This window comes from Staurois parvus, unplaced genomic scaffold (genome assembly GCF_062004578.1).
Source record: "Staurois parvus isolate SC_StPar_1 unplaced genomic scaffold, SC_StPar_1.0 ptg000244l, whole genome shotgun sequence".
NCBI lineage: Eukaryota > Metazoa > Chordata > Amphibia > Anura > Ranidae > Staurois > Staurois parvus.
The window spans coordinates 7,593,639-7,665,727 of NW_028318040.1; positions in this window are offsets into that span (position 1 = coordinate 7,593,639).

Genomic DNA, 72,089 nt, shown 5'->3' on the forward strand with positions numbered 1-72,089 from the left:
GTGCCATATTTAGCTTTTTGTTTCTCCATTTTTTTGTGTCATATCAATACAAAACAAAATAAATAAACACGAGAATGCCTAAACATTTGTAATAGCAACAATTTTCTGGACGAAGTGGTGCATTATATGATAGAAATGCAGGGGCATCAATGTTTTTGCCCATGACTGTATGGGCAGGGAGTTTTTAAAACAGAACTGAAAATCAAAGGGACATTTTAATTGTATCCACATTCCTAGATGCAGCTATTTAGATAAGTAATCACATCCACTGTGTGTAAAGCCTTAAAGTGTTAATAAAGGCCAGGGGCGGACTGACAACTCATGGGGCCCCCGGGCAATAAGAAATAATGGGGCCCCCTGTGTCTCCACCTACACTCAAGCCAAAGCCTTGCCCGCACAACACCCCACCTACATATTGCAGCTCCCCTTTCCTGACCTGCCAGGCTGCATGTTAAGATTAAGGTCTGGTGTGGATTTTGGGGGGGACCCCCACACTGGTTTTTTTTATTTTGGCGTAGGAGTTCCCCTCAAAATCCATTCCAGACCCGAAGGGCTTGGTATGGATGGAGGGGGCCCCACGCCGTTTTTTAATTATTTTTTTAATTGCCGGCAATTCTTTCTTTTACATTCAGCTGTCAGTGGGGAAAACCACTGACAGCTGAAAAATTAACACGTGGTTTTCGCTACTAAAATACCGCATGACTTGATAAAATGACTCATGCGGTATTTTAGTAGCTTTTTTTGGTGAATTCAAAAGTTTTTTTTTAAAATGCTATGAGGTATCTTACCGCATGCTCGGATGCGGTAAGATACCGTTTAATGAATCGTGCCCAGTGAGCCTCTCATCGGGCCCCCTACTGACCCCGGGCCCTCGGGAAATGCCAGAATGGTCAGTCCGTCCCTGGTAAAGGCTAATAACAATTATCTTTACAAAATGCTGACCCCTTCTTACCTATCCTGCACAGCCTGTATAAAAATTAGCAATATAAATACCTTTTTTAATCCTGTCCAGTCTGGTCATGTGATCCAGCAGCTTCAGCTCCCCTGTGTAGAGAAGCATTTGACAAAGGTTGTGAATTCCCGGAACCATAACACCACCTACCTGCTCCCATTGCCTCTCTGCTTTCAGTGCTCCCTCCTCTTCCCTGCAGCAGTCAGTTTTTGACTCAGAGAAGCAAGAGCTGCTGGATCACATATCCAGACCAGACTAGATTAAAAATAGTATTTACACTGCTTTTATATACAAGCTATGCAGGATAGGTAAGAGGGGAGGGGGGAAAATTTGTAAGAATAATTGTTATTAGCCTTACCTTCCACTTTCCGTAGATTTGAGACTGTCAACAATCCATTCCCTTGTGCATAAGCAATATAGAAAGTGCCCACAAAATTACTCCTGTCACCCATGCTGCTGTGATCAATGTCATACTGACCTGAGAATCCTATTGAATCTTTACTTTAACATAATATTCTCTGGTTTTCGCTGCCTTCCGTTTTGCATAATACCCTTTATCATACAGAATTACATTTTTATTGATCATCAATTTTAATATTAGCATAAATATTGCTTTTTTACATTCATACATTTTATTCACATCAGTCCAAGGTATAATAATATCTCATACGGTTATACCATTACATGGTTGTTTGATATTTATTTTTATTATATTAAAATATAGTCTAAATGCTGTATTATAATATACTGTTTTTTTAACATATTGGAACCTCTGAGATTGTCTTGTTTTTTACATATATTTTTCATAATCCCAATGCCAATAAAAATATATTTTAAGCTTTTAGTCTACTACTAAGACCCTAATTTCCCATGAACCTCATTTTTTCTTGATTATTTATTTATCCCGACCTTTTTCTCATTCCCTCATTCCCTACTATCATTCCTCTATGCCTAATACATTTCTGTTTAAGTTCCCTTCAACTAGGCAGGTACTGCTCTGTCAGTGTGTACTGCAAGCTTGCACGGTAGTCTGTATAAACAAAACAGTGCCCCCTCGGAGTTGGAAAGCACACCAAAAAAAACACACATTGTATTCAATAAAATGCAGCATTTAATGAGGTTGAGGACCTCTTGAGATACATTTTTCTCCCTGACCTGGGCACCTCTGCAACTTAAGGGTTTTGGATTTTTTATTTGGTATTTCGTTATGTACTATAGTTTTTTTGTTTACATGTATATGTCCTAGATTACAGATAAAAAACAGAATATTTACTTTTTATGGTCGAGACAAACAAACGAAAATTAAAAACTTTCCTTTTTTTCCTCACTTTTAGATAAATATAAAATATTGCAAGGGGTATTATGTGTTCTTATTTCCAGCCAGCAGTTGACTCTTTATCATGTCTTCCAGCTTCTGCTTAATCCCTTTTATAAAAGCCTGTTATTTACAACATAATAAAGCTCAAGCTGACATGTTATAAACACAAGCGAATAACTGAGAGCATAAACTTATCTTTCTCCTCCTTCCTTCATATAGATCTGAGTTTCAATCAGATACAGAGTGTTTGAAAGGAGATAACTACTGCTGAGCTGTCTCTCCTTTAGCCAGCCATAAAGGGATCAAACAAATCTCAATCCTTCTATGGGCAGACCAGTTGTACAGAAGTGGATCTCTCAATTGACTTTTGTACAACCTGCTGGAAAATGTTCACTCAAACAGTGCCACCGGATATAGCCAGCACTGCTGATGAGTGTATTCTGATGAGAGGAAATCTCCCCGCTGTCAGAATAGCTCCCCAGGAGGGATTCCCCCATCCACATTGAGTGTGGATTGGAGAATTGATTAATTATCTTTCACATAGCCTGCTGGTTGAATGAAAGAAAATGAATTGTGTATAGCCTGCCTAAGATGACCCTTGGTATTTTAGGAATAGTATGTCATGTTAAATATATATATTTATAGAACAAAGATATATATGGTATAAAACAGATTCATAACATTTAAAAACTATAAACGTAAAGAATAAATACAATTTACCAAGATCATGTTTTTCCAGCATAAGTTTTGTTTTTTGTTTTGGATATATTCAGTGATGTGCCCAGTGGGGAGATCTTCCCTTGCATCCTGTTCCCCGAGTAAGAGGAAAACTCATTCGGGGCCGGAGGGTCCCGAGCGGGGCTGCCATCTTGGCGCTGAGCTCTCAAAGGGGGTGGGGCCGGGCTAAGGCGCTCCGGAGGCCTAGACCTCCGAGCACATGGGCGCTCCCGCCCCCTGCCGCTGGTGACGGGCCCGGGTCCCGCAACAGATCAGAGACCCGGCTCTGCAGCCAGTCCATCCCTCTGTCCTCTGCTGCCTCCCTCAGCCGTGCCAAGAGTCCCTCCATGCCAGCACAACAGGTCCGCTGTAAGGGCAGTCTATAGCAGGACAAGCTCTTTTTCCCCTCAAGCTCTTTTCCTTCCTAACGTCCAGCTCCAACTGACGCTCCCTCAACAGAACCCCCCACCCTAAGGTGCCGCAGACCCCACCTACACTCAACCTCTGCCAACCAGATACCCCCCCTATCAAATCCCAACCCCCTGGAGCTAATTTTAACCCTTTCCGTTCCCCTTCACCACTCTGGGCCTAGTCATGAATGCCCTGTGCTATTTCCTTCTTTATTTCCGCTACGGGCATTTCTTTTTAGACAGCTGTCGCTATGACAAGTGCATTTATCGAAAATTGTCTCTCTAGTTCTATTCCATTGACAACTGCAAAACTTTGGCTTTTTCTTCAGTGGCCAGAAGAGAAAGTGAGAGTGATTCTTCCCAGTGAGAACACAATATAGTGTAAAATAAACTTGACACAAATTCTAGTTAATGTGATTTGGCTGGTGTTCTGCTTTAAAAATGTATTTCACACCATGTGGTACATTCATTTTCAAAATGTTAGATTAACATGTAATCCACCACGGAGTGCAAAATGTTGCCTTCAAAGCATCAGGATAATCTTGCCAGTGCATACGACCTCAGTGGGCCTTCAGGGTACCCGTCACTGAGCACACTGACCTTGGAATAAAAAGAACCAATGTACTCTTAGTAGGAGGACTTTAACTGCATGTTGTTTTAGGAAGAAACCCTGTTTTCCTTGCATGGTGTCTTAGTTTATAATTCTTGTTTCAGCCTGCTTGTGTTGTCACTGCTTCCAACTTTTTGCTCCTTTCCTTTTAATCCCTCATGCACACTTGACGTTTTTACAGCTGCTGTTTTTCACTTTTTCTTCTACAGCCAATATACTCCCTAGCATGTTATCCTATGTGTCCATGCACACATAGACTGTAATCAATGTTTTTTGGCAGGGACGTTTTTTGGCTGGAAAAAAACCCCAAAACTAGTGGGTTTCTAGAGGAGTCTTTTAGCTGTAAAAATGCTCTAACACTGAAAAACGCTGAAAAACGTGGCAACACACGGGAAAACACCCAAGACTGCATTTTTGGTTGTTTTGATACCCCCCCCCCCAAATTTTTTTTGGGGGTAAAAAAAACCTCTAAAAAATGCTAAAAAACCGCAAAAGTGGAAAAATGCGGGAAAATACCGCTAAACGCTAATGCAAAAATGCTAAAAAAAAGCTGAAAACTCAAGTTTTTAACGTGACTTTACACAGCTAGCATTACCAGCGTTATCAAAACGTCCAGTGTGCATGAGGGATAAAGGATAAGTACACCTTTTGTAACATATTCCAATAACCATACAGGGTGTAACATGTAACATGTTATGAAAGGACCACACCCCGCTCCTCCCCCCCCCCCAACTAGCTGTCACAAGTTAAGAAAAAGTGTCCATGCGGGCCTCCGCCCGGCCGTGTTATCCATTCACAGCGTTTGAATGGATTGTAGCTGTCGGTTTGTAGTTCTCAATGCACTGTGGTAGTTCATTGATTTTCGCAGAGTGCTTCTGCTTCCCCGTATGAAACACACAGAAACACTGACAGGTCTGCAGGAGCCCTGCATGGCACCAGCAATCTGCTGGTGCAATGCTTTCCAGGATCCTAAAAAACAATTTAGTAAATTCACAATGTGTATTTATCATTTTTGTTAATAGGTGAATGTATCCTCTAAAGTGTTACTAAACCCATAACAGTAAAATCAGTCTGTATATGCAGTAAAGCATGCTTGTTATACTCAATGTGGAACCTAAGGGGTTAATCCTCCTCATTGTGCAAAAAGGCTGTTTGATCCTGTCTTCTCTGATCCTCCCCTTTATCTACTGTCCCTAATCCATATCCTGATGGTACAGAGCTCTAGGAGTTACTCTGCACATGAACAGTTTAGTGTGTATTGCTAGAGAGTTTTTTTTTTGGGGGGGAGGGGTGCATGTGATCAGCACAGGGCCATTCAGCACTGTCCAGTCAGAGGGTCAGGAGTTATGCAGCCTTATAAGACAGTCAGAGCAGAATGAAAACTCCTCCTACAAGCTTTAACCAGTGCTCAGCTGGACACTGATAGAAGTCAGAAGACTGCTATATTCTACTAATGAGAAAAGGTATTTTGCAGTTTATATTTACTACAATACTTACATTTGTATGTAGTGTGTACTGTGGGAGACCAGATATAGTGAATGCAGGGTCCTGGGTTTAGTAACAATTTAACTGCTTCAGCATATCACATTCAAATAAGTGATAGCCTACTACTACCAGAAACTCAGTGACATTCAGTAGCTAGGCACACTCCTGATAAAATGCAGACTCTCCTTAACCACTTCACAACCGCGCTATATACAAATGACAGCTACATCACGGTTGTCCAGTTCTGGGAGGGCGTCATATGTACTTCCAGAACACGTCCTTCCGCGTGCCCCCAGTGGAGCTCACTTGGCGATCTCTGTAATCACTATGTCCTACGGACACAGCTGATCACATGATAAAGTAAAAGGCCAATCAAAGTGGCCTTTTTACCACATGATCAGCAGATCACCGAGTAAATAAAGTTGTTGGCTATCAGCAGTACTTTCCTAACGTTGTCTTAACGTGAGAAAAGTACTGCCGTTAACCGTCAAATGTCACAGAGCAGATCGGCACTGATGATCAGTGCCCAGCAGTGCCACCCACCTGTGCCACCCATTAGTGTCCATCAGTACCACCCATCACTGCCCCCCATCAGTACTGCCCAGCAGTTGCGTCCATCAGTGCCCCCCATCAGTACCACCCATCAGTGCCCCCCATCAGTACTGCCCAGCAGTTGCGCCCATCAGTGCCAGGCAGTTGCACCCATCAGTGCCACTCATCAGTGCCATCAGTCAGCGCTGCCCATCAGTGCCCATCAGTGCCCATCAGTGCCACCTATCAGTGCCCATCATTGCTGCATATCAGTGGAGCATCATCAGTGCCTCCTCATCAATGCCCACCAGTGCCACCTCATCAGTGCCACCTCATCAGTGTAGCCTATCAGTGCTGTCTATCTGTGCCACCTCATCAGTGCCCATCGGTGCTACCTATCAGAGCAGCCTCATCAACGCACATTAGTGAAGGAGAAAAATTACCTGTTTGCAAAATTCTATAATAGAAACAAAGAAAAACTTTTCAAATTTTTTGCTCTTTTTTTGTTTATAGTGCAAAAAATAAAACACCCAGTGGCAATTAAATACCACCAAATGAAAGCTCAATTTGTGTGAAAAAAAATTATAAAACTTTCATATGGGTACAGTGTTGTATGACTGCCCAGTTGTCATTCACATTGCGATAGGGCTGAAAGCTGAAAATTGGCCTGGGCAGGAGGGGGGTAAAAGTGCCCCGTAGGCAAGTGGTTAAAAAATAAGAGACCTCAAATACTGGATAATGTCCAGAGTAAAATCGATGGACCCTTGCTTTGACTGTAACCAAGACATGCATCACATTAGAAATATTAGCCAGCACAGGATGTCACATAAAATGTTGTGAAACTGGGACGTAAAGCAGAGTTCCACCCAGAAGGGAATGTTCTGCTTTAAGCCTCTGTCCCCTGCTCCCCATTAAGGATTAGCACCTTTGAGAAGTGGAGGGGGAACGGTTACCCGAATTTGACTGGTACCTGCTCCCACTCCCCCCCTCCCTCCCCGTAGTCTTCTGGGACACATGACAGGTCCCAGAAGACTACGAGTCCATTCACAAAGTGCAGCACTTCTCACGCAGGCGCAGTGGGCACCTGGCTGTGAAGCCGCAGGCTGTCAGAGCCAGGTGCCCACACTAAAGATGCCGGCGCCATGGAGAGAAGACGGCCGGTGAAACCAGCGGTGGTGAGGACACTGCTGGACCGAGAGACAAGTAAGTGGCTGTATTTTAAAAGTCAGCAGCTAAAGTTTTTGTACCTGCTGACTATTTTTTTTTTCAGCTGGAACTCTGCTTTAAGTAACAAATTAAATGGGGGACCGTAGTCAAACATAAATATTAAATGAATTGACTTTATTCACCCTTCAGAAGAGGTGAAGAAGGTGGGATATGATCATCTTGTATGAATACATAAATGGATCTATATAGTACTTTTAAAAAGTTGTTCCCTTAAAGGTCACCACAAAACAGACAAAGGCAATCTGTGAGATTGATGAGAAGGAGCTTTAACATCCACCTATGCAAATTATTATTTACTGTAATAGTCTGTACTGCTCTGAAAACACAAAAATATAAGCCGCTATTAATATTTATAAGAAATCACTTTGTAGAATGTTGTTCCAGGAAGTTATGCAATTGCCTTTGGAGATTAGGAAGGAATTTTACCCTGTGTTAGAAGATAACATACCATGCTTTATAAAAAATTATAAGGATTTAAAGTGTTTGCTTGTGTTAGTTTTTGGTCGCCCTAAATGGACACTTATTTTTTAGCTCAAATATGTAACATATGTCAAATTCCAATGTATTATTGGGTTCCGGCTCGTTTGGCACAGGCGAACCCTGCCTGCAGTGATCGATGCTTTCGGGGTTGTGGCCATTGTGGTGATGTATTGCATATCTGGTGGTCATGCCCGAGGCTGCTTCATTTTTAGTCTCGTGTGTTTGGCCTCCTTTTCACCTTGTTCCATCTCTCTATACGACAGGATGCTCAGTATGCTTTGCTTCATTGTCCCATACCGGGCCTCTTGGCTCATCAGCACAAGTTGGCCTTCTATTTGTTTTTTTCGGCCTCTAGAACAATTGCTCAGGCATGGAATCGTCTGTTTGTCCTTCTTCAGGGGTTTCGGGACCGTATGACCACTATGATGCTCAATGAACAGATGTTCAAGACTCCCAATGTAAATTCTTGAAAATAATGGAGCCGTGGTTGCAATATACCTTTCCCACGCTCCCCCCGGCTAGCCTGGGGATGTGATGTTTTCGGCTTTGGCGTTCTTGGATCCCTGCTCTTTATTTGGTTATCTTTTTTCTTTTGTACTTCTCCTTCCTTTCCCCCCTTTTTTTTCTGTTTGCTTTTGGTGTGGCAGTGGATAGCTGCCTTTAGTTTGAATTATTATCAGTGTTATATTTATGTTTTATTATTTAAGTGCCATTGATAGACCCTCTGTGGGCGTATCTTTTGCCCTGTTGGTGTTAGAGCATTGATTTCTCTAATTTTCTAATTCTTCTATGTGCAATTAATAGCCCCTATGCGTGATTTGTTGCTCCTGTGTTAATTGTTATAAATTAATAAAAACCATTGAAATACAAATTCCAATGTATTGTTACCTAGGTTTATTTGTGAGCATATTCTTATCACTATTAGGGTTCAATTATGACCAGTCTGACATGTAAATGTTTTTGAGAAAGAGCTCCAATTTCAATTTTAATTTTTTTTATTTTAGGTTTTGTATAGAACTGGCCCCATTTGGAAGATTTTCCCTCTATTCCTGTTCTGGTGATAAGTCAACATTTTAGATCTTCCTCTCCCAGTGAAGATGGTAACCATGGCATTCAAAGAAGGTGAACCCCAAATGGACACACACAGCAACAAAAAAAACCTTTTGGGGTTTCTAACACATTCACAATTTATCCAAAACTAAAGAAAATGTGGTTTTAGCTACACTTTAATGCCATCTAGGTTTATAAGCTGCAGAAAATAATGAAGGTGGATTGATGCAAGTAGAAATGTGTAATAGTGAGAGTTTCTTGAAATACTTGATACTGCAATACTATGAACAGATGAAAAGTTTAAGCACTATCTGGTCACATAATAAATTTACCATCTTGTAGATATTTGGCAATGCTCCACAGAATTTGGGAAAAATAAAACGAACATGTTGAACTGTATACTGATGCCTTAGGAGGTAAATGAAATTCAATTAAGCTCTACATATTTCATGCTATGAGGAAAAACCTTTGATACTGTATCTGCGGTAGAATGAGAAAACAGAACTGTTGTTTTAACTAGAAAGAAAATATCTGTGTATTGAGTAAATTTATATATATTGTCATCCACTTGGTGTGCATCTCTTCATACAAAACAAGCATGTAAACTAATAGTGAAAGTGCTCAGTCCAACAAAAGTTCCAGTAGTGAATATCAAGCTTGAAAAGTATTCCATCGTGATTCCTCCACCCAGTGAAAAATCTGTCTCATACCAGAGGTATTGATCTCTATTTGTAAGATAAAATAAAATGAACAATATCTGCGCTGCCTGATAATACAAAGCAGCTGACACAAATAGGTAGTATAAGAACCTATATAATAACTAAAAATGTGAACTGCAGCACTTAACATGTAATTAAATTATTAAAACATCAAAAAAATATGTAGTACAAAATAACACATGTGGGAGGAGTTTTCAGTGCTGATGTCACGCCGCTGCACGATCCCAGGTCAGCAGCGGCTGTTCATGTAAGCTGACAGTTTCTCTATTTGCTCATTGGTTTTATGCATTTATATTCACTTATTATCTAATAAATACTACACTATTGAAAATATATTTTGCTCCTGGCGAGCTTTATTTCACCACACCCTGGACAGAATGACACGTTTTCAGAAAGTTTCACATCAAGACATATGTGCTCCTGCTTAAATATACAGGTGTTATGCTGTTGTAGTGGCAGCCATCATTTCTGGCGAGTTTTCAAATCACTGGGAGACAGTGACGGCATACATAAATTGGAGTTGCTTTACTAGAAAGCAAGAGCACTTTTATGGTGGTGGATGGAGATTACTTCCACATTGTTTTATATATATTCTATTTTGGTTTGCACCATTTGTTCTCACGGACATTCATTTGTTATTTTGTACTACATCATTTTTTTGATAACTTTTAATACTTTCACTATATGTTAAGCACTTCACTTCACATTTTCATTGATCTCTATTTGCCAGAGATCAAAATACGCTTGTGTGCTCTGTGTCGGCACTCATCCAATAATGATATGTTTTCATCACCTCCAAACATATTGTTCTTTAAAAATCTTAATAATCTTGTCTGGTTCCTGGAGCATTGAAGCTATGTAGAGTAATTGTTGGTGGTAATAAGCCTCCATTCCTAAATCCATATCTTATCTTGTAGCCAGACCTTGTTTTTAGTCTCAACTGTGCACAGGCCTATTCTGTTGAATAAAATGGAGGATTTTGTTCCGCAGCTTTTATAGGTAAACACTAAGAGCCCAACTGCAGCTACTGCATCTCTAGCTGTCAGCTACTGCAAGGGCTGAACCACTTAACCGCCCAACAGCTGACAGAATCCAAGCCTCCTTAGAGGGACAACAGAACCTGTCTCTACAGCAGCAAATGCACGCCTTGTCAAAAAGGCAGATGTCAACGGTGTAGATGTCGACATCTTCACCGTGACAGCTGGTGCTAAATGCTTTACAGAAATTGTCAATGGAGGATGATGTTGAAACCTACCTTGGCATCTTTGCCAGAGATATGGAATGTGAGAAACAATGCAAGGAACAGTGAGCTGAGATGCTTGCACTGTTTTTAACAGGGGAGCCCAAAGGTTTACTTTGATTTGCAACCTCAGGATAGAGTATCCTAAACTCTGAAGACAAATCCTAGCCAGGCCCAGGATTACTATAGCTGTCTGAGTGCAGAAGTTGTTCACATGGGAGTATAACTTTGGAAAGCTTACAAGGGGCCAGAAGTAAAATTTGTACCACCCTATAAATGAATGGATGCAATCAGAGGTGTTCAGCCCTGTTTAGATTGTGGAAAGAGTGGTCTTCAGCCAATGCATAAGTGCCTTTCTGCTCCAGATACAGCAGCACATTAGGCATACAGGTCCCAAGCTTTTGGATGACCTTGCGTTCCTTGTGCAACACCATACTGCTACTAAGTGCTATCTCCAGGATCTGCCCCCAAATTAGTAACCCTTGGAAAGGGAAAACATCAGCCTCAGGTAATAATGTTTCTTTTTTTCAAGGGACAAACAGACTCCTAGGGAGGAGGGTGAGACACCCATAGGTGCCAGATATGAAACCTCCTAGTCCATAAGGAGTCTCTTCTTTTGGAAGAGACCAATGTGCTGGTTGTGCCAAGGACTGGGATATGTGGCTGCCATATTAGTCTATGAAATGTGACCTGGAGAGGCATACAGTATGTCCTCATTTGCCAGGGCTATCCTGGCATCACACCCAGGAAATAATACTGGAAATGATATAGTACAAATCCTATTTCAGCAGAATGACATCTGTTAGACGTGTTATTAGATTTCAGAAGCCTTATCATCTTGGTTCAAGCCAGTCCAGTGGACCCTTCTGTGACAGACCCAACAGGGACAGGGGATTTTGGAGGGGACTGAAGGCTAGCCTCTTGCCTAATGATCATGGCCCTGGCATCTGAGGGGGCGCTATTCTTTGGTGTGTGCCTGGGTGGACCTTTGGAACAGTTTACTTTGGATTTGAAGTTTACGTCTCCCCCAAAACAAACAGACTCTGAGAACTGGAGGACCAGGATAAAGATTTGGAGTCTCTGTGCCCAAACCAGAATTGACTGCTTCAATGCGCCCTTCCTAGTCTTAGAGACTCTAGAAAAATGTTAATATAATCAGCTCAAAACAAACCTGATGTGCGGACTTACTCTAGTCTGTTTATTAAGGTGTTATGTGTCTTTCTACCACTGTGTGCCTCCTAGGTGTACATTCCATTTTAATTGAGTTAATTGAGTCACCTATTGTCTGTCTGTTGGCAAGTCCTCTTGGAGGTTCCTGCATGATGAGATTACTCTGATGTCAGCTTCACCTAGTTATCTAATCAGTTTGGGATGTTTATCATAATGTATAATATTTGTGGTTACTGTTCATGTGGAGACTGCCCCTATTTGTGAAGTGTATAAAAACCTGTGATTTCTGTTTAATACGGTCGTTCTAGTCGGGCATCTAAGCTAGTCTCGTCTAGTCTTGAGTGCAATGCCCAGCTATAATACCTTGGTCCTGTGTCCCAGTGGCGAGAAAGTGGTTCTCTGACAATGGGGGTGACAGGCATTCCGTCACACCTTCCAAGCGTGGATCAGACCAGTTGGGGCAACTTTGTATACATAATGATGCTAAATACTACCCTACTGTGGTGCTCTCATTGAGGACACCTAGTGGAACTGTAAAGAATATCTTCAATGTGGTTAAGAATGTTCTACACAGGATAGTACTGGGCTGTGATTATTCCCTCTCTGAGGAGCTGTAGAGGGAAAAACAGGTACATGGTACTGAAAATGTGTCTGAAAAGAATGCCGTCACTATTTTGCCTGAATTTGAGGGGGTTGTTGGCAACCCTACACCACAGGTACCTGACAATTTCTGACTAGCGAGCATGGTTAGGGAGTGAAAGGAAATAGCGTCAGTGCAGGAAATAAGAGAAGAACCAGAAGTTAGCCTGGTACTTTCCCATTTTGCAGTATACCATAAATTGCTGTATCATGTAAAGAAAGAACAGTAGCAAGTTGCTGAGCAGCCGGTAGTTCTCCAGTGTAGGGAGCACATATATAATGTAGAGGTATTGCTGCAAGAAATAGAAAACAAGATTTTAAAATGTTATATAAAATGTTAGTTAATTTAATGTAAACACATCAATGATAACTTACCACTATGCTGTCTCCCATACTGTACAGTCTGATGATGACCTTCACTTTAGTAACATTTCTTACTGTTTATTCTCAGGCTATAAATGTCCAAACCGAACAAATTTCTTTCTCAGATGTATCAAAATGGCCCAAAAGAAGATGAGATGAAGGTCCCCGTTCAAAGAAAGTGTTTCCAATGCACAACAGAAGTCATATCTTTGACTTGGTGCAGCTTTACATTAGGTGTGATTCATAGCTTACAAAAGACTGGTCACCGCCCTTGGTCTATAACTGGTTTTTCAGCAGTGAACACGGACAGGCATCTCATGAGAAATATAAATAGGGCTACCCTGTTCAACTTGCCAGCCAGCTAACCAACAACATTGGTCAGCAGCCCAGTCTAAAAATGGCTTATTTCAGCAAGGAACATGGATAGGTATCACTTATCAAAAAGGGGGATACGAAAGCCAGTTCAATTTGCCAACCAGTTAGTGATCCATAGCTTACTGAAAGTGGTAAAAAATCCCAAACCAAAAATTGAAAATATTACAGCTTACCAATCATTAAATGTGGTGGCTGCATCAGTTTTCTTTTATTTGTTTTTCTGTTTTTCCCAGTGATCTTGCCAATAACACACCACCATGAATGAGCACAAAAGGCACAGCGCACACCGGCATTGTCACTCTGGGGGGAGGATAGTATTAAGCAGGGGCGGACTGAGCATTTGGAAACTCAGGCACTGCCCGAGGGCCCGGGGTCAGTAGGGGGCCCCATGAGATGCCCCTGGTACCTTTTTCATAGGCTTTTTTGAGTTTGGGCAAGGACACAGGGGCCCCATGATCCCCTATTGCCTGGGGGCCCTATGAGTTGTCAGTCCACCCCTGGTATTAAGTGTATTAGCAAATTTAAATACACTAACAAATTGAAGCCAAACTCCAGCTTACACTTTATAATCAGTTACAGCAAACAGCTTTTTTTCCTTTCGAGATAAAGGTTTTACATGAATAAAAGCTGATCATTGTAAGCACCCCTGTCAGTGGTAAATGGTTTGTCTCATCCATGTAAGCTGATACATTCTGCTGGAGAGCTTGTGCTTTTGAAAAACAACAAACTTGCTTTTCGGATTTAATATTGCTTTAAAGAGCAACTCCACTTTTGTTGAGAAAAAACAATCCCCTCTAGGTGATTTCAGGGATTTTAATTTTTGTAGCAGATTCTTAACATTTGTTGCTGTACAGAAATAGCTGTTTGTTTCACCAGACTGATTGTTCACTGATTCTGAATGGGAGTGACTGGTTCAATGTATTCAGCTGGTGTACTTTCTGTGTTCTAATGAAAAAAGTTGCAGTGTCTGCATCCCTTTAGAAGTATTTAACCCTTGGAAAGTAGCTCACCAAAACTGAAATTTCTATTACAAGGTATGCCTTAATGAGTAATTGCACTTTTGTTGAGAAAAAAATATTCCTCTCTAGGTGATCTATGTACATTACAAGGATTTTTTAACAAACTGATTCTTACCTTTTGTTATTCTGTAGAAATAGCTGTTTGTTTGCTTGTGTCCATGTGCAAAGTGAATCTGTATGGGAGTGACTTTATTATTATCTATCAGCTGCTGCACCTGCAGGGTTTTAATGAGGACTACTGCACGGTCTGCATCCCTTTAGATGTGATTTCCTTCAGGAGTGTTCACAAGAAAAAAATGACATGTCTGGGGGGTGTACTGTGCTCCATCTGTGTACAGGACACCTCCAGGTAGCCATATTGAATTAGATTTTACAGAAAATTGCAGTGCTGCAGATTGAAAGGGAAAGGTCCTTTTTAATAACATTTAATTACATTATGACTTGTGTTGCAATTGTATGCGCTATTTTTTTTCTTGTTGCTATTTTTCCCTACAAAGTTGGAGTTACCCTTTAAATCTGACTTGCATCTTAGTGACTTGCATTATAAGTAGGAAATTACATTTCTGGGGATGCTTTGCATAAAAACAATGTACAGAACGCCTCTAGATTGCATATTGCACTGACTGTTACAGAAAATCACAGAGCTACAGACTAAAAAGGAAAGGTAATGTTTAATAACAGTACATTGTAAAATGACTTGCAATTGTATATGCTATAATATTTTTTAAATTTGCTATATTTTTTCACAAAAGTAGATTTACCCTTTTAAGAAGACGATTTAAGATCAGGGGTGGACTGACCATTTGGCCACTCGGGCACTGCCCGAGGGCCCGGGGTCAGTAGGGGGCCCCATGAGATGCCCCTGGTACCTTTAATTGGCTTTTTCATAGGTTTTTTTTGGCTGTGGGTGAGGACACAGGGGCCCCATGATCCCCTATTGCCCGGGGGCCCCATGAGTTGTCAGTCCGCTCCTGTTTAAGATAGTGTCTTTGTGAGCATATAGCACCATGAGACGATGAACATTGGTGGAATACTAGTACTTTCTGTTCAGCTACCATGTAGAAGGACTGCAAGTGCAGCTTAATGTTTTAGTAGCAGTCTTCAGCACTCCAGTAATGTAGAGCTGTGTATGACTGTATTCAACCATACTGTAATAAATCCTAAACGTACCCCACACAAATGCAACATCATAAGGACTGTTTTTTGTTACATCGATTTATAAAACATTTTTAATAATAAGGGAATGGAGATTTTGAATTAAAAATGGAATCTTCTCAAACAGTATATAGTTAAAGTGGAACTGCACTGCATCTGAGCACCACAAACCAAAACCACTATTTTAAACCACTTGCCTTCCAGAGGATTTACCCCCCTTCCTGACCAGGCCATTTTTTGCGATACGGCGCTGTGTTACATTAACTGACAATTGCACAGTCATGCAAAGATGTATATAAATGTATTTTATGTCCATTTGTTCCCACAAATAGAGCTATTTGATCATCTGTGTGTTTTTTGTTTTCTGCACTATAAACATAAAAAGACAGACAATTTTGCAAAAAAAAAATATATATATTTTTAACTTTTTGCTATAAAACATATCCGGTTAAAAAAATTTAAAAATCTAATTTCTTCATAAATTTAGGGCAAAATGTATTTTGCTACATGTCTTTGCTAAAAAAAAATCCCAATACATGTAAATTACACGGTTTACGTGACAGTTATAGCATCTACGTGATATATACACTGCAATTTTTTTCTTATACTAGTAATGGTGGTGATCAGCAACTTATAGTGGGACTTCGGGACTGTGGCGGGCATTCTGACAGTGGGTGGGAACCGACTAACTGCCACTGACATCCCAATGACACTAATACAGTGATCAGTGCTAATAAAAAGCACTGACATTGTACTAATGACACTGAGCAGGAAGGGGTTAACATCTTGGGTGATCAAAGGGTTAACTGTTTGCGGTGTGCTGTTTTACTATGTGCTGTGTGTGTTTTACTAGGGAAACATACTGCTGTGTATTTCTCTTCTGTGCAGAGAAATACACAGAAGCATGTTACTGCCGACAGGAGAGAGACCTGTGTTGTTTACACACAGGTCTCTCCTCTGTCAGTGATACTTGGTGATCGCCGGGTGCCTGCGGGGAATTTCCGGCCAGGACCCGGTGCTCGGCATCTGTAGCTGCCAATGGTGGGGCGGGTAGGGTGGCGTGCACACATGAGCCTCCTACCCGGAAATGCAAAATGATGTATATATACATGATTTTGCGCAGCCCTGCTGCATGTAGCAGTATTTCTGCTATAGGGCAGTGAGGAAGCAGTTAATATTCAAAGCAAACTCCCCCATCCATTCATGCTTCCATGCTTTATTTGTCTGAGAAATCATTTTGAAATGCACCCCCTGGCATTTCTGACAGTGGCTATCTTGAATAAGGGCAGGTGATTCATGTAGCATTTACTCCCTTGAATCGATCTGCCCTTAGCTCAGGCATAGGCTGAGCTGCGAACCCTCCCTCCCCTCCTAAAGGCTGATGGGATGTATGGCATGGAGACCAGGAAGTCAGTAAATGTAAAAAAAAGGGTTAAAACAAGTACATATGATATACTTTTCTATCTATTTACTAATGCTGGCAGCATAAGAATTAAAAATAGTCCATGTTGATTGAGAGAGTGAAGTTCCACTTGTGCATTGTTGCCTTTGCAACACCTAGCATTGCTTAGCTGTTGTTCCTACAATCCCTCCAATCATATTCAATGCATATTGAAAGCGATCTCAAACTATACTTAGACTAATCTGATATACAAACTATTTTTCAGCATTTGACATGCTTCTGAACCTGTGTCTGAAGTCTGTGCACATTAAAACTTCAGCTATCATCTATCAAATACAAAAGAAGTACATAAGAGATACATAACAATGTATGACAGTGCGATTGCACAATTAGTGTGCTAAGCAATTGGCAGGCTTCTTATTTGCTGGATTACCAAGTTTATCTTGTTTAGGGCTGGTTTACTTGAGTTGAAACTTGAACAGAGCACTCTGTTGACCTGTAAAAAATTCACTTTGCCTGAAAGTTTTAAATTTGTGATCCAACTCTGTTACACAATCACTGTTGTTCCCGTTCTATGGAGACACAACCTGCAGCAGTAAAGGTCTAGTCTGTCAAAATTGGTGCCTGTGAGTCATTCTATTCCAAGAGGGCATTCAATTACACTTAGGGCTCATGTTGATGGGCATTCCTTTTAAAAACTGTGTTTGCTATCCATATGCAAATTAATGAGTTTGAATGCAGCATTGGAAGAGTAAATTGCATTTGATCTACTTTGCCTGCAGTTCAGGTACACCTCCATAGGGCATGCTGCATTCAAAGAAATACAGAGTGATGCAACACAGGCCAATAGCAGACTTAGAACTGCCATTATAATGCTCAAATAAGGGCAATGGTATTTTGCTGACCTGCATTTCACATCTTTCCAAATGCAAATTCCTATTTAGATTCCGTAAAACCACTGCCTAGTAAACCAGCAAATATGTTTACAATTATCAAGTTACTCCTTTGACCAATTATTTGCCTGTATCTGGACATCCCCTGACATTCCCATAAATTCAATTGACATGATTAGTCAGATCTTACTGATTACTGTCACTTTGTTTCTCTTGGCGGATTCCAGTCTGAAGTTGGTCCAGTCAAGTTTGGTTTTTCCTAGGGGTCAATTCTGGGTCCTTTACTTTTTAGCATTTACTTGTTTCCACTTGGCCAACTGCTTAGATTGCATGGGCTTGATTATCACTTTAATGCTGACAGCACTCAGATATACATCCACACTAAATCGGTTTCTACTTTGGCTGCTTCTCTCCTATCTAACTGTATTTGTGATATAAAAACTTGTATGGCCCACAATTTCCTTTAATTAGGCTGTGACAAGACTGAAGTCCCATTTATGGGCAGCCTTCATCAATAATGTAAGGCCAGTCCTAACAGCCTATCTATTGATGACACTGTACTTGAGCTTCAGTCTAAATTGAAAAATCTAGAGGTGATATTTGATGTTAGTTTAATCTTTGATCCACATGTACAAAGTGTTGTCAGAACCAGGGGCGGACTGACAACTCATGGGGCCCCTGGGCAATAGGGGATCATGGGGCCCCTGTGTCCTTGTCCAAACTCAAAAAAGCCTATGAAAAAGGTACCAGGGGCATCTCATGGGTCCCCCTACTGACCCCGGGCCCTCGGGCAGTGCCCGAGTTTCCAAATGATCAGTCCGCCCCTGGTCAGAACATCTTTCTTCCAGCTGTATGCTATCATACACTGTAGCTCAAAAGCTGATCCATACATTTGTGTTTTCCCTACTTCACTACTGTTTTGACTACTGAAATGCTCTATTCACTGGTGTACCTAAATCCATTATTAATCGACTACTAAATGTACAAAGTTCTGCAGCCAGAATCCACACTAGATCTGGTACAAGTGACCATATTATGCCTATCCTGGAGTCTTTGCACTCGCTACCCGTCAGGTTTCACATAATCTTTAAGATCCACTTGCTCACCTATAAGGCTCCTAATGGCTTGGCATCCTGTTATCTGTCTGAACTCATATCAACTTACCCCCCCCCCCCCCCTTGTAAATTCTGCTCCTCAAATTCTGGCTTTCTGTATGTCCCTCCTGCTCACCCTCACTCGACTGGAGACAGAGCTATCTCCAACTATGCCCCAAAACTCTGGAATTCACTTCCAAAGAATCTCAGAGTCATCTTCTCTAAACTCATTCAAATCAATTCAAAAAATGTTTTTCTATACACAAGCTTTCATGTAATTGTCACTTTTTTTCTTTTGTTTTTTCTTTTGTTTTATCCTGTGTATTTCTTGTGTTTTCCTTGTAAAGCATTTTAATGGTCCTATATAAAATAAAGCTTATTGTTATAAATGTTATTATTATTTTTATTATTATTATTGTGACTAGTTTAAAGCTGAATTTTACCCATAACAATTTGTTAAAAAAAATTATTACATTCCACATTAATAATTATACTTCCAAACTTAGTGTGTGCTATAAATTGCATCCAGCATTGTTCCTGTTTTTTCTTGCTGGAGGCTGCCATTTTGCTGAAGTCCAGAGCCTCTGAGCAGCAGTAAATCTTTACGTTATCAGCAGATCACCTCTACATTTTCGGCACAGTGGAGAAAAATAAAAAGCAACTGAGCATGTGCAGAGCATCGTGAGACAATGTTTTACTGGATTTTAAACAGTGTAGACACTTATTTATAATCTTTTACTCAGCCATATCTACAAAAGGGGCAAGCCTGAAGTGATCTAGCAGATTTAAATGTTCTGATAAAAGATCCACTTTAATTACTTGAGCTGCTTAGGTGAAATTTGCTTAAACAAAAATCAATTTATTTAGAGTGTTTTTTTATATATTTAGGTAGTTTAACTTTTGTAATTTAGTGTTCTTTGTGGGTTTTTTTCCTTTTTATGTTTTTTTGATCATTATTTGTGTACTGGCCTTTGTTTATTTTTATTTTCTATTTATGTGATAAAAATGTAAAATAATGAGGCTAGTTAGGGTCAAAAACAGTTCAAAGGAGCTTCTCTAACCTTCAGATGCTATTTAAAGCCCATAAAACCCTTAAAAACCATCATTATTTCATCTTCCCTATTGATTCAAATTTGGCAAAAATGTCTACATTTTGCAGAAATGTTCGCTCAATATTCAAGAAAATAGAAACAGCTCAAACTCATCCTTCTATAATCAACTCTTACTTTGTATTTCTGCCTAAAAAAATATTTGAATTAACATACTCCATAAATCCCCCCACATTTAAAATTGTGTTTTTGTCTTTTAGGTTCCTTCTATAAAATATTAAATTCTCTTTAGCCCCTTTTTATTTACAGCCTGAAAAACAGTATGTACTATCCTATCTCCTGTACACCTCCAGACCAAAAAACAGTTTATGCCAACTATCACCTAAACTACATTACTATACATGATTTTTATGAACTCTCCACTATCTTTACTCTAATGTCTTCTTCTCTGGTTCAGCAAGGCTATAATACAATATTATTAACTTTGGCTTTTGAGATACACCTCTTTAACCACTTGCCTACCGGGCACGTATACCCCCTTCCTGCCCAGGCCAATTTCCAGCTTTCAGCCCTGTTGCACTTTGAATGACAATTGCGTGGCCATGCAACACTGTACCCATATGAAATTTTGATCATTTTTTGTGACAAATAGAGCTTTATTTGGTGGTATTTAATCACCTCTGGGTTTTTAATTTTTTCTTAAACAAACCAAAAACCACTGAAATGTAAAAAAAACAACGTTTTTTCTTAGTTTTTGTTATAAAATTTTGTAAATAAGTGATTTTTCTCCTTCACTGATGTGCGCTAATGAGGCTGCAGTGATGGGCACTGATAGGCTGCACTGATGGACACTGATAGGTGGCACTGATGGGCACTGATGAGGAGGCACTGGTAGGTGGCACTGATGGGCATTGACAGGCATCACTGATGGGCACTGAAAGGCAGCACTCATATATGGTACTGATAGGCGGCACTGACTGGCACTGATAGGCAGCACTGACTGGCACTGTTAGGTGGCACTGACTGGCACTGTTAGGCTGCACTGATAGGCAGCACTGATGGGCACTGATAGGCGGCACTGATGCACACTGATAGGCGGCACTGACTGGCACTGATAGGTGGCACTGATTGGCAGCACAGATAGGTGGCACTGACTGGCATTGATAGGTGGCACTGACTGGCACTGATGGGTGACACTGAAAGGCAGCTCAGATGGGCACTGATATGTGGCATTGATGTGGCACTGATGGGCACTGAAATGTGGCACTGATGTGGCACTGATGGGCACTGGCAGGTGGTATGGATGAGCACTGAGAGCTGGCACTGATGGACACTGACAGGTGGCACTGCTGGGGCTACACAGATCATCAGGGCACACTGATCGGAAGTGCTCTGATGATCTGTGTACATGTCCCCTCCGAGGAATGCCGATTACTGGCTCTCCTCTGTCAGCGTGAAAATTTGTGAGGAGAGAAATGCCGATAACTGGCATTTCCCTGTTTACATGTGATTAGCTGTGATTGGACACAGCTGATCACATCACCGAGCTGACAACTTCAGCGCTTTCCATAGATCAGTGATCCGCTGTGTCCGAGGGACACAGCGCTCCGCCAATCGCCACGCTGTGTGCTCTGGGAACCATGCATGTGCGGTTAGAATGGCAGGACATCATATGACATCCTCCCAGAACGAGAGAACCACCTTGCGTCTGTTATATTACTATATGGCAGGCGGCTGTAAAAGCTTTCCATTCACAAGGAAAAGTGGGACAAACTTTTGGCCTTATTTCTTCTATGTATCATTCTGTACTCCTGTGACCCGTCTTCAGCCAACATGGGGCAAAAGCTCGCTGTTGGCTGACATCACTCAACCAGTCCAGGCTCAGGTAGGATCCCGACTTTAAAGTTAGAATCCACCCAGATACATGGATGGGAAACAGGCTCAGCCACTCAGCAATCCACTGAGAGCCTTAGCCAACTTCTTCTGCCCCCCACCCCCACAGCCCAGTGCTCCAGTGAGCGCTGGAGAGGCAGAGCAGAGATCCAGTGACTAACAGCCACCGTCTCTTTGCTCACTGAAGGCTGGTCTTTGATCGCTCAGTTCTCAGTCTTAGATGCTGTGAGGGACAGATGCAGCATTGGACTGATGCTGCGTCCACCTAGGTGAGTGTATTTTTTTTTTTAGGTTACCCAATACTTCTCTTTTAAATCCTTACCAATCTTCTAGACCAAAAACTTGCCTGCCTCTTCAGAGACAGCACTAATACACAGAACATGAAGTTGAATTACAGTCAACTAGTCACCCCAGCTCATATTCAAATTCAATTCCCTATGCCTGTTTCTCAATAATTCAATAATAGGATATATAGGGGGAGATTTACTAAAACTGGAGCACTCAAAATCTGGTGCGGCTGTCCATGGTAGTCAATCAGCTTCTAACTTCAGCTTGTTCAATTAAGCTTTGAAAAAAAACCTGGAAGCTGGTTGGTTTCTATGCAGACCTGCACCAGATTTTGCACACTTCAGTTTGTGCAAATCTCCCCTAGTGTGTCCTTTTTCCACAAGTTGTCTTGCCTTACAAAGTACAAAATTTCAGCAGACAAGAACTCTTCATATATCAATTCCCCACAGGGGCGGACTGACCATTTGGAAACTCGGGCACTGGCCGAGGGCCCGGGGTCAGTAGGGGCCCCATGAGATGACCCAGGTACCTTTTTCATAGGCTTTTTTGAGTTTGGGCAAGGAAACAGGGGCCCATGATCCCCTATTGCCCGGGGGCCCCATGAGTAGTCAGTCCGCCCCTGATTCCAAATTAAAGATTCCATTTGCTCACACCCTGTGCAAGTCTTTAGATGTTTTTATTTTACGCTGAAGATTTTAAGAAGAAATTGCTTGATGCGGACAAAGGAGAAATTACCCTGAGAAGTTAAAATTACAGATAAATTATTTTCTGTTCCTTTGTATGTATGGTTTACTATCCAGGTCTCTAGGAGTCTTGAATGTCTAAGAATGGTAGGGCTAGATTTTCCATCTTTCCTCAACTCAAGGTGTTCAGAAAAGCATGCTTAATACGGTTCTATTTGTGGAAAAGTGTAATAAAAGTCAGCAGTCAGATGGCCTTGGACCCTAATGACAGGTTGGGAACAGCACCATTAGGTCTGGTGACTATTTTCATGATTGTGCTGTTGAGGTTACAGGTGCCTCTGTCAGAGAAATCTGGTTAGTAGAGTCTAAAGAATGATATTCCACTCACATTGTACATTTGTGGTTCACCATGAATGGTGGTTATTGCTAACCATAAGGCTGTTTAAAAGGGTAATGGTTCAGTATTTCAAAGAGAGTTTGCTACCGGGAGGCCAGGAGGTTCTACAGTATTTATGTATTCCTATGCAAGGAAAGACCTCCTGGAGATATCTCCCTGTTCCCAGGTCTACTACAACCACAAAACAGAATGCATCACTAGGGTGTAACTAGCTTAAGATTAATTTCTAACTGGTTTTATTGACTACCATTTTTTGGCATCCACTCTTTTGAATTCTTGTCCTTGTTTTTCTTTATAGCAATGTGACAGTATGCTGAGTGAACAATACAGACTGTGTAAACAGAGTAAAATCATTTAGCTGATGTAATGCATATTTTAAGCATTATATCAACATTGTTCATAATTTGAGGAAGGTGGCATAGCAAGGAATAGGAAACATTCCACTTAAAATCGAGGTAAAAATAGTGGATGTTCAAATTTTAATAATTTCATAGCTTGATTTCATTATGGGCATACTTTATATCTGTACTTCTACTGTACTCTTTTCAAGAGGGATATGATAACATAACAGCTAACAGACTGCATATGGCTGACAATGTGTTAGTTGGTTTTAGGAACATATGGTGTGAGAAACAGGGGCCAACAAAATGTTGCATGATGCTATACCCTTAAACAAATATACCATAAAAGCAATTGAGGACATATGTATTGTGGAAAACATTAAGGAGGTTATTTACTCAGGTGGTTTTGAATATTACAAATCATTATTTATAACGTCAATTATTGCATATGGATCAATGGAGAATAAAACATAATTTTGTTAAATAAAATGAAAGTACAAAATTGTTGTGCATATGACTAATTTGAAAAAAAAATTGGCTTGTTTGGTTTATATATTCATTGGTTCATGCCTTATAGTGTGTTTAAAGGGTTAGTTCACCTTTGCGAAAAATAAAACTGCCTATGCAGATAAGAAGTGTTTGCAGATAAAAACTGTGCAGCTCTGACTAAAGTTGAATAAAACCCTTTCTATAGGCTATTTACATACCACCTGAAGCTTGACTGGAATACTCCCAGGACCTTGCTAAGTGAAGCCCATTTGTTATGGCTCACCTTCACCATCACAGAAGTGAGCTTTTTTTCTGATTCAAATCCCTTCACATGCTCTTTCTCTCCCCTGATGTGTTGCCTGGCTGTGTGGATCTGCTCTCAAGCAGTTTGCTGTGTCGGTGTTGTTTATGCCTCCGGCCATTAGTGGAATTGTGGATTTGCTGGTCTTCCCATCTAGGCTTTCGGTATATCCGTGGCTCTGATCAGAAGGGCCAACAGTTTGCACAGTGTGGAGGAGGTATGTGCTTTCGGGCATGCGCCATCTAGAGCAATAGGGTTTGCACCACGCTGGTGATGTCAGATGCTGGCAGGGTGGGAGGTATAAATTGCAAGCATCTCCAGAGGCCATCTTGCAGAGCCATGAAGTCTGTCCATGTTCTCTGCTTCATTAAAATAATTGGTAGGATATACACCTCTTTTTGATGATACTGTGGTATAGTATTCTGTCAGTATATTGCATTCTATGCCTATGATTGTCTGCAGTATGCCAAGTTGGTGTGAGGTCTAATTGTTATCCTAGCTCTGATGTATTGAATGTTAGTATTGGATATAGTCCTTTACTGTTAGATTCCACAGCTGTTTCTGTGACATTATTGCTATTAAGCCCATTGTTGGACATAGGTCCCTTATCTGGATGGAGTTCAATTTGATGGCATAGACATGGACTATCTATAAATGCAATATGGAATATTGACGGCTCTCATAAATTTCTTAACATGGACTTTTAATTTTACCTTGGATAGTTTAATTGTTGGGCAGACTTATTAGGATTAGCTGGACACCCTCTGGAGGTCTTCATTTGAAGTGCATGTTATAATAAGAATGATTAATGTGGGTATATCTTTTATTAAAGATGGTTTATCGTGATTTTTCTGTAGCTGGGTCCATTTATTCCTCCTGCAGTAACTAGATAACCCTCCACTTGACACCAATTCTTGTTGAGATGTCCCATGAATAGTGGGGTAAGCTTTGACCGATTATGTTCATAATTATTTGAATAAAGTACTGGTATTTGTTATTATTTCCTGATCTGTATATTTTCCACACAATTTGAACTTTATTAGCGGCATTTCCTTGAAGAAGACTATTTGGATGAAACATGTTGGGAATAACATCATTGACACCTCTATGAAATAACGACACAAAAGAGTCCATGGCATATGTAGTATTTTGTTTATTCTGTTATTTTAAAATACATGACATGTTAATAAAATTGAAATGTTTTTAATCCTTCAAAAAATGTTTTTTTCATTTATTGTCCAGCAGGGAGATGATCTTTTCAAGGGCAACATTGAAAATACAAAACTTCTACAATTCTTTTTTGTTTACAAACTTTTATTGCTAAAGTGCAAGTAACATTTTTCCAGACGTATCAATGAAATAAGAAGTAGAACAAAGGGTCAAACATACAGTATAATTGATGAAGCCATAGATGTTTAAAAGACTAAAGGTTGAGATTCCAAAAGCAAAGTAGAGTCTACATAAAAAAAAAAGATTGCAAATACAATACCAGTAAATGTCATAAGATATAAGTATGTCATTGTCAATCTTGACCAGGACTTCTACAAATATTGATATGTGTAGTAAGATAGTCTACAAAGAAAAAAATCAGAGGAGAGGATGGGGCTAATAGCATTGCTCCCAGAACATTGCACTAACATATATGTAATGTTTGTGGCATGCACTTAAAAGTTAAGGTATACTGCAGTAAACTGTAGAGTTTAAAATTGGTGCACAAATAAGGGGATAATAGTCACAAAGGAAAACTTGTCCCTGCTAAAAGTGTTGCTGGAAGGTAAAATGCCCCTGCATCAGTGGTGTCACTGGAGGGAAAAAAGTCCCTATGTAGGTGGTATCACTGGAAGAAAAATTGTTCCTGTGCAAGTTGTGTCACTGGAAGGAAATATTGTCCCAGCATTGGTGGTATTGCCAAGAGGAAAAATGGTGCTGTATCACTGTCAGTGGGGAAGAAATGTCCCTACATCTTTGATGTTGGTCTGAGGAGGACTGTTTTGGCATCTATGTATGTGAAGGATGGGAGGAGAGCTGGAAGCTAGGCTATGTGGGGTACATGGAAAGGGACGTGAGGGGTTCTGAGGGAGAAAGTGGGCTGAGGGGTTCTAAGAGAAGGAGTTGGCTAAGGGGTTCTTGAGGGGTTCTGTGGAGGAGAAGGGAGGTCTAGGCTGAGTTTTCCCCCAACCTCTGTGTACTCACTCATTTCAGACCTCATTCTCAGCGCAGTGGCTGCTGGAAAGGAAGGCAACTTCTTCCCATCTTGAGTTGTGGGATATGTCACATGACAAGGGGAGACAGAAGGTCAGTCTGCCATAACTCCCCAGTGGTGCCATGTTGAGACAGAGGTGTGTTCTCAGCAGACACCCACTCTTTTCATCCCACAGCAGGCTACTGTTGGAGGAAAGAATGAGCAGAATCCTCCCTCCAGCAGCTATTAAAATGCCTGTTCCTACTGACAGGAAAAAACGCTGCATTTACTCCTGCCAGTGAGGTGCCAGAGAATGGAGCTCTCAGCACATCCTCCTCCACATATAAACACTGCGTCCTGGGCATGTGCCCTTTCTTCCCCTTGATATGTCTTTTTTTTTTTTTAATTAAAAACAAAGTATGATATTTCAAAAACAACAGCCATAAATACTGTATAGACTCATTGCAAATTATGTAGGCATTCATACTAAGCCACTATGTTAGGAAAAGGAATGAGACAAATGTTATTCTGAAAAACAAAATTCTATTTATTATGTCACATGCAGACCATGGAACTGTTTTTACTAAGCACAATGGAAGATGGAGAGATTTGATGGTGTTATATGGAGCTAAATTAGAGTGACATTTTCCAGAGCCACCAGCAATAAAAATGAACTGATTTGTTGTGTAGTGTGTACTCCTTTTTAGCTAGGGTGCTATGTCAGAGGGAGAGAGTATACAGACTTTTTTAGATGGAATACTGAAATATAGTTCATAATGTAAAGCAGATTTTTTTAAAGCCCTTTAATAGTTTGCTAACTTGGGGAGAGAGAGCGAGAAAGAGAGAGAGCAGGCAGAGTTCATGTCCAATAAAAAGATTGTCTTTTTCCTAGGATTGAAGATCAAACGTTTGTACAAAATTGACATGCATTTTGTCAGACTTCCTTTCCTTTTTCAACCACAATTTCTGAGGGAGAGAGTGTGCACATTGCAGAACTGGACAATTGCGCTGTAGGCATCATTCAGCTATAGTGTGGTTGGCAAATGGTTAAAAAAGATCAGCTAGTTAATTGTGTCAAATGTATTAAGCCAGAGAACACTGCAGGGTTGGCAAGCTCTGGTCAGGGGTTCCTTCTCATTACCCAATTATCAAGGAGGTCATCCCCTGGAAATGTGTCAGCATCTGTCCTTGAACCCATGTATTCCCCCACCACATGATGCAGCTGCAGTTGATATCTGCTGGCAGCAGACAACCCTGGGTGCTGGGTAGAGAAAATAGATTTGAATGCCTTGCTGTACCAATGTTCCTCCTTTCAATGACAGCTGGCTCCAAGCTACATAAACCAAATATATAAACAGAAAAAGTCATAAAAAGAACTATTGGTTATTATCCCTAGGCACACAATACTTGTATAGAGCATTGAATATAGTACTGTATATAATTATTATGCAGGATTTATATAGTGCCAACAGTTTATGCAGCACTTTAGTACTGTATATAGCACTGTATAGCTGTAGCAGCACGCCACATCAGAAACTCTCTATCCCTGCAATAATCTCAGCTGCTATAACAGCAGCCTTTTATAGTGTGTGTGTGTGTGCTGCAACCAACATTGGCCAAAGTCTTGCCACCCATTACAGTACACAAAGTTAAGTTTGGACTAAACTCTCATCTCATCCATGTTCAAGAGCCAATGCGCAGACTTTAAAGGAACATACAAAAATGAAATCCCCGAACCCCTCCCTCTCACCCCTCAGTTGTCTTTTTTCTTCACTTAGATATAGAAGTGTGTAACTTACCTGAGTGCACCATCTAGGTGCCTTATTGGTGACATTTCTTGGTACATGGGACTGGTAATCAAGCCCTGCAGATGTGTCCATGGCAGCTGGTCCCCAGCTGTTATCTGACATAGCTGACATATCATCGCCTGCAGACTTTACTGTGGATCCTGGAAGGAACCCAATGCTTGGCAACCAACAGGAAGTGCCCATGTCATGCCTATAGGTGGTGATGTAGACACATTTTTATACCAATTAGTTAAAGAGAGGTAGGAGAGGGCATGTCTGGAAGACAAGGGGAGCCCAGAGATCAGCTTTGAAAGTTACTCCACTTTTGTTGAGAAAAAAAAGCATTCCCCTTTAGGTGATCTATGTACACTGCAGGGATTTTAACAAATTTTGTTGCATAATCCAAACTTTTGGGCTGGAAGGGTAATAAATAGAGGCACTGGAGAGCTTGGTTCCTTCTCCCTAGCAGGGTTCCAGAGCTTGAGGGGCTGTAGCCAGACAGCTCAGAGACTGTGTAGCTGGTCTTGGTTTTTTTTTTTCGAAATTCTTAACTAATTAAACGTAACTAAATACACTTTTTCTTTTTTGAGCAGTGTTAATTTAAAAATAAATAGTGTTACCACACATAAAAAGTGCAAAGCAATGAAAAGTTATTTACAAATGAATAAAGTGGGTTTTTTCGATTTTGCACCTTTTTAAATGAGAAATTTGTAAATGTACGTTATATTGCCAAAAGTACCAAAAGGACGCCTGCCTTTTCACGTACATGAACTTAATGGCATCCCAGTCTTAGTCCATAGGATTCAATATTGAGTTGGCCCACCCTTTGCAGCTATAACAGCTTCAACTCTTCTCGGAAGGCAGTCCACAAAGTTTAGGAATGTGCCTATGGGAATGTTTGACCATTTTTCCAGAAGCACATTTGTGAGGTCAGGCACTGATGTCGGACAAGAAGGCCTGGCCCACAGTCTCCACTCTAATTCATCTCAAAGGTGTTCTATCGAGTTGAGGTCAGGACTCTGTGCAGGCCAGTCAATTTCCTCGACCCCAAACTCGCTCATCCATGTCTTTATGGACTTTGCTTTGTGCACTGGTGCGCAGTCATGTTGGAACAGGAAGGGGCCATCCCCAAACTGTTTCCACAAAGTTGAAAGAATGAAATTGTCCAAAATGTCTTGGTATGCTGACGCCTTAAGAGTTCCTTTCACTGGAGCTAAGGCGCCAAGCCCCAACCCCTGAAATACAATCCTATACCATAATCCCCCTCCACCAAACTTTACACTTGGCACAATGCAGTCAGGCAAATACCGTTCCCCTGGCAACTGCCAAACCCAGACATGTCCATCAGAATGCCAGACAGAGAAGCATGATTTGTCACTCCAGAGAATGCTTTGCTTTGCACTTGGTGATGTAAGGCTTGGATGTAGCTGCTCAGCCATGGAAATCCATTCCTAGAAGATCTCTGCACACTGTTGTTGTGCTAATCTGAGGGCCACATGAAGTTTGGAGGTCTTTAGCTATTGACTCTGCAGACAGTTGGTGACTTCTGCACACTGTGCGCATCAGCATGCGCTGACCCTGCTCTGTCTTTTTACGTGGCCTACCACTTTGTGGCTGAGTTTCTCTTGTTCCTAGTTGCTTCCACTTTGTTATAATACAACTGACAACAAGCAAGGAAATTTCATGAGTACTCTGACAAGGAAGGTCCTGGACCAAAGCAGAAAGAGTGGATGTATTACACATGCTCTGTGTACAATGATGACATTTTTTGGGAGTGTCTAACACGTCCAGAGTGCCACTGGTTAATGTGCTTCAAAATACTCTACTCATAGTCATGGGCATCACAGTGGCAAAATGGTTAGCACTTCCACCTGGCAGCACTAGGGTTGTTGGTTCGATTCCTAACCACAGCACCACCTGCCTGGAGTTTGTATGTTCTCCCTGTGCCTGCATGGGTACTCTGATTTCTTCCCACACTCCAAAGACATGCTGGTAGGTAAATTGGCTCCTGTCTAAATTAGCCCTAGTATGTGTATGTATGAATATAAGTTAGGGACCTTAGATTGTACTCCCCTTGAGGGTTAAGGACTGATATGAATGTACAATATATATGTCAAGCTCTGCATAAATTGATGGCACTGTACACGTACCTGTAATAAATAATAATGTATTGTTTTAAATATTTTATTTACACAAAATTAGGATAATTCATAAAAAAAAAAATGCATGCATATTTGTCTCTTTTTTTATTACACAAATAAAAAAAGTAAAAATGTCAGAGAAACATGTATAGAGTATGAATCTTCCTAAAAAAAGACAACCAACGATGTGCTAAATATATAATAGAATATTCTTGCTATACTTTGTCAGTTGGTTAAACAGTGAACTTTGCTTCCTTTAACAACTACTTGGGCACTACATAATCCCATTATGTATCTGTTTTTCAGTTCCTATTATGACAAAATTAAATATAAGACGGTGCTTGAGCTTTATACTATCTGACAAATATTTACTACCTGATAAATGATGCTAAAGAGATGCTAAGTGTTTCTACTACACTTACAAAATGCTGAACCATACAATAAAATGTCAAGTAGCATAATAGCTGAAATGTTGCAGTAATGAGATACACTTTCCAGTTATTAAAGCGGAGCTCCACCCAAAAAGGGAAGTTCCGCTTCAAGGCTTTGTCCCCCACTCCCCATTAAGGATTGGCACCTTTAGGGAGTGGGGGTACCGAAATTTGACAGGACAGATCGCCTAGGCAATTGAAAGCGGATGTTGTCTTCCTCCCCCTCCCTTCCCGTAGTCTTCAGGTCCCAGAAGACTACGGGATCATTCACAAAGCGCAGTGCTACTCACGCATACACAGTGGGCACCCGGCTGTAAAGCTGCAAGCTGTCCCAGCCGGGTGCCCACGCTGAAGAGGCTGGTGCCGGGAACACAGGACACCCAGCGAACACGGCCAGTGTGAGGACACAGCGGGATGGAGTGACAAGTGAGTGTCTGTTATTTAACAGTCAGTAGCTACAGTTTTTATAGCTGCTGACTTTATTTTTTTAATTTTTACTAGGCCTCCACTTTAACTTAGTAAAGACATGTTCCTTCACTAGAATTTGTGTCAGTATTCTGTTTTACATCTTCGGTAGTCCTATGTACTTTTACTTACTGACTGTTACCATGGCAATGTGGGGAAGTAGGTTGAAGGAGCATTGGTTATGACACGCTCAACTGCCACTCAAGATTTTAGAATATAACTGCAACTTTGTTTAAAGGGTAATATCAACTTTACAAAAAGACTGCTGATAAGTCCTCTGTGGATAAAAACAAACTGTGCTAAACTTTGACTAAAGTTGAATAATTCTCTTTCTATAGATGTAGGCCATTTACCTCAAGAAACCTGACTGGAATACTCCCAGGATGTTGCTAAGTGCGGCCTAGTCATTACTGTTCACCTCCACAATCATAGAAGTGAGCTCTCAAATGCTGAGCTCAGAGCTACTGCATCTGGGGAGTGAAAAAGCATGTGAGGGGTTTTGAATCAAAGAAAAAGCTCACTCCTGTGATGGTGGAGGTGAAGAGTACCTACTGAGCCACACTTAGCAACACCCAGGGAGTATTCCAATCAGGCTTAGGGAGGTATGGAAATGGCCTACACCTATGGCAAGGGCATTATTCAACTCTAGTCAGAGCAGCACAATTTGTTTTCCTATACATACACCCCTTACCTGCATAGGCATTTTTTTTTTCCAGAAAAGTGAATTAACTCTTTAAGCTCATAAACTAAAATTTTGCCAACTAACTTTATTGATCAAATTATTCATGTTGGAAAGCTGCTGCAGATATGACTCCTACCAGTCAGATGTTGCTGGACACATGGCTGAGCCTTTCTTTCTTTATTGGAAAACATCAGGAACACAGAGACAGGAACTTGCATCATAAACTATGTATTTCCACTAGGAAGAACAATACATTGTTCAAGAATTTCAGCTGATACAACCATCTATTGGCAGAACTAGTATTGTTTTAGAATGGCCGTTGCACCTATGTCTTTATAAACAGTGTGCTAAGAAATCAATATGTTGGTTGCATCATCATTACTAAGTGGCCATCCAGGCTCCAGTGGTGGAACAAATAAAAACACACAAAATACTAACCTGTGCTCTACGAGTCCCAGCATCCAATGCTCACTCCTACCCACTCCTTCTCTGTTCATACCACGTACTTGTTAGCCACTTGAATGCTGCTACATCTTTTCAGTATGTCGACCGATCAGCTAATAGGTGGCCAGACAAATAGAAGGGGAGATGCAGAAGTGAAGATAGTACTTCCTTTGTACTCGTTCCTTCACAGGCTCTGGGATGGTCACATAAATATAATGTAAATGGCAATCATTTTGGTTGATTTTAGCAACAAAGTTAAGTTATGCAGGAAATAGCAAAATTTTTGTTTATGTGGAAAAAGGTGTATTATTTTTATTGTCGATTTTATAAGTGTGACAGGCTCATTACAATATTGTTTTTTAAAACAAATGTGCAGTTAGACTTTGGAGGTATGCTTTGTTGTCATATACTGTATCAACGGTGAGGAGTGATAATTATTGTTATAATGATTGTTGTTGAGCAAGAGTTCGCTAACCGATATGGAATGGAAAACTCCTCCATCCAAGAAATGAATTTTCCCTCAGCAACTTGGTTCATCCAGAGAGAGATATTTATTTGGTTCCGGAACAGTGCACAAGATACTTGCAACAGATGACAAAACCAGCAGAATATTTGTAACTATTACAGCGAACATCAGTCCTTAGAGTCCCATTTAAGATACTTCATATCAAGCATAGAGACACTACACAATCCAGCATACTGTATATCCAATCTATATTTTGCTCCTGGGTAAAGCAAAATATATATAAGGATGTATAACAATGTGTGTATATATACTGCTCAAAAAGTATAGCATCAAGTCAATTAAACTCCTTGGATATTGATCTAGTCAGTTAAGTAGCAGAGGGGGAAACTGTTAATCAGTTTCAGCTGCTTTGGTGTTAATGAAATTAACAACAGGTGCACTAGATGGGCAACAAAGAGATGACCCCCAAAACAGGAATGGTTGTACAGGTGGAGGCCACTGACATTGTCTTCCCTACTCATCTTTTCTGACTGTTTTTCACTAGTTTTGTATTTTGCTAGGGTCAGTGTCACTACTGGTAGCATGAGGCGATACCTGGACCCTACAGAGGTTGCACAGGCAGTTCAACTCCTCCAGGATGGCACATCAAAATGTGCCATTGCCAGAAGGTTTTCCGTGTCTTCCAGCACAGTCTCTAGAACATGGAGGAGATTCCAGGAGACAGGCAGTTACTCTAGGAGAGCCGGACAGGCCGTGGAAGATCCTTAACCCATCAGCAGGACCAGAGGAATACTGCCAGAGCCCTACAAAATGACCTCCAGCAGGCCACCGGTGTGAATGTCTCTGAGAAAACAATAAGACACAGATTTCATGAGGGTGGCCTGAGGGCCCGACGTCCTCAGTGGGTCCTGTGCTCACTGCCCAGCATCATAGAGCTCAATTGACATTTGCCATTGAACACCAGAATTGGCAGATCTGTCACTGGTGCCCTGTGCTTTTCACAGATGAGAGCAAGTTCACCCTGAGCACATGTGAAAGACGTGAAAGGGTTTAGAGAAGTCATGAAGAATGTTATGCTGCCTGTAACATCATCCAGCGTGACCGTTTTGGTGGTGGGTCAATGATGGTCTGGGGAGGCATATCCATGGAGAGATGCACAGACCTCTACAGGCTAGACAATGGCACCCTGACTGCCATTAGGCATTGGGATAAAATCCTTGGACCCATTGTCAGATCCTACACTGGTCCAGTGGGTCCTGGGTTCCTCTTGGTGCATGACAATACCCGGCCTCATGTGGCAAAAGTATGCAGGAAGTTCCTGGAGGATGAAGGAATTGATACCACTGAATGGCCCTCATTCTTGCCTGACCTAAATCCAACAGAACACCTCTGGAATATCATGTTTCAGTCCATCTGACACTCCAGGTTGCACCTCAGACTGTCCAGCAGCTCAGTGATGCCCTAGTCTAGATCTGGGGGAAATACCCCAGGACACCATCTGTCGTCTCATTAGGAGCATGCGCCGACATTGACAGGCATGCATACAAGCACGTGGGGCCATACAAACCATTTTGAGTTGCTGCAATGAAATTTCAGCAAAATGGGCTAGCCTGCTGCATCATTTTTTCACTTTGATTTTTGGGGTATCTTTGAATTCAGTCCCCTGTAGGTTGATCATTTTCATTTCCACCAAACAATGGGGCATCCTTACGTTCCTAACACATTACCCAGTCCATATCAGCATAGATATCCAGCATGATATTTTTCCCCATTGAGATCTGATGTGTTTTCAAAATGTTCCTTTAATTCTTTTGAGCAATATATATATATATATATATATATATATATATATATATATATACTGTATATATAATATATATCTGTATAATGTGTGTGTAAAAAATATATTAATAAAAAAAAATTATATATATATATATATATATATATATATATATATATATATATTTTACATACAATATACATACTTTCCTAATCTCTGTGTGACATGAAAGCAGGGCCAGCCAATCAGTGTCCCTGTCTAAGCAAAGATTCTACCGTTTAAAAAAAAAAAAAAATAATGTGTAACACAAATACAGCTATGTTACAAATGTGAGAGTTTACCCGGTAAAAGCTCAAAGAAAATCTAAACATAACCGCAATCAGTTTGGTTCAAATTTCTGGGTATCTTCTTTAAAATGCATTTTAGTAGGTAATGTTTTAAATGTTATTACTGAATTTATCAGCGCACCAATTTCTAGTTAAATGCTAAAAAAAACATGGACCACTTCGTTTTAAAATCTGACAAAGGTCTCAGTGATAAAAGTAAATTTGTCATTATTGACTACATCCCTAATCTTTTCAGGCTAAATGCTAACTATAAATAACAGAATTATTATTGTGTTGTTCATGTCTGAACAGAGATGCATACTAATGTTAGAGTTTGCTTGTAATACACCCTCATCAGACATCCTTGGAACTTTCTTTATGGTTTGAAAACAACAGCAAGCTTCTGGAGAAAAGTAGATAATAAATATTGTGGTGGGCTGGCATGGTACCATATCCATGTGTATACAAATAAACTTCAAGAGCAAATATTTGGACTATAAAGGTAACCACAAACAACAGAATTATAAAAAATCAAATTTTTATTCCAATTGTGCATTAAATATTTTACAAATATTCACTAGCTGAAAAAAAACGTTTTTGTAAGTAAAAAAATAACAAATACATTAATTAATAAGTTTTACTTGCAGCTTTTGCAATCAGCACGATATGATTCAGAACAACATAGAAATAACTTCCATAAAACAAAGAAACTCTAACTAAACTTGAGCCATTAATATTTAACAAAAATACACTCAGTCTGCATCTTTCTTGTTATTTTTTTTTCTATTTACATAGGAAGCGATGCAATACATCGTACAAAATAATGACACTTAAGATAAATTACTTGCACAATCAAGACCAGGATACATCGGCCTAGCAATATAAAGCAGAATGAACTTTGTTCCAACGTGCACAACAGTATACAATTCTAGCAAAAAAAAACAGCAAAATCCCATTCCAATTCTCATCATAGAAAAGGTGAGTTTAGCCTATGAGCTAAAGAACAAAATACATTTTGAGCATTGGAATAAGAGGCAAGGAAAGAGAACTGGAGGGAGGTTGGGAGGAGTGGGAGTGGTCACCGGGTCTACTTCAAGCCATCCAGCAAGGGTATAAAAGTGTGCTATCTGAAGGTAACACAATACCTCAGAGCTAGGAAGATGTTGATTTTAATGCAAAGTAGAAAAAGGTTTCAAGCAAGAAGCTTCCACCAAGTTATGTAACCAGATTAGATTCTAGCATACCCAGGGTTCATAAGGGAAAATAGCAATGCTGGCTGGGTCAAAGAAAGGATTTTTACAGAAAGTGGGTAAGGGTATGTATGGTAAGAGCATTTTAAATAGGCCTTTCATCCTGTCACAGAGGGTAAGAGAGTGAAGAGTAAGAGTGTTAAAAATGGACCTATGTGCAGATGGTCGAAACCAAAGCAGGTTATCAATAGCTAGGGAGACACAATCAGCAGCTTCCAGTCCTACCCATAATGGGGTTTCCTGAATCACATGAGATTGGGCAGCCTGTACTTGCTGGCCATCCTGATAGTATTTTAAAACATTTGCTAGACCTAAGCTCCCTTGGAGCTTACAGTGCATCAGGATGAATTTAAGGAGTCTTGGTTTATTGGAGCCCAACATATAGTTAGTAGTGCAGCATTGTAAAATTCATCAAAAATAAGCTTTGATAATAAGGAGTACTCTAAAAAGGTAGAGGATTTTTTGGCAATATCAACATTTTAACTGCAATTATCCTGCTCATCTAGGAAACATGTAGTGAGACCTAGCAAGACATGAGAGTGGTTAAGTGAGTGAGCATAGGAGGGTAATTTGCCTAATAAATGGATGTTCAGTTAGTTTGATATCCAGACAGTTTAACTGGCGGGGGCCCCACTTCTAGGGCAAAGTACTTTGCATATGACATGCGTCTGAGAGTGAGATATTAAGCACTTCTGTTGGTTAACCTGCAGTCCAGAATTGTTTCAGGGTGTTTAATAAATTTGAATGTATGATTATTGGTGAGGTGAGAAAAATAAGGACATCATCAGTAAGCCAGCAATCTCAATACCTCAGATGTTGTGGTTAGATCAAATCAAAATAGGGGCTCTATGGCCAGGGTGAATAATAGAGGGGGCAGAGCACAGTCATGCCTGGTTCCTTGGGCAATAGTAAAACAATCAGACTTATAACACTTGTATTTCAGGTATGATTGTGTATTGGTATGTAGGGAGGATACCCATGTTAAAACATTAGGACCAAAGCCCCACCTGCCAAATATGTCATCAATGTAAGAATGTGGAATTGTAAACATTAGGTTTGTGTATCATGTATCATTAATTTAATAGTGGTAAGAGTATCTTATCTAAATGAGTGTTGTTTAAGTAGCAAGTTAAACGTGTTGGTTAAGACGTTCCTAAAACCTAGATCCTACTTATAGTGTATCTAAGTAGTAATTACCAGCAGCTCCAGGCTATTTTGGGCTTTCAGAAATACAATACAGTACTGGCAGGGAGGTAATCTCTGTGTGACATGAAATGGAAAGAGACTGTGTCAAAGGCTTTACAGATCTCGAGTGAGAATGGATATGTGAGGATATGTTTAGAGTTTTATATCTAAATTGAGTAGGGAGATGGGTCTGAAGTTGGCCCATGGGGAAATGTCAACATTAGGTTTGTGTATCATCAATATAATAGTAGTAAGATTATCTTATCTAAATGAGTGTTGTTTAAGTAGCAAGTTAAATGTGTTAGTTAAGAGAGATGCCAAGAATTTTGTGAATTTCTTGTTATAGAAGGCCAGCAGGCCATCCAAACCCAGATGTTTGTGGGGTTTTAATATCTTAACTGCCTGAAAAACCTCCTCAGTGATAATGGTTCATAGAGTGATAGAGGTTCATGTTGGGTAGCCCAACACAGCATCCACATGGGAGGGCTAAGAGTTAACAAAGAGTCCAACTTATTTGCTTTAGTATAGTAGGTATAACAGGACCTCCAAATGGCTTCCTTGGAGGATGCAGCCAGCAATAGATCTAGTTCTATTTTCATTTTTTTCTAGTAAAAGTTTGTTGGCTGGGGTAGGGTTTACCTGGAAGGTTATGTGTGCCTGAAATACTCCTTCTAGTTTTTGTAGGATCATACATTTATCATGCTTGCGATGTGTGGCTATCTGAAAGCAAGTACTGTACCCCTGATAAAAAGCTTGTTAGCCCCCCAGAGTGTAACTGGAGATCAACTATACTGCCAAAAGTATTGGGTCGTCTGCCTTTACACAAAAATGAAATTTAATGGCATCCCAGTGTTTAGTCTGTAGGGTTCAATATTGAGTTGGCCCACCCTTTGCATCTATAACAGCTTCAACCCAGCAACCTCTCAACAAGGTTTAGGAGTTTGTCTATGGGAATGTCTGACCATTCTTCCAGAAGCACATTTGTGAGGTCAGGCACTGATGTTGGACGAGAAGGCCTGGCTCGCAGTCTCCACTCTAATTCATCCCAAGGATGTTCTATCAGGTTAAGGTCAGGACTTTGTGCAGGCCAGTCAAGTTCCTGGGTTGTTCTCACAAGCTCATTGAATGCAAGCGTGGTACCATGATAGGTTTCCACCTGTGCAATAAGTCCATCCGTAAAAATTCCTTGCTACTAAATATTCTACAGTCAGCTGTTAGTGGTATTATAACAAAGTGGAAGCAACTGGGAACAGCAACTCAGCCACAAAGTGGTAGGCCACATAAAATTACAGAGCGGGCTCAGCACATTCTGAAGCATACAGTGCGCAGAAGTCGCCAACTGTCTGCAGAGTCAACAGCTGAAGACCTCCAAACTTCATGTGGCCTTCAGATTAGCACAACAACAGTACGTAGAGAGCTTCATGGAATGGGTTTCCATGGCAGAGCAGCTGCATCCAAGCCTTACATCACCAAGTGCAATGCAATGCGTTGCATGAAGTGGTGTAAAGAACACCGCCAGTGGACTCTAGATCAAGGTCCATAAAGACATGAATGAGTGAGGAGGGCCCTGCTCCTTGGAGCTTACAATCTAAGAGACATACTGATCATGTGATTGCTGTGCGATCACATAATCACCCAGTCGCTCAATGCAGCTGGGGATTGATTACATTAGGGTCCTTCTTTTATTAGAGCCCACTTCAGACTCCCACCTTACATCACAGTCCCCATGAAGTCCCCACCACATCAGGGTCCCCATCAGATTGGGGGCTGTGCCCATCATTTGCTGGCCAGCCAAAATCTTGTGGATGCTGGCTATAGTTTGGAGACCCCTGGGCTCTGTATTAATAAATAATAGTATTAATAAAGGTGAGTTTTTAGCACAGGCATATACAGCTGTATGCTGTTGTATTTCTTGCAATAAAAAGTCAAGTATACAGTGAGATGGGGATGGTTCTCATTAATAAATAATACAAGAAACATAAACATGATAGATATAAAACATTTTGTATATTGGTTTAAAAACTATTTGTTTCCATACATGCATAATAAAATTGTTCAGAAAATATCTCAAACTGCTATAAAAAGAGAGAAATCCAAGCTAAAAAACAAGATTCTGCCAGTTTATGCCTGCTGTTATCTGAAAGTTGAATGCTAAGTAAATACATTTACACATATGAATTCAGCTCTGTAATCTGTAATGTATCATTAAGAGTATTTTTAAATTCAACCAGTGTAAGTGTTTGCATTTGACCGTGTATTAGGATTTTGCAGTCCCTGTATAGTAGAGCTGGAGTGTGCTAAGAAGCAGCAGCACAAGAAGTCAATCAGTTCATGTCCTGACAAGAAGCATGCTGATAGGAAAAGAAACAAGAGTAACAAAGAGACAAGTTTGTAGCTCTACCCTCTAAGGTTCCACTGGATAAATGGGTTCTTTTGCCATTCCTCAGTGGTGACCTACCCTAAACTTACCCAGCACTCACCAACTTGCAAGTAGCATAAAGGGGCTTTATTAATTGTAAAACAAAAAGCCCTGTAGGGAAAACTGATTAAAGTATAAGTTCACCTTTTAGACAAAAATAATAAATGCACTTTTTTTGCAGGTAAAATGTGCATTTATTATTTTTGTCTACAGGAGATTGTAAAGCATTGCACCAGCAATCAGGTCTCCTGCAGACCTGTTAGAATATCTGCTTGCCATACAGGATGTACGATCAAGCAGATATTCTGAAAGGAAACTTCAATGAACTACCACAGCGCCGTGGTAGTTCATTGAAAACTACAAGCCGACAGCCACTAAGGCTGCCAGAATTTGCAGTTCATTCATTCACGGAAGTCCGACTATTTGGCAGATAGTACAGGGAAACCTCTCCCCGTACTGTCTGTCAGAGGGAGGGGGCAGTTGGCAGTGGATGTGGCTATGGGAACATGTTCCACCTTAAAAACAGGTGGAACATGTAACATGTTCCCAAAGGTGAACTAATCCTTTCAAGCTTACAAGACAGACTGGAAATAACAAGGCCAATTAACAATTGGCTGAGAAATAGACACTATAATAACCAGATATTTAAGACAACTATAAGGCCTATGTGGGATTTTAAACCCTGACTAAGCCACTGGCCAGTGAAGGGTTAAAAGTGCAGTCTGCTAACATTGGGACCCATGATCTCCTGTTGGAGAACTCTCTTTCCTAAATATATTTAAAATATCAAGAGGGGTGATGATCGTACAGTCCTGGTCTGGGTGGGACAGGAAAACATTTAAGCAATAGTCAGCTAAATTTTGTAAATAAAAGGCAGTAACATAAGAGGAATCAAAGGTGGCCAAGAGGGTTTTCACCACTTGATGCCAGGTCCACTCCTCAGAAGCCAGGCACTAGGTCATGCCACACATGCCCCCCCCCCCCCCATTTTTAAAGTGTTACTAAACCCACAACAGTAAAATCAGTCTGTATCATGCTTGTTATACTCACTGTGGAACCTAAGGGGTTAATCCTCTGCATTGTGTAAAAAGAATGTTTGATCCTGACTTCTGTGATCCTCCCCTTCTTCTAGTGTCCCCCTCTTATCTCCTAATAAGACACACAGTATTGTGTGGAGACACAGCACATGCTCAATTTGGTGTATTGCTAGGGAAATTTTTTTTTCTTGGGAGAGTGCATGTGATCAGCACAGGGCCAATCAGCACTGTCCAGACAGAGGTCAGAGGCTCCACATCTTCCTAGAGATAACTCCTCCAACAAGCTTTAACCAGTACTCTGTTGAACACTGATAGAAGTTACAAATCTGCTCAACTGCCGATGAGAAAAGGTATTTTGTAGTTTATATTTTGTAGTGCCTTTTGGGGACTATTTATCAAAAACATAATTTCATCCCAACAGCAAACCAGCTTAGCCGTCTGTTAAGGGTTAACTCTTCTTGGTTGGAATTCAAAAGAACTTCTAGTGAAATCACATGCACAATGAATAGAAGGGGCTTTTTCCAGAGACAATGGACTATTTGAATATCTACAAGTGGTATAAGACTGACAATCCTGAGAGCTTATGCTGGTGACTATAAGGCTAGCTAAAGTGTATATTGTCAACAAATGCTATTTGTATATCGGAGTTGAGGAGATTGCACCTACAAAAGTTAATTAGACAGTCAAATACAACCTTGGACTTCCAAACAGTGAGTCACCACACCGACCAAGTTAACAATACGTAAGACCATACTTGTAAGTCTGAGAAGTTTAAACAAAACCTTGGGGAGAGTGATAAGCCAACAGATTTTTCAAAGGAAGGCTACAAGGACAACTGGTTGTTTACCCTATTATCTTTACAATAGACACGTAAACAGCAGTTTCCTGTGTCATTCTTAAGACCAAAAAGTTGAAACTCAGAACTTATATTTTTACCCACAAAGACATTAAAAGAAAGACACATTATTCACACTCTTTCTCAAACAAAAATATATTCAGCAGATTTGGGGATTGTATACCACTAAATTGAGTATGAAATGGTGAAAAGTAAGGTATATTGTGAATTGATATCAGTTGTATATTTCTATCAGAAAGCAAATGTTTTCACACAAGTTTGAACCTCAGGGAAATGAATAACTGAATACACATATATCTTCTATGGTTTCTATCCAGGACATTATAGGTAGAATTAAATATATTTGGAAGATATATATTTAATACCTAAAATCACCTTGGGTTCCACCCGAGGTATGAGTCATCATAAATACTCAAATTGTTTTGTGACCCCTGACTGCCCCTAGTGGAAAGGTGAGAGATAGCTTAGGTACATACACTTCTCAACCGGCCAATTAAAAAGCCTGTTGGGAGGGTCTTTTAGAACAATGGTTTAGATGGTATAAAAAAGCCATGCACCTCATTTAAAAAAAACAAGCTAAGAGAAAAAAACAAGCTGAAAAAAAAGACACACAAAAAGAAACAAGCTACCAAAGGAGAAAAGCAAGCTGAAGAAATCTGACGAGGCTGAAATCTATCCCTTCTGAAGAACTCCTACTTCATCCTTTCAAACTTTTAAAAACTTTTACTAAACTTCTAAATCTCTGTACCTCTAACTTCCTACATTTTCCAACATCACCACCTATTGCACTATCTCTCACTTGCCCTTTCGGTCATCCCTGAAGGCGTTTCCATTGCCAGCTGAATCCACTGGGGAGGCGTCATAATCCAGATTTTGGGTGTGGTGAGACTGTTTTTGATCTAATATTGTATTGCATATTTCCTCTGTTGCTTAGAGTCATAATAGTTACATTAGAGTGATAATAAGTGCATTGGGTGTTTATATATATATATAGAGAGAGATCCATGTATTACTGCTAGAAATTGTTTGGTGTCATTTTTAAAAAAATTTTACATATTGCATAAATCATTAATTTTTATTGGTTAGAGTATAATTTATCAGGGAATATTTTCTCCCATTACTATGGCCACGTTTTGGGAGAAAATGACCTCTGAGATACTCTAAATTAACATTTATCGCTAAATTTCATTGTAATCTGTATTACCATTATTAGAATTGTATTGTGTATAATACTGGTATAGTATATCTTTGATTGTGTGTACCAGTATCCATTCATCACCAGTCTTTTGCGTTTTGTGTTAATATATATATAATTTTTGTACATAAATAAATTTATATATTTATTTATTATAAGACAATTTTTTGTGTATATGGTACGAAATCATACTGGCTAAAAGGATTCAAGGTATAATAATAAGTGGTGATCAAATTATCAAGGTTTCCAAACTATTGGTTCATTCAATATTTGCCGTATTTTGACGGCTGGAGGCACTGTAATATTTTATTTAAGGGAAAGGGACACGCCCTTCATAAGTAGAATAAATCCTTACATAAACCACCACAATTTACTACAATAATTGCACTTCCATGTCCTGTGTACTGTGGGAGACCAGATATAGTGAATGCAGAGTGCTGGGTTTAGTAACACTTTAAAGCGGAGTTCCAACTGAAAAAAAAAATGTCAGCAGCTACAAAACTGTTTACAATACAGCCACTTACCTGTCTCTCGGTCCAGCAGTGTTCTCCCCATTGCTGGATTCACCAGCCATCTTCTCTCCCTGGCACTGACATCTTTAGTGTGGGCACCTGGCTGTGACAGCTTGCAGCGAGAAGCACAGCGCTTTGTGAATGGTCCCTTGTCCCGGAAGACTACGGAAAGGGAGAGAGGACAACTTCCGCTTGCCTAAGGCAATTGCAGCAGAAGTGGGAGCGGGTACCTGTCAAATTCGGGTACCTGCTCCCCAAAGGTGCCAATCCTTAATGGGGAGCGGGGGACAAGGCAGTAAAGTGGAATTTCCCCTTTTGGGAGGAGCTCCACTTTATGCAAGAGCAAGCTGGGTTTGCAGCCTTCTCCCTTTTTTGAGATGTTCATTCTAAGCATTGCTGAATTTTTTTCTCTGGTCTCTGCTCTATCCTCTTCTTCTGGAGTCAGCAATCCTGTACTCTGCAGCCTGCTTTGCTCACACAGCAGTCTTCTCTTCTCTCAAGTTTCCTGCTCAGCACTGCAGCCTGTTCCATAGTAACCTCTCCTGCAGTAGTACAACAAAGCAGCCTGATCTCTACATCTCTCTCCCTCTGCTGTCTGCTAACTGCTCACAGTCAAGCCTGCTCTCTCATTCTTGCAGCAGCTCTATGGCTCCCCTATACCTGATCTCAGTGCAGGCTATCCTCCCCTTTGCATTCCAATGCTGATGGACAGGGCTAACATCCAACTTTAGAAAGTCAGCAAATCTCCATCCTGCTCCTCCTGTACTGGAGACACTTTCATTTCTCTGGTAGGTAGGGCTTAAAGTCAAAGGCAGAGAGCCCAAGGCTACAAGTTCTACAATGTGCCACTTCTTTTTTCACTGTCCAGTAAGAGGCTGGGGCTGCTCCAGGATAACCCCAGTTTAGAGGAAGAGGGTTGACTGAAGCTGGTCATCAGACAAATGATATCTAGGGGCAAAAAAGGAACTGCGGGGAAAACTTCTGATTAGATTGCAGCAAAAAGTTAAACAAACTGGCTTGGACATTGTTACTTTTAAAGAGATATTAATTTTTATCCTTTTTTTTAATATCAAAGGATTTTTTAATGAACTTATCTCAGCTCAGTACAACATAGACTTTTTGCTTTAGGTCAATAGTTTTTTTATTTGGTTTGTATATTAAAACAGAACAAAAACAGAACAAAAATCGCTCCTACAGCAAATTCCATCAGAAAAGGAAAAATTACAAGAGATTACAAAATGTCGTCAAATAAATCATAAGTAGAGGTTCATCAAGAGCAAAGTTTGATTCAAATAACTTCTCTATATGATACTCATATCTCAGAAAATAATAATACAAAAATCTAACAAGTCTGTACAAAATTTTTAAATACTAGCAGGTATAGTATAAGATACCAAAGTGATCAGATTGTTGAACATTTGAGTGTTAAAACAATGTCTACTAACATTCACTTGTTAAGCTATGTAAAGGAAGGAGTAGATAATGGGTGCATAGTTGTACCGTATGTCCATTCCCAAAGGGCCCACCTATTGTGGAATTTGGAGATGTTACTCTTTGTATTCCATAACCTGTTCGTAACCATACATTTCTTCCATTCTTTTAACAACCTCTTCCACATTAGGCACTATTGGAGATTTCCATTTACGTGTCAACGTTAAGTGAATTTTTATCTTGTTGGTTTTGAGTTTTACTGTAGATCGGTGGCCAGGCTATGGACATGCAAAGAGTTACATACTGTATTCTTAAAACAAGCACATCTTTACATATGCTTGTTTGAGCATACCTTTACATATTAGACATTTAAATATCTTTAAAACAGGCCTTCACTGACATTTGCAGCTGCAGTCCCTGAAAATTAGCAGCTGAAGCATCTCAGTTTTACTTTTATTTTCTCTCTGTAGCTCAGCTCCCCCTCCCAGTGACTTGACAGCTTGCCAGCCTTCTAAACTCTAATGCAGGGGTCCTCAAACTTTTTAAACAGGGGGCCAGTTCACTGTCCCTCAGACCGTTGGAGGGCCGGACTATAGTTTAAAAAAAAAAAACTATGAACAAAAGCGGACACAGTACAGGAGATGACCAGAGACTGCAGACATAGTACATGAGATGACCAGAGACTGCAGACATACAACGGTGGCGGGAATACTGGGCCGGCCGCTCCATAAGACGCACAGACATTTCCCCCCAAGTGTGTCTTATGGAGCTAAATATACGGTAAATGCAGGGCACCTTGTTGGGTCAGATCTGTGTACAATGTAGAGAGAGAGAGGGGGGGGGGTAAGGAGGGGAGAGAGAGAGAGAGGAGGGGGAGAGAGAGAGGTGGAGGGATAGAGAGAGAGGTGGGGAAAGAGAGGAGGGGGGGAGAGAGGGGGGAGAGAGAGGGGGAGGAAGGGGGGAGAGAGAGGGGGAGAGAGATGAGGGGGGAGAGAGAGGAGGGGGGAGAGAGAGAGAGGAGGGGGGAGAGAGGAAGGGGGGAGGGAGAGAGGAGAGAGGGGGGAAAGAGAGAGGGAGGAGATCGATCATCTATTGCACTTATCTAGGGTCAGTGGCCGTGATACCCGATATACAGCGATGGGGTCTCCTTTCTTGCTCCCCCTCTTCATGGTCAGCTCTATGCTCCGCCCTCCGGCCGTAACGGTTGCATGCACTGATCAGAAAAGATGGCCAGCTGGCTGCAGAGAGGCCAGGTGAGTGGTGCGGGTTCATAAGCCGAGCCCACCTTCACCTGTTCCAGAATTGCTGACCCCGCCCTCCTGCCTCCCGCCCGAGTCCTGCCGAGCTCTCCCGACCTGCCAAACCCTAGTCCCTTGCCTCACGGCAGATATGCCCCTGCCTGGTGGGCCGGATAAATGTCCTCGGCGGGCCGCATGTGGCCCGCGGGCCGTAGTTTGAGGACCCCTGCTCTAATGTAACAGTACTGACTTGACCTACTTCAGTGCTTCTTTTGTGAAATTTTAGGATTAACTGATGCACAGTGGGTGTAACTATGGAGGTCAGTGGTGGCTTATTTCAAGCTTATTTACTGCATTTTAAGAATACAGTATGTAAGTACTGTATATGAATGTCAATAATCTGGTCACAGTTCTACTTTCAGGTGCCCCTAGACATAATAATCAAATCAGTAGCTGCAACTCTCTTACTGTCTGATGTAGCTTGCTGCAAGTCTATTCAAAGTCAGTGAAACTTGCAAGGCAAACAGCCTTTTCGAAGAAAATTAGCAATCGCAGCCTATAATTTTAACACAGGTCATGGATATACTCAATTTAGAGGATATCTCCTCTAAACACAGTATGGTCAGTAATGCAACAACTAATTTAACAGTGGACTGCAAACATAGCTCTGGCATTTTATTTCACCTTCCCAATAGAGGCCTGTTCTTAGAAATAGTGTAAATGTAGGATCTGGGTTGGGGAACTCTGGCAATCAGATATCACCACCATGCTGCAGATTATAGGCTATTTTCCCATTCAACTCATGAAGAGCTATAAAGACACACCAGAGGATCTTGATCCCTTCCTCCTAGGAAACATCTGTGCTCAGTGGCAGGAATATAAAATTGGTAGTTTTCAGTGCTTTGTTTCCAGAAAAAACAGATATTATGAACAGAATTTCCATAGCTAATAAAATATTATACATTAAAGGCCATATCTAGGCAAATTTTGGATTCAAGTCCCTTGACAACCCTGTACCCCCCAAACACACACACACACTCCCTATCTTTCAACAAACAAAAAACTTTGAACGCTGGTTTTGACTCACCTGACTTAACTGTCACAAGTCCCTGACAAGCACCTATTCTGTAAGTGGAAACTGGTTATACAGTGCTGCATCATTAGAACTTTACTTACTAAAAAATATTTGCAAACAGGAAGGATTTTTAAAGTCAAAGAGATATACTACTTCTCTTCTACATTCTTACCTGCTTGTTTGCAATGTACACTGAGCTGAGGATTATAAACAGAATTTAATATTCCACTTGTATTGTTCAGAATAACTTGCAATGTGACTAATTAGGGACACTTCAGAGACATATAGCATCCTCCTAGTTAGTGTAGGTTGCTAGGCAAATTTAGATTAGCTCCTCTGCAGTCAAGGGAGCAGTGGTTGATTAGTTTGCTAAATGTTTTACATGATTCTGATCTGATTATTTCGCCCTGCATTCTAGAGAGTTCTAGAAGAACAGTAGCAGGAAAGACAGAAGGACATCTTAAATATTTATAGGAATCCAGCTAATCCCTGGGGTGGTGTGCACAGTAGGTGGCTGGAGAGCCTATAAAAAGCCTGAGGCCTGGAACAGTAGTGTAGTGAGTCCTGGGTCCAGTCCTGTAAGAGGAGTCCCCTGTCTAAGGGGTTCTGCCCCTTAGGGCAATCTACTGTAGACACAACTTGAAGGTCATCAAGGTCCCAGCTGCAGTCTAAACTGGGGAGCCTATTTCCAAAGTCTATTCTGCATTTTCTTATGGTTTGGAGAGCTCACTGAAGAGTGGGGAGTAGGGGGACTGAGTGTCCAGCTGTCCTGTGGTATTGTAAGTCTGTGTTTCCCTCACTAAAGAGTGCCTGCTGGATATCAGAAGCAGGCAACTTATGATCCCAAGGCACCCCTAGACTGTTCTTGAGCTGGAGAAGAGAGAAAGAAAGAAAATGCTGTCTGCTACCAGTGGTTCCTATGGAGGTGTGCTACAGACAGATTGGATTAAAAGTGCATTACTATACAATGCAGAACCAAAGCTTTGATATATTTAGCTCTTTAGTAGGACAGAAAGTGCACATATCTGGCTTACAACTTATAATGAAGATCTGCCAGCCCAGTACAGACAGAGTACATTTTGGTAAACATAACCCCCATCCCCTCCCATTAATACAACATAGAAGGGGAGGATGTTACAAGTCCAAAAATTATGTTTCAGTTTTGGAATTTTCAGAAAAGAGTATGTAAAAAGGTAAACTGAATTTCTTTTTTGTACATTTTGCAGTATGAATAGAAACACATAACACATAAAATAGAAATGAGGTATTATGTCAGTTAGGCTGCAAAGGTGGAAATTCACTTAATCATCAACTCTCTGATGTCAGAATACACTGATCAGTGGTTGTAGACAATCAACAAAAGTTTACCAACATTCCCATTTGACAAAAGTTGATATAATGAACGATTTAGTCAAACAGGGATGCCCGTACATGGATTGAAATTCAGCAAGTCCCTGCTGAATCAGCAGAATTTTGATCCATCTATAACCAGCTTTTGTATCATAACTAATTATACTTTCTTTGGTTGTTTCACCAAACAGCGATTGCATTTCAAGAAAAAGTGTACCAAAACTGAGATCTAACTAATCTGCTTTTCTCCTATATAAATTACTATATTTACAGCATGGGGTACACCATTCAGGCAGTACTCTTATAATAATTGTTGATATTTATGTAAATCAACTAGGAGTAGATATTTGTATGGTACAGTTGATTGCACAACATTAGTTGACTTCTCAGTGCAGATCACATACATAGATCAAGATGCTTTCAATTGTATCTACAGCCAAAACTTTTTTTTTGTTTTGGATAGGGTATGAAAGAGTTAAAACCTCTGTCAATTTAATATTTTCTTTGTCTGTGTCCCTTTACTTTCTGTCCTGGAGATAGGGAATTAAGTGAGAAGAAATCTTTATGAAGTGTAGGGACATTTCCTCCTTAGATAGTTGTCACCAGAACAAGTATCTTTTTTGGAAGATTTACCATCAACTCTTGCTTGGGTGACAACTGACCACGGTCGGTGTACTCTGTTCAACGGTACGGGTATAGTTCAGTTCTTCTGACTATAGTTACTTATGACAATTTTGTGCCCCTGGTTGGGCCATACCTATGGATAATATTGAGTCATCCTGACTGTTTTATTACAGATGGGATCTTGATCAATGACTTTATTATTCCAATACTACTTTAGTACTAACATACTGATGAATTGTGCTCTATACGGCTCCCCTTTCTTGCATATAGGAAGGTTTGTATATATTTTGCTACATCCTCCGCCCTCTGTATACTCTAATGTCACCTATATTATTCCATGACACTACAATGACAAAGCATTCTTTGTCTGTGCCATCTGATCACTTTTTAGGGATCTTCTTACATACTATAATTACCGATTACCAATGGTTGACGCATGTTTTCTGTCTGGACCAGAATTGGTGATATGACTATACTTCCTTAACACATTTTATATGACTGAATGCTTCTTTATGTGGTCTAATCGGTCTGGAACCAGTGACACTACTGTACCTCCATTTGTAGGAAGGTCAGTTTAAACTATATTATCATCTACTCCCTATCACTATCTAGGAAGGTTCCTTCATGCCTTAACAGTTGCATATATTTTACATGTCAGGAAGCCCTCTGAGGGGTTTTCTGCTGTCCGACCGGTTTATTGGGATCCCCCTGTTGTCTTGCCATGACTGTGAGGGCTCAGATCCCCATCCCCAACCCCGGCTATGACGCCTGTAGATTAAGGTATACCCAATTTACTAATTATTTTTATGCTGAATGATGGGTAAACATGATATGTTATGTATAAATTTACACCAACTTTTCTCTTATGTAGTAACTCCTGAAGAAGTGATATCTTTGCAAAACACGTTGAGTCACTATAGCCATTGACATCCGAATATGTCTCCTTATACCCTTTCCGGGATATGGTATATTTGTATGCACGAGCATTTTATGTATCTACGAGATTTGTAACTGCACAGAGTGAATCATCCCACTGGGGGTTTACACTCTCTGCAGATGTTTTTACTAATTGTTGCACATCTGTGTATACTCAATAAAATAACAATTTTAATGAACATTGTTGCAGTGCCTATAAAGTCCATTCTATGGCCTTCCCTCCCTGTTTGTGTATATCAATAAAAAATAAAACGGTTGGAACTTCTATCCCTGCTTTTCTCAGGGGTAAGGCAGCCCATTAACATGAATAGGCTGCCCTACCCGTGACATGCGTGTGCAAACAGGCATGTACAGATCTGAATCGAACTATATATCTTAAACCTTTTCTCACATCAGCATCCTTAGTCCCCTCTTCACACCACAGTCACTCCCCTTCACATCAAAATCCCTCCTTCACCTTACTGTCCTCAACCCCCCTTACATTACTGTCATCAGCCCCCCTCACATTACTGTCTTTTGCCCCCCATTACTGACCTGAACCCCCCCTCACATTACTGTCCTCAGCTCCCCACATTACAGTCTTCACTGTCCCCATTTATGTCCTTGGCTGCTCATTACTGTCCCGAGCTCCCCCCATTACTGTCCTGAGACCCCCATTACTGTTCTCAATGACCCCATTAATGTCCTCAGCCCCTCATTACTGTCCTAAGTCCCACCATTACTGTTCTGAGCCCCCTGATTACTGCCTTGAGCTCCCCATTACTGTCCTTACCCCCATTACTGTGCTAAGCTCCCCCTTAACTCTCCTGATTACCCCATTACTGTCCTGAACTCCCCCTTAATTGTCCTGAGCCCCCCTTAACTGTTCTGAGTTCTCCCCTTAACTGTCCTGAGCCCCTCCTTTACTGTCCTAAGCTCCCCCTCTTAACTGCCCTGAGTCCACATTAAGTGTCCTGAGTTCCCCCATAACTTGACCTGAGCCTCCTTTAAAGCAGAGTTCTGGCCCCTGCCTCCCCCCCAAAAATAAAAAATTTAAAAGACAGCAGCTACAAATACTGTACCATTTCTTTAAAAAAAAAACCCTGCAAGACAATGTCATAATGTGCTAGTATTCATTGCATACCAGCACATTATGTGAAACTTACATAAAACGAAGCCCTCCAGCAGTGCGCTTTCACCACTGACAGGTCTTCCATCTTCACCTGGTCCTTCTTCCTGGTTCACAGGCTCTGGTGGCTTGAGTGGCCGAGCCGCAGATGTCACTCCCGTGTATGAAAGTGGCGGTCACTTTCTATGGCACATGGCTCTAAAGAAACGGCACAGGTATGCCATTCCATCAGAGTGCATGTACCGGTGTCTTTTACAAGCAATTATCTCCTAAATGGTGCACTTTAGGAGATATTTACAGTACCTACAGGTAAGCCCTATTGTAGGCTTAATTGTAGATACAAGTGAAAAAACAACTTTACTACCAAAGTCCTGAGCCCCCCATTAAGTGTCCTGAGCTCCCTGTGTTAACTGTCCTGAGCCCCCCTTAAGTGTTCTGAGCTCCCCCCCTTTGACTGCCCTGAGCCCCTCCATTACAGTTGTCAGCAATCCCCCTTTACATTGCCCTCCCCCTTCCTGTCCTATCTTACACAGAAGGAGGAGGGCGGGAGGAACAGCAGGTTTTGCCAGAGGGCAGGAGCTGCAAGCTGGTGATTGGCTGGCAGGTCCACCCTCCATCCTAGCAACCAATCACCTGCTTGTTAACTCGAACAGCCTCCGCCCTCCATCCAGAGCCGTCCCTCCTCCTGCTATTGGCTCTGTGAGAATGGTATTGACAGAATGGCAGTGATCTCTGAGCAGAACAGCTACTAATGGTGATACCATGGCAGTTCAGATAGGACATTGACTTGGCCTGGACACAGACCACGGTCCGCCATTTAGTGGTGCATGTTTTAGAGCTTTGGGAGGGAAGAAGTCTGCGACCCAGTGTCTGGATGTTTCAGGAGACTGGCAAACTGTGTATACAGGTGCACAAAGCCCTTATAATAACAGGCTTAGGCGTAGTTCAGGGCTCTTGTTAGTAGACAGGTATGCTCCACTCAGTAGACAGTACCCCATGCTAGAGGCAGAAGGCTCCTTGTCTAGAAGACTGAGAGAATCGAGACAATGAATCAAGTTCAGAAAACTGAGGGTAGATGTCTGAGAGGATTGAAAGAGCCCAGGGTGATAGGAGATTCCCTATTGAGAGGCCAGGGTGTGGGCCCATGCAGTAGGGAGCTGTGGAGCAATACACAGATTATGTATGTAAAAGGTGCATGGACTGCATTTGAGCATAGTAGGTACTGTAAACCAGACCAAGGGAACAATCCATAGCTCTGAAGGTAAGGCCTAAGCTGCAGTGCTGCATGAGAGAGCCAGGACTCTAATCAACTTTCTATTGTTTCATGTTGGCACTGATGGTGGAAATCTCTGCTGTATCTTGTGCTGTAGTGTTCATCTGTTTTAAATAAAAGTGGGCCATCAAGCCCTAAAAGTTCCAGTTTCAGGTTGATGTGAACTCACCACTAAAAAGTGCTACTACCACAGTATATATATATATATATATATATATATATATATATATATATATATACATATACACACACACACATATATATACACACACACACACACACACACACACACACTTAAAATATATATATATATATATATATATATATATAGACTAAAAGCATACCAAGTCAAATGTGAGCTTGAAGAATAATCTTCCAAACTCTACACCTTTACTGTTAATTTTTACCTTGAATGAACCCACAAAATGATCTAAATATGTTATCAAATACTGTAGTTACATTTCTAATTGAGCATGATGATAGATGGGATTTTCAGTGTAGTGCATATGGTGAGGATTATTTGCCTTTTGTTGAAATCAGTCACCATATTTAACAGTTCAAATGAATGGATTACTTTGTACACACAGCACTGAAGTTTAGTTACAGATTAGTCTCTTCATAATGAAAAGAAAGATTAACAGCTACGTATTAACAATGTACACTTGTGATATTCTGTCTTTGAAGATTACTGTATTCATAGACGTAAAGCATATCAAGGATATTTGTGTTATTGCTACGAAACATTACATAAACCTTAATGGACCTAAACTCAAAAAACAAAGATTTGCTTTCTTAATGTATGTATAAAATCTAAAAATGTTGTGCTTCAGTGCAATTAATGCAATTCCCTGAGAAATTACCATGTGTCTTAAATTGCTCATGAAAATTAGCAAGGTTCTTCCTATGCCTTGAAACTAGAGATGCATGAATGCCCTTGTTTGCCTTGTGGGGAGTTCACTGAATCCTGAATAAAGTCAGAAAATTCCACACTTAAAATTGAACCCCAAGTCTAGTATGGGTAGGGGGAATCTTGATACACTATTTTGGACATTTTCAAGACTAATAGGCAAGGAACTGTCAAAATGGCATGGCAAGCAAGGCATTCCCAGAGGGGAAATGTACCAATGCAAAAAAATTAAATACTGTATAGCACAGAAAGGGTCCTTTTTTCAATGTGATTTTAAGGCAACATAGGAAAAGCACCATTTATTTTATTTAAATGCTTGAGATACACCTTTAAGCTGTATGTGGTGTTAAAGAATAGTATGACTCTCTCAAGCATGACATCGGGGACACTGTATTTGGGCATCACATATTTTGGATGTGTAATTGATTTATTTTCTTTACATTATTACTTGGCTCAAATACAGCACAAAAGTAATCAGTAATGGGTATGAATTGAGTGGTGGAAGTAGCAGCCACAACAGATCTAACACCTGCAGGAAATTGTTCTGTTAAAAAAAATAAAGCCCCAAACATTGTACAAATTAGTCAATAGAAAAACAGTTTAATAGTATAGTTTGTGAGTTTTGTATTTGTATTTTTAAGACACTGTATTGTCTTTAAAATAAAATGTTAACACAGGGTGCACAAAACTACAATTCCCCCTCCCAACCTATACCATCAAAGACAATAGCAACACCTAGTAAGTCCAGTTGAATGTGACAAACTACTATTAGACAGTGGCTAAACAATATTTAAGAAGCTTGGTAAGGCAGCAATGTAAGATGCAGTGGCTAGGTAGGTTTTATCGTGAAATAAAGATTACATTGTATTATTTCAGAGACAATAGCCACTCATATTGTACAGCTGCTAAACAGTATGTAACTACCTTCATTAAGCCACAATGTAAGAGGGAGAGACAAGGCAGGATTTATCTTGAAATAAAAGTTAGAGTGTATTATTTCAGAAACAATAGCCATGCATATTATACAGTGGCTGGACAGTATGCAAGAAGCATGCTTAGAATGCAATGTAAGGGGAGAGAAGAGTAAGGTTTTAGCCTGAAAAAAAATGAGTGTTTAATTAAGAGACAATAGCCACATGTATTGTTCAATAGCCACATTTATTGTACAATGCCTAGACAGTAGGTAAGCAGCTTCTTTACACCACAGTGTAAGAGTTAAAGACAAGGTAGCTTTAACCTGAAATAAAAATTAGGCTATATTACTTCAGAGTCAATAGCCACGCATATTGTAAAGTGTCTTCATAGGGTGTAAGTAGCTTCTTTAGAACACAATGCAAGAAGGAACATGGCTAGATGAAACCTTAAGGCTAGGTTCACGCCTATGCAATTTGTATTTGACCCATTTCTGCATTGCATTTTGTGTTGCGTTTTATTTTTGATGCATTTTACATTTTTTCCCCTTGTTGTTAGGCAGATTTAAAATGCAAAACACATCAAAAACGTACCACATGTTTTTTTGCAGCATTACCACTGAAGTCTACAGAACCAAAAATGCAACTTTATGCATTCAAAAAAGTCCCAGACCCTTTCCAAAAAAACGCACCGGGTGAAAACACGGAGATGTGACCGTGTCCCATAGGAAACCATGTTAAATGGATTGTAGTGCATTTTTGCAAAACGTAGTGTATTCTTTAGGAGGCAAAACCATATATCCTTAAAGTCAGTCATGTGCCAGATCTGTAATGTACACTAAACGAAAACCAGAAAGGAAGAATTCATCAGACTTTACTGGCACAAAAAGGGAACACACATATTTAAAGTGTAAAATGTAAACAAAGTTACTACAAAAATACATTTGTTAAAATCACTTAAGGATCTACTATAGGTCATAAATGCAATGCCTTTACATATTCGTGAATATACATGATATACCAGCTGTATCATGAAACTTTTCTCATACATATACAGTAGCTGACTGCACGCTATCATAACACAGTAATCTGTGGAGGTAAGTCCTCATGGGTCAAAGCATTTCTCTCTATTACTTCTTCAGGACAAATATAGGAAAGTTACAGTGGTACCTAAACAAAAAGAAAATCATTAACAATCTTTAGTACTGTTAAGCACATATATTTACGAACATACCCACATGGAAGAAAAATATATATTTTAAAAATATTCTTCCCAAATATATTGACATATATTTGAAATACTACAATTTTGGCTGTATTCAATATATTTAAAAAAAAAAAATATATATATATATATATATATATATATATATATATATATTGCACGTTGAAATGTGTTTTTTATATATTACAAAAAATATGAAAGATATTTTTAAAAATATATTTTGTTTAACCACCTGCCGACCGCAGATAGCCGAATGACGGCTACACTGCGGCCGGCCAGTTCTGGGAGGGCGTCATATGACGTCCTCCCAGAATGTGCTCTCCTGCACGCCCCCGGCGATCTCCGTGAACGCTGTGTCCTATGGACACAGCTGATCACGTGATGTGGTAAAAGGCCAATCACAGCGGCCTTTTACCACGTGATCAGCCGTGTCCAATGACAATGATCACCGGGAAATGCAATTGCTGGTTCTCGGCTGCACTTTCCTCACGCTGTCAGAGCTTGAGGAAAGTACTGCCGAGAACCGGCAGTTGTCAGAGCAGGGATCGGCACCGATCATCAGGGCACTGATGATCAGTGCCCTGATGATCGGTGCCCAGCAGTGCCAGCCACCAGTTCCACCCACCTGTGCCCAGCAGTGCGCCCACCTGTGCCCAGCAGTGCACCCACCTGTGCCTAGCAGTGCACCCCCCTGTGCCACCCAGCAGTGCCACACACCTGTGCTCAGAAGTGCCACCTACCTGTGCCAAGCAGTGCCACCCACCTGTGCCCACCCACATGTGCCCACCAGTGCCACCCACCTGTGCCCACCAATGCCACCCACCAGTGCCCAGAAGTGCTGCCAGTCAGTGCCCAGTGGTTGTGCCAGTCAGTGCCCAGCAGTTGTGCCAGTCAATGCCTAGCAGTGCCGCCAGTCAGTGCCTAGCAGTGATGCCAGTCAGTGCCCAGTGGTTGTGCCAGTCAGTGCCCAGCAGTTGTGCCAGTCAATGCCTAGCAGTGCCGCCAGTCAGTGCCTAGCAGTGATGCCAGTCAGTGCCACCTATCAGTGCCATCTCATTAGTGCTGCCTATCAGTGTCGTCTATCAGTGCCACCTCATTAGTGCTGCCTATCAGTGCTGCCTATCAGTTCCCATCAGTGCTGCCTATCAGTGCCACCTATTGTGCCCATCAGTGCTGCCTCATCAACGCACATCAGTGAAGGAGAAAAATGACCTGTTTGAAAAATTTTATAATAGAAACAAAGAAACTTTTTTTTTTCAAATTTTTTGCTTATAGCGCAAAAAGTAAAGTGCCCAGAGGCGATTAAATACCACCAAAAGAAAGCTCTATTTGTGATAAAAAATTATAAAAATTTTATATGGGTACACACTTGCATGACTGTACAATTGTCATTCAAAGTGCGACAGCGCTGAAAGCTGGAAATTGGCCTGGTAAAGAAGGGGGTATAAATGCCCAGTAGGTAAGTGGTTAAATATCTCCTTCATATTTCTTTTAAGATATAAAAATATAATTTTAACATATATTTTTAAATATATTTGTAAATACATTCCACAAATGTGGATTAAATGTATTTTTAAAGACATACAGTATATTTGAAAATTAATTTTTAAAAATATTTTTCATATATTTTGTAATAAAAATGCATTTCAACATATACATATATATATATATATATAGAATACGGCCAAAATTGTAGTATTTCAAGTATATGTCAATATATTTGGGAAGAATAGTTTTAAAATCTATTTAAATTATATTGCAGGAAATTCTGGGGGCGGGCAAAAAGACAACAAAGAGGACAATGAGGGAGCTGCAACCAGGAACAGATCTATATAGATCAAAATTATAGGATTTTTTTACTTCTATAGCTCTGTTCCTGATTGACACTCTGAGGCAGCCTAATTCCTCTGTATAGACCCCCCAGCACAAACCCCTCAGTAGAGACTCTCCTCCCAATACAGACTGATCCCCCAGCACATACCCCAGTACAGACAGATTCCTACCAGAGTACCGACTGCCTTCCCCTCAGCACGGAACTGTCAGCACAGACCGACCCCCTAGCACAGACCCCCTTAGCACAAACTCACCTCCCAGCATAGACCCCTGAACACAGACCGACCCCCCCTCCCCAACACAGACTCTTAGTAGAGACCAAGCCCTCAGCACAGACCCCAGAACATAGGCTAACTCCCCCAGGACAAACTTCTCAGTATAGAATGACTCTTCAGCACAGACTCATCAGCACAACCCCCTTCAAATATTCCCAAGTAATATTATACCGAGAAGCTGTATTATCAAATCGAATGACTTCTCCATACAATTCTCTGCTAAATAAACCAAGGGGCAGGTGTCACCACCACTTGTGTCAGTTTGTGTTAGATGTTTACTAATCTAGGGAATATCTCCTCTATGATCCTACAGTTCTTAGGTGATTACATTTGCCATTATCAACACACCATAAGAGTTTATTTTCTGATCAATTTACAGCTTAGTGCACATAAGGTAAAATGATTTGGAAATATGAAGCATGTGATTTTTTAATCAAAACACACTTTATTTTTGCATTGCAATGTGTCTCACATTTATGTATAATGCTTGACAAATGCATAGAAATTTCTTCTTAGCAGCAGATATCATTACTTTTGTTTATGGAAAAAAAACGTAGACTTTAGAAAATAGAAAATGCAAATGCAACTATACAGGGAGGTACTAAAAATAAATAAATAAATACATTTTGTGTACACATGCATGGCTGAATATTTCACTCAGGGTGTAAGAACCCAACACAGTATACTGTATGTTCAGATGCGGACGTTTTACAGACAAGATTTTAAATGGGGAACTGCTAAACATCTTTTTGCTAAAGAATCCAGAAAGTGAAATTTCAGAGAGAATGCACTAAGATGACCCCTTGCCCATCTAATCAGTGCCTTATCATTTTCAGGGGTGTACTGATAATTATAAGGCACTAAATCTGCAATTGTGGGTTTTGGCATTGACTTTATCGTGTTCCTTCTGGCTGCTTGTAACATCTTTGGTAGCATGGCCACTTTGGCAGAAGGACAATTATTTTGGTAATCAGATATCTCTTGTAGCATGGCATTTTAGGAGACAGCCTACCTATATCATCCCACTACATTCTTCTGCAATATAAATCTGCTTCTCATACACACAGTTACAACATGTCTAAACATTCATGCAAGCATAACAAATATTACCTGTAATGTTTGTAATAGTTAGTTACTTTTTATTATTCAATAAAAATAACCATAAGAACATTCAACCATGAGAGTTCACATTCACCAGTAGATAAAATAGCACACTATAAACCAGGGGTGTCAAACTGGTGGCCTCCAGCTGTTGTGAAACTACAAGTCCCATCATGCCTCTGCCTTTGGGAGTCATGCTTGTAACTGTCAGCCTTGCAATGCCTCATGGGACTTGTAGTTTAGCAACAGCAGGAGGGCCACCAGTTTGACACCGCTACTAAGAATTTTCACCCAGCAGGGAAGATAATATGCAGAAGACATCAGCACTGTATACAGTCTATAGAGAATCCAGTGGTAACAGCCAAATGAATGGTGTTCAGCCAAGTGAACCTCCAGCTGCAGTGTGTTGCTACCATTGCCAGATGTAACACTTTCCTCCTGATTGTTAGGAAACTGGCATCCTAACACCCAGTGATCAATCCCTGCCTGGCACATTCAGCTCTCAGTCGGGTATTCCCAATGGACAGGTGAATGTGAACAAATAACAGGCATATTGTACAAAAAAACAGGGTGGGATCCCCAAAAATTCATACCAGGCCATTTAGGTCTGGTTTGGAATTTAAGGACCCCCCCCCCCAACAAAAATGGTGTGGGATACCCAATGGATTCATACCAGATCCTTTGAGTCTGGTATGAATTTTAAGGTAGAACCCAACGCCAAAAAACAAGAAAAAAAAGTCCCTCCAAAATCCATACCAGACCCTAATCCATGCATGCAGTCTGGGTGGCAAAAAAGGGGGGCTGCACACTTGCCCTCTCTTTCCTGGTCACCCAGGCTGCATGCTGAACTAAACCAGGCCACATGCCCTCTTAAAATCCATACCAGACTCAAAGAGGTTTATTTACTAAAGCTGGAGAGTCCAAAATCAGACTCCCTTCTGCATAGAAACCAATCAGCTTCTAACCTCAGCTTGTTCAATGAAGCTTTGGCAATGAAACCTGGAAGCTGATTGGTTTCTATGCAGAAGGGAGTCTGATTTTGGACTCTCCAGCTTTAGTAAATAAACCCCAAAAGGTCAAGAATCCCTGACTGACAGTTGAATGTTCCAAGCAAGGAAGGGTTTTTTTACGCATGAAATAATTTTATTTTGAAATCATACATAACAAAGGAGTATATAGACAAAGGAAAAGAATTTTAAAAAAGGCAGGTCGTACACAGTCAGAGGATTAGAATGAATAGCAATACCACGGATTTAAACAGCTGCAATGATATAGAATATTAGGCAAGAAAGAGTTACTGGTTGTTAGGATGCTGGCAGCTGGAAGAGTTACTGGTAGTAAAGGGCCTATCACAGTGGCCCTTTATTACATGATCAGCTGTGTCCAGCCGATCATGAAGTAAACACAGCTGCCGATTATCAGCAGTATTTTCTTATGCTCTCATAGTGTGAGGAGAGGAGAGCCGATAACTAGCAAGTGTGAAAGAAAACAGCTCTGTCCTGATTATCAGTGCAGACCCAACAGTGTCCATTAGTGCTGCTAATCAGTGTCCATCAGTGCTGCTAACCAGTGCCCATCAGTGCCTCCTCATCAGTGCTCATCTGTGCCGCCTCATCAGTGCCCATTAGTGCTGCCTATCAGTGCAGCCTCATCAGTACCGCCTATCAGTGCCCAACAGTGCAGCCTCATCAGCGCACATCAGTAAAGTAGAAAAATTAAAAACTGTGGGGTTTTGTTGGCCTTTTTTTCATTTATTTAGCAAAAAAACCCAGTGGTGATTAAATACCACCAAAGGAAAGCTCAATTTGTGTGGACAAAATGATAAAAATGTCTTATGGGTACAGTGTTGCATGACCGCGCAATTGTCATTCAAATTGCAACAGTGCTGAAAGCTGAAAATTGGCCTGGGCAGGAAGGGGGTAAAAGTGCTCGGTAGGCAAGTGGTTAACGGTATGGAAGCTCACTATGGGAAAATGTGTCATTCACAGTTAGTGATGACAGCACAAATCAAGCCAGGGGGGCAGACCCCTTTTTCTTGTTCAAACTTTTTATTGCGGTTTAAAGTTACATGGCATACATACAATATGCAAAGAACGTTCATAATAGGAAAAAATTAGGGCATGAGGCCTGATGGCCAACGTTAAAGTTCCAACATTTGTAAACAGAAAAGAAACCACAATGAGCAGGAGTGAATAATGCAATGTAAAAGGAGCAGGATATTGTTGATTGGAAACAAATGGGTGGACATATGGACGGGTTCCTTGGAAGGCGAAGAGAGAGGATTGGAATAGCATGAACGGTTAGAGTAAGAGGAAAAAGAGCAAGAAAAAGGGGAATGGAGGGGGGGTGGACAGAGCGTGTGACTACCAGAATAGTGGGGGGGACTTGGGACCGGACCAAGGACTACCAACAGGTGAAGAAGGAGATTATTAGGGGAAGAGCAAAGATTCATCAAATTTTGGGGGAAGGAAGTGTTCCACCCAGGGGGTCCAAAATGACAACAATTTAGGGACAGTGCGGGGCAGACCCCTTTTTCAAGCTTACTCAACCACACTGTCAAAAAACCCTTCCTTTTACACTTTGACATACTGAATATGAGCATGACTACAATGGGAGGACAGAGACAGTAGCACTGTAACAAGTAAATGGTGAGCCTGCTTTTTCGGAGGCTCAGAGGCATCCAAAAATGAGCATACCAGCAATTATAGACACATAGCTAACTGGACGGCCAGACACACAAGATTAAGATTAATGTCAGAAAGAAAATGAGAGCACTCATTTTCATGTTTAACTGTAACATGTCTTTTTAATCTGCATTGCTATGACTTCAGTATTGAAATATAAGGCATAAAAACGCTAACACCATGCTTCAGCTGATAATTACCCTCATTATGTTCAAGGCGGCTACTGCATGTCGGTATGGTTGTTTTTCAAAACTTCATTTCATTACTAAATTCAACAATAATATTACTACAATAAATATGCATGATCATTGTTCCTTAATGGAAAGGATTTCTTGCCTGCCTTACCCTTGTAAAAGCGATATTCATTGTTTGTTTCTTGGTGATGCTAGGAGATGTCCGTGATCTGGCACTGATATTGTGGCTTTGAAAGGATTCCTTGAGCTGGCATTTGGTATGTGTTTGCAAAAAAGCACTGAGTGATCTGTATTGCTCAGGGCAAGAGGAATACAAATCTAGTTTTAATAAAGTCTAGCTACAGTGCCTGGGGACATCTAAAATCACCATATCTGACAGTATTACCTTACTTAGCACTAAACATAACTCTGCCTTTTTACACTTTTACTGACTCACATAAAGCGGAGTTCCAGTTAGCAGCTACAAAAATTGTAGCTGCTGATTTTTAATACATACAAATACTTGTCCCAGGGTCCAGAGATGTACTCACCCACACCATCCTTTCTCTGCCTCTTCTCTCCTCCATGCTGGCAGCTTAACTGTGGGCACCAGGCTGTGACAGCTTGTGGCTTCATAGCTGGGTGCCCACTGCACATGTGTGAATTGCGCTGTGCCTCCTGATTGGTTCCAAGGAGGGACTTCCATTTCATTTTGCCGTGGCGAACTGAGCTGGAAGTGGGTACCTTTCAAAACCAATCACCTTAGTAAATAGCACTGATTACCTATTTTTTTTTTTTCATTATGTGCATACTGGGTCTTAAAGCATACAGTTGCAAGAAAAAGTATGTGAACCCCTTGGGATTACGTGGAGTTTTGCATGAATTTGGCATAAAATGTGCTCTGAACGTCATCTAAGTCACAACAATAGAAGAACACAGTCTGCTGAGCATAATACTACACAAACATTAGATGTTGCCATGGTTTAATTGCACATAACATGTAAACATTCACAGTGCAGGGAGGAAAAAGTATGTGAGGCCCTAGCTTAATGACTTCTCCCAGAGCTAATTGGAGTCAGGAGTGAGCCAACCTTGACTCCAATCAGTGTGATGATATTGGATGTATTGCTGACAGCTGTCCTTCCCTTAAAAAACACACACCTGTTTTGGGTTTACTGGTTTCAAGAAGCACTGTCTGATGTGAACCATGTCTCTCAGAAAAGAGCTCTCAGAAGACCTACGATCAAGAATTGTTGACTTGCATGAAGCTGAAAAGGGTTACAAAAGTATCTCCAAAAGTCTTGATGTTCATGTGTCCACGGTAAGACAGACTGTCTACAAATGGAGAAAGTTTAGCACTGTTGCTACTCTCCCTAGGCGCGGTCGTCCTGTAAAAATGACTGCAAGAGCACAGCGCAGAATGCTGCATGAGGTAAAGAAGAATTCCAGAGTGTCAGCTAAAGACCTACAGAAATCTCTGGCACATGCTAACATTTTTGTTGACACATCTACAATAAGGAAAACATTAAACAAGAATGGAGTACATGGGAGGACACCACAGGGGAAGCCATTGCTGTCCAAAAAGAATATTGCAGCACGTTTGAAGTTTGAAACTTGTTCCACAGCACTACTGGCAAAATATACTGTGGACAGATGAAACCAAGATTGAGTTGTTTGGGAAGAACACAAAACACTATGTGTGGAGAAAAAAAGGCACAGCACACCAACATCAAAACCTCATCCCCACTGTAAAACATGGCGGAGGGAGCATCATGGTTTGGGGCTGCTTTGCTGCCTCAGGGCCTGGACGGATTGTTGTCATTGATGGGAAAATGAATTCCAGAGTTTATCAAGACATTTTGCAGGAAAACGTACGACCATCTGTCCGCCAACTGAAGCTCCGCAGAGGATGGGTGATGCAACAGAACAATGACCCAAAACATACAAGTAATTCAACAAAACAATGGCTGCAATAGCACAGAATACGCCTTCTGGAGTGGCCCAGTCAGAGTCCTGACCTCAACCCGATTGAAATGCTGTGGCATGACCTTAAGAGAGCGATTCACACCAGACATCCCAAGAATATTGCTACACTGAAACAGTTTTGTGAAGAGGAGTGGTCCAAAATTACTCCAGATCGTTGTGCAGGTCTGATCTGCAACTACAGGAAAAATTTGGTTGAGGTTATTGCTGCCAAAGGAGGGTCAACCAGTTATTAAGTCCAAAGGTTCACATACTTTTTCCTCCCTGCACTGTGAATGTTTACATTTTATGTGCAATTAAACCATGGCAACATCTAATGTTTGTGTAGTATTATGTTCAGCAGACTGTGTTCTTCTATTGTTGTGACTTAGATGACGTTCAGAGCACATTTTATGCCCAATTCATGCAAAACTCCACGTAATCCCAAGGGGTTCACATACCTTTTCTTGCAACTGTATGCGAACCCTTACATTGTAAAACAAGCCATTCAGTTTAAAATAGAAATGAAAGGCAAAACGTTTGTGCATTAAAGTGTTACTAAACCCAGGACTCTGCATTCACTATATCTGGTCTCCCCCAGTGCACACTACATGGAAATGCAATTATTTTAGTAAATATAAACTGCTAAATACCTTTTCTCATCAGCAGTTAGAACAGTCTTGTGACTTCTATCAGTGTTCAGCAGAGCACTGGTTAAAGCTTGTAGGAGTTTTCATTGTGCTCTAGGAGGATGCAGAATCCTTGACCTCTGTCTGGACAGTGCTGATTGGCTCTGTGCTGATCATATGCACTCTCCCAAGAAAAAAAAAACCTTTCTAGCAATTCACACCACACTGAGCATGTACAGAGTGACTCCACGCGATTAATCTTATCAGGAGATAAGAGAGGGACACTGGAAGAAGGGGAGGGTCATAGAAGTCACAATCAAATGCAGAGGACTGACCCCATAGGTTCCACAGTGAGTATAACAAGCATGCTTTACTGCATATACAGACTAATTTTACTGTTGTGGGTTTAGTAACACTTTAATATAAACTTATTACAAATACCTTTTTAAAATTTTTATAAGTGATCACATAATCTCTGTTTTCAGCAGCATAAGGGGCTTAGAAAGGTGGTGAAAACAGTGGAAAAACAGCAGTGCATTAATTTTCCCAGTGAATGGTGCTGCGGGGGGGGGGGGGGGGGGGTGTCAGCACAAGTCTGACCATTGGAGGACAGGCAGGATCCCAGCACAGCCAGAAAACTGAATATGCTGTGCTGGATGTGCTCTCAAGACTAGTGGGGTCAGTTTGCAATAGAAATGCAGGGGAACTGGTAGGATCACCAGGTATTTCACACAAAGGGAGAAATACAAGTAGAACATAATACTTTTAACACAAGTACATGGTAACACAGACACATGTCAGTAGTATGAAATGTTGGGGTAACATACACTTTAAAGTTTGCACTGCACTTACTCAAAAATGTTCATATTTTACTTCTTGTCACTCAAAATATTATAATACTGCAATTCTCTAAAAATGTTAAAGCCAAAATTAGACTAGAAAAGCTAGAATTAAGGGTGCCAACATTAAAATACAGTTCAGTAGAGAATCCCCAAATATATCAACTAAAATGCTTCACTAATAGAAATAATTTTTAAAAATACCAAAGCTGCCTTCTAAAAAGATGTCATATGATCAAAATGCTCCAAAAAATGTATTTGCTCTTTCGTAAATTGTATTTATTTATAATTATGTGATATCATTTACATGTTTTCTATAATGATATATTAGAAGTTTGTAATAGTATGTCCAAAATGAGATCGGGGGTAATGAATATGAATGACAGATACCCCATTGGCACTATTTTCTATAGGCAGATATCCTGGGGCTGCATCCTTTTCCATTCCATGGATCAAACACAGGTGCAGAAAAGTCCATTGTCAAAATGCAGAAAAATCCTGAATGGACATTGGTGATACGTAAGTGACATCTATCCAGTTCTGCTGCAATTCAGCTGATGATCCGATCACGGTTGCCCTGTTGAACAGACCAAATATAGCCTGTGTGCTAGGACCCATATTATATAGTCCAAATCTTTCAGCATCTTAATGTCCTAAACTGGGCAGCACAGTGGCTAAATGGTTAGCACTTCCACCTGGCAGTACTAGGGTCTTTAGTTCGAATCCCAGCCACGGCACCACCTGCCTGGAGTTTGCATGTTCTCCCTGTGCCTGTGTGGGTTTCTTCTGGGTACTCCAGTTCCTCCCACACTCCAAAGACATGTGGATCCTGTCTAAGTTGGCCCTAGTATGTGTATGTATGAATATAAGTTAGAGACTTCATCAATATTCTTCCTCCAAAATGTGAAAATTCTTCTTATTCTAATTAAACCTCAAAATAAAAAATTATAATCGCACATTATTCACATTATGTAATATCATTCACAAAAACGCACTTCCAAACTAGTGCCAAATCGTGCAAAAACTCCACCGTGTGTCCTCTTCTAAACAACTGTCATCCTTACTCTTACCCTATATAAACTTGAGAAAAGCTTTAGTAAATTCCCTTTCCAAATCCCTCCGTGGTTCCGCTTCCCAAATCCGTCCTCTTCTGCATAGGAGATGCACCTCCGAAGAAATACACTCTCTTGTGCTCCCTTCACATCTCCACAAATCACTAGTGTATGTGAACACACTATCTGCCACCTCCTATATCATGCAACTTACCAGATGGTAAAAATCCACCAGCATTGGATAGGCATTGGTTCCTCTCATTCCAGAGTATGTATGATCTCCAATGGCATCATAACATATATCAGAACAAATCAATATAGTGTAGTAGGCAATAGTAGGAATTGGCCCAATTATTAGTAAAAATTGTGCTTACAAACAAATTCTTGTGTCTCAGCATGTATTCATTAACAAATCAAGCATGGTATGTAAAAACCTTCTCCAAAACGGCCGCTCCCTAACTCCCGGTTTACATCCGACGCTACGGCATGACGCGTTTCGTCACTTTCGACTTCATAAAATGACCTATATTATACCAGCACTTTTGTTAACAAAACTCCATGGAATTTTTTTCTTTGTGTAACAAAGTCTCCACAAGAATTAATGTTTATGCATATAATGCTAACATTGTAAAAAAATGTCATGTCCTGAGGTAGATATATTCTTACACCCAGACTTCACAATGAATACAGCTCCACTTTATGTGTGTCTTTATTCTTACACACTAGGGTGAAGGACAAGGCTAGGCTTCAGCCACATCCAAGGTAACAAAAGCAGTTTTATCAAAGAAGTTTCTTCTGCCTTTCAGTATCAGAACTTTGGCAGTTAATAGCCTGGAAAAAGATTCTTCATTTCTTCAGGATATACTAAAAGGAATACAAAGTAGAAGAGTCATTTTCTGAAAATCCATCTAGGGCATGCACTGAAGCACAGAGAGATTTGTGCCTGCAGTTCCAACCTATTTATCTTGGACTGGAGAGTGTAACAAGCATTAGGCTGAATCATTTTTGTATAATTAATTATGTAGTTCAGCTATCTAAAAACCTTGTTTTATAACAAAACAGAGTTTGCATCGATACTGAGATTATACTCCAACAAATCTTTTATGTTAAAGTGGTAGTAAACTCTGAATTTTTATTTTAACCTAAGGTAAGCTTATAATAAAGCTTATAATACATATAAAAAATGAGTGCACTGTACACTAAATAATCAATCAAATAAATGCTGCTACATGAAAAATGTGCATAAATTAATTGAAAAGTCCACATTCATATATTAAATAATTAAAAGTTCCAATTATGGGACTTTTAATTATTTAATATATTAATGTGAACTTACATCATTTCAATTAATTTATGCACATTTTTCATGTAGCAGCATTTGATTATGGTTTGTGATTATTTAGTGTACAGCGCACTAATTTTTTATATGGTTTGTATTTTCTGGAGTTCAGGGAAAGAGTAGCAGCAAAATATTTGTTTCAAAATATATATTTTTTCACACATTGTATTATCTGGGGTGTAGCGCAGGTTTTTTTTCCCTTTTATCTATAATAAAGTTTACATAGTTAGTCTGGCTGAAAAAAGACAAAAGTCCATCCAGTTCAACCATAAAAAAAGTTATAATTATACACCCACAGTTGATCCAGAGGAAGGCAAAAAAAACCCTGCAAAGCATGATTGAATTTCCTCCTGCTGGGAAAAAAATTCCTTCCTGATCCCCAGAGAGGCAATTGGATATTCCCTGGATCAACTTTACCTGGAGGTTAAATGAATATCTCCTAAATGTGCACCGTCTTGGAGATATTCTAGGGAGCAGCAGCAAGTGACGTCACCGGCGCATGCATTCTGGAGGAACGGCTCTTCCGTGCTATTCCTTCGGAGCTCTGTGCTGCAGCCATGACTTATGGGGGTTTATTTACTAAAGCTGGAGAGTCCAAAATCAGACTCCCTTCTGCATAGAAACCAATCAGCTTCTAACCTCAGCTTGTTCAATGAAGCTTTGGCAATGAAACCTGGAAGCTGATTGGTTTCTATGCAGAAGGGAGTCTGATTTTGGACTCTCCAGCTTTAGTAAATAAACCCCATGATGTCATTGTGGATTGGCCCTTAAAGCGACCGCAGCCTGCAATTCTGGAAGGAAGACCGGGTGAAGATCGAAGCCTCTTTAGCAGTGTCAGCTCACCGCTGGAGGGCTTTGTTTCAAAGTAAGTCTTTCATAATATGCTAGTATGTCATGCATATTAGCACATTATGCCTTTACGTTGCAAGGTTTGTTGTTTTTGATTTTTTTTTTGTAACATTTACTACCACTTTAACCACTTGCCCTTCAGAGGATTTACCCACCTTCCTGACCAGGCCGTTTTTTGCATTACGGCGCTGCTTTACTTTGACAATCATGCATCACTACACCCAAATGAAATTTACATCTTTTTTTTTCCCCTGAATAGAACTTTCTTTCGGGGGTATTTTATTGCCTGTGCATTTTTTACTTTTTGCGCTATAAACAAAAAAAGACCAACAATTTTGAGAAAAAAAAACTATATTTTGACTTTTTGCTATTAAACACGTCCAGTAAAAAAATGTAAAAAATCAAATTTCGTCATAAATTTAGGCCAAAATGTATTCTGCTACATATCTTTGCTAAAGAAAAATCCCAATACGTGTAAATTAATTGGTTTACGTCAAAGATATAATGTTTATAAATGGCTGTATAGATACTGGGATTTTTTTAAATTTTTACTAGTAATGGTGGCAATCAGCAACTTATAGCAGGGAATGCAGCGGGCATTCTGACACTGGGGGGAACTGATTTGGTGTCACTCACATCCCCAGTGACATCGATACAGTGATCAGTGCTAATAAAAAGCACTGACTCTGACACTGGGCAGGAAGGGGTTAACATGTGGGCGATCAAAGGGTTAACCGTGTGCTGTTTTACTTTGTGCTATGTTAGTGCTTTCAACTGTAAGCACACTGATTTGTATGGCTCTGCTATGCAGAGCCATGCAAAGCAGTGTGCAGGAGCTTACAGGGGAGAGAACTGTATTGTTTATATACAGTTCTCTCCCTCCGTCAGTAATGCTCCGTGATCACTGGGTGCCGGTGAGTAATCACCGTCCGGAACCCGGTGATTGACAGCTGAGGCCGCAAAGAGCAGCACACGCCCTCTACCCGGACATGCAAAATCACGTACATACATGATTTTGCACACCCCTTGCACCCTGTAGCAGTATATCTGCTGTAGGATGGCGGGAAAGCCGTTAAAACGGAGCTAAACTCTGAAAGCTATGCCCAAAGAAGACAGGAAGAGAACAAAAGACTCGTCGCCAGTATTGCCTGTACTCTTCTTGCAGTTGATCTTTTCCCAAATACAGACTTATACTGCCTTGATTTGCACTGTGTCTCTGTGTGGAGGAAGCAGGGTTTTGCTTCCTTTTGTCAGAACCTCCAGCAAGGAACAGTGAGCAGCACAGTAAGGACAGCACCAATTCTCATTCCAGATCTCTTAATACTAGCAGTCAGAGACAACAGTGCCTTAGATCTCACACTGCAGACATACAGCTATTAGTCTATAAACACAGAAGTGCCTTGGCATCTTGAAATACCAGGAAATTCACTGCTATTTTTTTCAGAAGGATATTAAGAAAAAAAGGTAAATTGTTTAGAGTAGTACTTAGGCTCATTAAAATGGTATATATTTTTCCTATAACCTAGCAAATCTTTACTTTGTGAGTTCAATTCCACTATACTGTGAACCTGTTTGTTGCCTAACATGGGAAATGTAACAGCTTCACTGCCTAACAAGTGTCTCATCTACTAGTACTCACTTGCCAACTGCATTCATGCCACCCCATTCAACTGTTGCAGCTACCACAATATTTCAGTGTAGGTTCTGGGTTAGGTGTAGGGCCAAGCATAAAAAGGGCTAAGGACCTATCACCATGTGAGAGGCCTGGCAACTGGCCACACAGCACTATGGGAAAAAGAGGATGCAGTCATGTTTCCTCCCCAGGTTTCTCCAGAACACCAGCAGGTGAATGGAGGAGTGGTAGTATTAAGACTGGATGGAGTCTGCTATTAATCCTGACTGTTCTTGGCAACTATCAAAAAACATTTTGTGTCCTCATTAAAAAGACTTATCTTCACTTCCTGCATTTTTTTATCCCAATACTGCAGTCTATGTATTCTTTTAAAAAGAGTTGAAATTGACATGCCACACCACTGCTAAGAGGTCCAGATACAACTTTATTCCATTAAAGGTCAGGGGTACAATTCAAAAAGTAGCTAACGCATTTCAGGGGTCTAAATGCAGCTTGCATGGCTGCCGAGCAAGATGCTGATTAGGCCTGTGCTTTTAATTCACACTGAAAGAAATACCGTTGTAGGCCCAGTTCACTTCTGGTTTGCTCACTTTGTTGCCAGTCAAGTCCTGATGAAGGGGGCACTTAAACCTCCAAAACAAGTTAGCTACTTTTTTAGTTTTACCCCTGACCTTTAATGGAATAAAGTTGTATCTGGATCTCCTAGCAGTGGTGTGGTGCTTCAATAGCAACTCTTTTTACATCACATTACAAGCCAAGGAGACTGTGGAGATGCCCAGAGATGTAGAAACTGGCTGCCCAGGAACCAGAACATTTGCACCAACATTAATGCCTTAAGAGAACAATACCAGTAAAATAAACATATAGGTCAAGTGCGGTCTTTCCACTTTCCTCATTTATATTCTTTTAGACACATTCCTTTTCAGCACTTTTTGTTGGTAGTTTATTCGTGTAAAATGTACTGCGGTGCATGTATAAACATGCCTATACACAGTGCAATGCATGTAAAAATTTGAAAAACATGTTTTCTTGTGGATACACAAGAATTTTAATACACAAAAGAGTGAATGGGTCCTAAAATTACAAATACAGCTGAACTAAGCTTTATGTGGATTATTTATAATGACAAATGTAAATGCTGAGAAAGTCTGATGACAGTGATGTTTGAGATAATGGGGAATAAAATGTAAAGTTGTGATTTCTCATGGGCAGTGTGTGACAATGAGATTATCTATAAAACACAAAAGAGGAAGTTGCATGGTAGCCTGTTCTATTTTTTAAAATTAATTCCAGAAGCTTTGACCATCTAGTGCCTTGAACACTCTCCAGTAGCTAATTTTCCCCATCCCCCCACCACCACCTAAACTGTACCTGGAACATTCTTGTATTTAGCATTATGCCATGCATTGAGGTCCCTTGCCTCTACTATTTATCTATTTATTTCAGGTACTTATATAGCGCCATCAATTTACGCAGCGCTTTACGTATATATTTTGTACATTCACATCAGTCCCTAACCCTCAAGGGGTCTACAATCTAAAGTCCCTAACTCACATTCATACATATACAGTTGTGTTCAAAATAATAGCAGTGTGTTGAAAGAAGTGAATAAAGTTCAAAATCCTTCTAATAGCTTTTATTTCCATACACACAAATGCATTGGGAACACTACACATTCTATTCCAAATCAAAACATGAAGAAAAATAGATCAAATTTGTGTTGTTCCTCTAAAAAAATTGAAGAAAAGTGAATATTAGACTGTTCAAAAAAATAGCAGTGTTTGTATTCTTCTTTACAAACTCAAACATTCACTATATAAACTGAAAAATGTTTGACGATTTTGCTTTCCTTTGAATCACTTAATTAATATTTAGTTGTATAAGCACTGTTTCTGAGAACTGCTGTACATCTGTGTTGCATGGAGTCAACCAACTTCTGGCACCTGTGAACAGGTATTCCAGCCCAGGATGATTGGACTACATTCCACAGTTCTTCTCTATTTCTTGGTTTTGCCTCAGAAACTTCATTTTCGATGTCACCCCACAGGTTTTCTATTGAATTAAGATCCGAGGATGGGGCTGGCCACTCCATAACGTCAATCTTGTTGGTCTGGATCCAAGATGTTGCACATTTACTGGTGTGTTTGAGGTCGTTGTCTTGTTGGAACACCCATTTCAAGGGCATTTCCTCTTC